Genomic DNA, 72089 nt, shown 5'->3' with positions numbered 1-72089 from the left:
AACCACATTTACTGGCACCTGAACGTCCCCTCTTCTATTCGTGTATTTGAACGCAATATTATCCAAGGCATTATTTTCTCTACGTACATCATGTGTATACAAATTTTCCTTTAGTTGCTCTCACAGAAATCTCTCTCATCCGCCTTCTTTTAGACACGATTTCAAACCCACCATATGTGGGAAGCTGCTCAGTAACGTAATAACTGCTTTGTAACCTGCTCATTATATCTGCTTATTCTCTATTGCTATCTGCTGCCTGTTAGTAATACTGCAAGCTCACAGCTATTCTGAAGCACTCCAGTAATAAAGAAACAAGATCTTCTAGCATTTATTTTCCATCAGCTGTTTTATTTCATCTACATGTATTGTAGTACTATTCACATGTCAGTATTGTTCTTCAGCTTTTTGTAAATGAAAAAGCGGAGTAGAAACTACATAGAAACTACATAGATATACTGTATGGTATAATGGAAAACTTATTGACCAAAAAAAAAACAAAAAACTGAGAAATAAAGGCAAATTAGACATAATTCCACACAAAACTCCCCAAAAAATAAGCAGGACAAAATTGTTGCCACCTTTTCTAAATTGTGAGTAAATAACTGTCAAGCATGTGATGCTCGTACAAACTCGCCTATGGCAAGTAACAGGTGTGGGCAATATAGAATCACACCTGAAATCAGATAAAAAGAAGAGTAAATTGACAATTTTTGTGTGTCTGTATGCCAAACCAAGCATGGTGAACAGGAAGAAGAAAAGAGAACTGTTTGAGTACTTGAGAACTAAAACTGTGGAAACTTCAACAATCTAGAGGTTACAAGTCCATCTTCAGAGATCTTGATGTTCCTTTGTTCAGTCCACGGTGCACAACATAATCAAGAAGTTTACAGCCCATGGCACTGTAGCTAATCTTCCTGGATGTGGATGTTGTAACGCAAGATAGTCCGGATGGTGGATAAGCAGTCCCAATCAAGTTCCAAAGAAATGCAAGCTCCCCTGTGGCTCAGGGTGCATTGGTGTCAGCGCAAACTGTTGACATATAAATGAAATGCTATGGCAGGAAACACAGCAGGACCCCACTATTGACCCACAGATATATAAAAATAATTTTAAAAAAAGCTAGATTAAGCCAAAATCCTTCTGAGAAAACATCTTGTGGACAGATGAGACCAAGATTTTTGGTAAAGCAAATCATTCTACTGTTTACCAAAAATGGAATGAGGCCTACAAAGAAAAGACAAATGTACAAACAGTCAAATACGGTGGAGGTTCAAAGACGTTTTGTGGTTGTTTTGTTGCCTTTAGCACTGGGTTCTCTGACTGTGTGCAAGGCATCCTTGCTGCAAGATATTGTCCATGCTGTGATAACAAAAGGGGTTAAAGGCAAAAAAAAGTAATGTAACCTGCGTCATTATAAAAGTAAATGAAAAGTGGGGGCAACACGGTGGCTCAGTGGTTAGCACTGCAGCCTTGCAGTGCTGGAGTCCTGGGTTGGAATCCCGCCAGGAACAACGTCTGCAAGGAATTTGTATGCTCTCCCCGTATTTGCGTGGATTTCCTTGCATTCTACAAAGACATAGTGATAGGAAAAAATAAAAAATAAATGTACATTGTGATTCCTATATGGGGCTCACAATCTACATTAGAACAAAGAAAGATTTAAATAAAAAAAAACAAAAAGAAGAGCAAATGAAAAGTAAGAGTAAGTTCACATGGAGTATTTTGGTCCAGAACCTGAGGCGGAGGCCTACACTACACTGCACTGCACTGCACCGCACCGGCATCCAGCCACGCACTCCGCTCCAGATTAGGCCCAATGAATGGGCCTAGTCCAGAGGAGGAAGTTTCTTCAGGCCGAATCGCGAGGTGAAACGGCCTGAAGAATGAGGTCCTGGAAAAAAAGACCTGAGTGGCTCCCATTGATTTCAACGGGAGCCGTCTTTTTGGTCAGGATTTTGAGGCGGCCTCAAAACCCTGACCAAAAATCTCTGTGTGATTTGGCAGAGTGAGAGAATATAGGCACACACTCTCCCTGATGTGTACGATTATCCCCTGACCCTGGTCTATAGTCTCTCACTCTGCCAAATCAGTATCCCTACGCTATGCTGAGGATGGCCCAATAGGCCGAAACAGCGCTGTCCATAGCTGGGAATCTGTTCCTTTTGGAATAGAAATACTAATTTGGCAATTAAATCTGCATCATGATTAAATAGACTTTTTAACTGAGTCATACATGATGTTAAGGATGCTGCCCTCTAGAGGGCGGTGTACAGAGTGCACTGTTCTCCTAATTACATCCTGGAGAATAGATTTGCATATTTTTTATCCTGGAATTTATTTAGCTAAACCACAGACTGAAACTCTTAGGGTGAATTCAGACTAAGTATACTCTGACTGATTCTGAACGTTAAAACACGTTCAGAATCAGCGCATACAAAGCAGATCCCATTCATTTCAATGGGAGCCGGCATATGAGCGCTCCCTATTGAAATGAATGGGCTGCTTTTTTCCCCTATTGGTTTCAATGTGATACGCGTGTATCACATTGAAACCAATGGGGGAAAAAGCAGCCCATTCATTTTAATGGGGAGCGCACGTATGCCGACTCCCATAGAAATGAATGGGATTGCTTTGTACGCGCTGATTCTGAACGTGTTTTACGTTCAGAATCAGCTCAGCGTATACTTAGTGTGAATGGACCCTAATTATATCTCTTGTATATTTTCTATACAGTATTATGAGGTGCCATCATGCCTTATATGCTGCTCAGCTATTAGCAGTTCAGAGATGAGCTCTATAGTAGCCAAAAAGGGCATAGAAATCTGGTGTCTTTAGAGGAGTGTGCCAGTATATGAGAACACACTCCTATGGAAGTCAAAATGAGGCTCCCATAGGAATCTGAGAGTAAGTTCCAGGTTACTAAAAGCACAGTGACTTTGTGTATGGCCTATTATGAGGCTCAGTGACCAAAGTGAAACTGCAGCATAAGATAATTAAAAGGGTTTCCTGGGCCCTAATAGCTGATGATCTATTAATTACACCGTTTCTCCAAAAATAAGCCTTAGGGGGCATTCACATGGAGTAACGCCGGGCATGTATTACAGCCGTACACGCCGGCGCTACGGCAGACTGCCGAACACTTCCCATTCACTTCAATGGGAGCGCTCATAACAGTGGCATTTACGAGCGCTCCCATTGAAGTGAATGGGAAGTGTTCGGCAGTCTGCCGTAACGCCGGCGTGTACGGCTGTAATACACGCCCGGCGTTACTCCGTGTGAATGTCCCCTAACCCAGATAATAAGTCCTAGCTTGATTTTTGCAGAGTTTTTGGAGTAGGCTTGAATTATAAACCCTAGTTACAGTCAGAGCCTTCAGTGATAGGCTATGCGACAGAGCCGGAGGATAGACATAGCGTAGCTCCCAGATGTCCTAAACAAGTGCCCTGCTACTTCCCACCACGGCAGGGCAAAATCCGCTCACCCATTCCCAAGTGCCACCTCAGGAGTCCTGCCTCCTAGCCACTACTATGCTGTGGGCTGGGCTAGCTACATGACCAGATGTCAGGTGCCACCCCTACTCGCTCCCACACAGAGCCATTCCACTACAACACCTTATCGTAAAGAAGAGGAGCTAGAGAGGGCACAGTGACTTAGTCACACAAAATGTTTAGCGAGAGAGTGCCAGTAAGTTTGTTTAAGACCCATTGGCCCTGAACCATCAATTGTGAATGTAAGTTTGAGTAAGGGTTACTAACCCTAACCATTTTACAAGATTTGTCCGGAACAAATCAGAAAATATTTGGATTCTCTCCGGTGACTTAAAACTAAGACCTACCCCCTTTTTTTTTTTAGAGGAAAAAAAAAAATAAGACCTTGTCACTCAAATGTTGCGGCCTCTTCAAACAGCTGATCGAGACACCCACCAATCTTCAGTTGTGGATCTATCCTAAGTATAGGTCATCAATTGTAAACCATGGAAAACCCATTTAAATATAGACAGTGACATGGAAACCGAAAAAAAGTAAATAAATGAAAAAAATTCTACACATACAGTTAAAACCTGATTTGAATAGGTCATATTATCATAATATATTACCTTTAATATAATGTTTGTGTCTAGATACATTCCTAGACATGGTGACAGTCTTGGCAACCTATCAGATACATACTGCCAATTGCATACAAAAAACATGGTGCAATTTAAGTATTGCATGTACATTTTGTAGCTGATTTTGCAGCCAATGTATACGACATATAGGGCATGTGGCTCTGTGAAATCCTATTCATGCTCTGCCAATGACCTTAGATTTGCATCCTCTGTTATCCGAACATCCCACTCCTGTCTCCAAGACTGTTCTTGGGCTGAAACGGTGCTCTGGAACGCTTAATCCTGGACCATCAGATGAATACTCAACTACAGCAGCTTCAATACTGGCAGGTTTATCATATGACCTGATCACATTGTTCTACACCTCTCACACTTACACTAACATTTCTTAGCCAATTCCATCCTCTGTTCTTCAGATCATGTCCTCTCCATCTAGAAGTTACACTGCACTCCCTGCACTTAGTATCTGTATATTCACAGTTACCAGCTGGTGATGGGCTCATACAGCTTCAGGGCTCGTTCACATCTGCGCCCGGTCTCCATTCTGCAGGTTTCCGTTTCCTACATAAAACAGAGCAGGACACGGAAACCTGCAGGACTCTTTCTCACCCATTCATTTGAATGGGTGAGAAAGCTGTCCGGCCGTGAGCGGCGGTGAGTGTTTTATACTCTCCGCCGCGAAACCGGGTTTTTTAATCCGGATACAGAGTCGGACATGCAGTACTCTGTGTCCGGATTAAAAAATCCGGTTTCGCGGCGGAGAGCATAAAACGCTCACCGCCGCACCCGGTCTGTGCTTCCCGTCTTCTGGCATGCAGAAGACGGAAAGCACAGAACGGAGACCAGAACGCAGGTGTGAACCTAGCGTCAGATATAAGATGGCTGGACTAGTATAGCAAACAAGCGCTCTGACCTCTTGTGTCTCCCTATCTCCTCATAGAATGTAAGCTCTTGCGAGCAGGGACCTCACCCCTACTGTTTGCTATGTTAATTTATTTGTCACATTGTCTGTTCATGTGTCTTCTGATTTGTAAAGTGCTACAGAATATGCTGGCGCCATATAAAGTTATTATTCACGTGAAATGTACACTACCCAGATTGTTTGAACATAATCCAGATCTCAATATAGCTTTGGTTTAAGAGAGATGCTACTGAATTACGCGTGCTAACACTTAGTTTTATTTCTACCGTAAAAGATATATTTATAGATTTTACAGCCATCTCCTTCATGTCTGTTACTAGTGCTGCCCCCTGGGGGCTAGATATCAGACACAAAGAAAAGTGAATGAAGACACAATGGAAAGTCTGCTGCCAGTTACTTCCCTCTTCCAATACTTCCATGGAAATGGTTAAAAAAATATTTTAGTAAGCATAGAACAGAGAGAGGCAAATTATTTGTGGCCAACTGTTCAATGCACATAGCACAGTTTTCTAGACTTCTGCCTTGTTGTGTTAGCTCCACAGTTGACAATAGGATTATTGCAGTAGAATAGAAAATTCTATTGAAAGACAAGACAAGTGTTTACTAGATAAAGTTTATATATATATATATATATATATATATATATATATATATATATATTACACACACACATATATGCTTTGATCTTGTGTTTTACTTTGCCAATTGCAGAACTTGTGGTTCTTTGTGTATAATATTCTTGGTCAGATGTTTGGACACTGCTGAACTGCTTCATGCAAAATATAAGGTCTTCATGCATAATAAAAAAAAAAAATTAAAATAAAAAAATGTAAAAAATGTAAAAGTATTAAAATTTCAAATCAACCCCCTTTCCCTAGAACACATATAAAAGTACTTAAATACTGTGAAACACATACACATTAGGTATCCCTGAGTCTGAAAACACCCGCTCTACAAATCTCTAAGAATATTTTTCCTGTCCGGTAAACACTGTAGCGTGAAAAAAAGTCAAAAGTGCCATATCGACGTTTTTTCACTGTTTTGCGTCTGATAGGTAGTCAGTGTCTTAAAGTGTCAATAAGCTGCTCATACATATTCAGAAAAGATTTACACACCTAAAAAGAAATTTGTTGAATAAAATGTTGCATTCCTAATAGAAAACAAAAAAAAAAAGACAGGACAGGACAGTTAAAAAGCATGAAACAATAAATACCAATAAGGCCACAGAATAATGGCTGTGTTGTCGGAGTCTAGGCCAATTTTATCTGAAGTTGGGAAAAAATCTATCAAATTCAAAATGAAATGATTATTTTTAATTACATAATATAATTGGTATTCTATAATGATTAAGATCTATAGCTTTATTGCATAGTTACTTATACAGGAATTCAATCACTACCTTTTTAAAGGGAGCCTGTCAGCAGGAACATGAAACTAATGATGGTATCTTGTAGGGCTGCTTGTACAGGTTCCAAAGATGTCTTTCTTATTCTGCATTGCATCTCCAGTTTCATGAAAATCATTGTTTTATTCCTATGCAAGTTAGCTGGAAAGGGCTTTAGCGGCACTTATTTAGCACACATATAGGTCATTTATAGGTCCTGTATTGCCATGTATGGGACTTTCTGTATATTAATATTACGGCTGGTCATAGACCCAGCCGCAATACTAATATAGCCGTGACAGGCCTGGGAGCCTTCAGTAGGCTCTCGGCTGTCACCGGAACAGGTTGGCTCCTGCGTAATCGTAAGGAGCTGACCGGCAACTGTACAGGTATGGGGTCAGTGGGGGGGGGGGGTTATTATACACCTTGGGGGGAAGGGGCCACCAATACAGACCCGGCATCCACTGTAATAGAAAGGCGGATGCCGGGGTGTTAGACGCCGGCACATTGCTACGCTCCTGCCCTGCATGAAGCCAGCAGCGGCAGGAGCGATGCTGCTATTCCGGGGGAAGGGGGGGGGGGGGCAGAGGAGCGGAATAGCAGCATCGCTCCTGCCGCTGCTGGCTTCAAAGCTAACTCCCCGGCATCCGCTTTTCTATTACAGCGGATGCCGGGTCTGTATTGGCATTGTGAAGGCTGGGGAACTGACTGGTCTTCACAATGCTGCACCGGGAGCGCGCACGCAAAGCCAGCGGCATAGAAAGCCGCTGGTTTTGCATATGTAACCCCGCCCACCAATGACGCAACAAAGCAGGAAGAAAGAAGATTTTCCAGCAGCGAAGACTGGCGAGTATGCGACGTGGGAATACCCCTTTAATGGGTGTCCACAATGGAGCATAATACTGGGTGATGGGGCCACTATGGGGGATAATACTGAGTGAAGGGGCCACTATGGGGCATACTGCTGTGTGCAGGGGCAAATATGGGGCATAATAGTGCGCGCAGGAATGTGGGGGGGGGGGAGGAACTCATGTCAAAGGTTTGCCACAGGACCCCGCCATTCCTAGTTACGCCACTGCTAATTAGCATATGAATCAAAATGACTCTTTCAAAGACTACTGAGGCGATTAACATACAAAAGGTAAGTGTGGATTGGCCATTCTAAAGGCAATGCAAGTATGTGCTTAGTTAAAACTGACTTTTCCCTATGATAGAGCCCCTTTAAAGTGTAGCTTCCCCTCTTTCTCCCCAAGGCCCATAACATGGTGGTCCATCATACAACCAAATAACTCTGCAATGGCCCTCTTCAATACAATGCACCCCTAGAGGCCCATGACCGTCAAATGCCCCTGCACTAGCCAATATACAATATAAGGCCCCCAGTGGCCTAATATAGTAATTAGAGATGAGCGAGTACTATTCGAAACTCCTATTTCGAATAGCACGCACCCATAGGAATGAATGGACGCAGCCGGCATGCAGGGGGTTAAGCGGCCGGCCACTCATCTCTAATAGTAATTAAAGACAAACAAACAAACAAAACGTACTTGCCTCGTCTCATTTGAAGACAGCTGACTGCAAGTTTCGGCTCTAATGCTGTCTCTAACTTGATGCTCATCACTCCTCGTTGTCTCAGGACCTGCTCCTTGGAACACAGCACCCAAAATTTGGACTGTGTAGCTGAATCCAAGACACCTAAGAGACAACCCCCTCTGCTATAGGGCCCAATGCAGATGTACTTTTTGCCCTATAGTTAAAGCAGCCCTTTGTACGTAGTATGTCAATGTGGACAACGGGGTTCTGTTACATTACAGTATATACACTTTGTGAATGAGAAAGCACCCAGAGATTACGTAACTTGCAATACATAGTTGGGTCCAGTATATGGATATACTGATCCTTGTGAAATATACTCCCATTTAATGACATTGCAAGCAACACTGAAAACAACCAACTCATCGCATCAAATCTTTACTTCCTGCATATGCTGTGTGGTAGCAAAGCAGCATTGAAATACAGCGAGTGAACACTAGAGGGTGATCGTAATCTGTAAAAACAACACAGATGGCACTTTGTATCGCCAGTGTTTTGGATCATAGGTAAGATACAGGTACAGTTGTTGTATTATGGTTTTTCTTTTTTAAATTGTATTTACAAAATATAAGAATCCAAAACATTAAGATGTTTTTCTAAATTACAAGGAAAATGAAATAATACTATCAAACAGCCTCTGACCCCACCTACTTAGTAATACCACGTCAACAAATACAGGAGTACAAACTGGTTTATATCAAAATGAATCATACAAGGCCCTATGCAACAAGTGTGGCATCTAGCATGCTCTACTTCTAAAAGTATTACCAAGCCCTATAACTAGGCCGAAAACCTGCTGGGCCATAAAACTTTGTCTATATATTTTTGCTTCTTAAAACTAACCATGTGCCCTTATAAGGCTGGGGATAAGCTGTGCGAACAAGCTGCAGAATTTCCATCAAAGACATTCAAAAGCCATTGCAAAAAAACACCTGAAACTCACCAGCAGGAATCCGAGTCTGGAACTCACAGCAGGTATAGGCCAGGGCCCCACATGGCGTAAATTGTGGCATTTTACAGTCAGGGCAAAGTGAATATAGCCATGTCCACATTGCGGTAAAAACCGCATTGCAGACACGTCGTGATTTCCAAAACTGGCACAGTTTTGGGAATCACAGCATGTCAATTATACACATGGAAACACCGGCAGTTTCCCCATAGCTATAATTGAAACAAAATGTCTACAGAGAAAACTTCTGCGCACTTTCTGTCTAAAGTGCTGCGGGAAGAACCACGATGTGTTGCTACTATGGTTTTCTCTGTAGTGTTTTTTTTTTTTTTTGCTGAGAGACGCCACGTGGGGCCTTAGCCTTAAACTTCCCAGCGCAGAACACTTTGTGCTACAGGTTTTAGTCGCAGCATGTGGATGAGATGTGTTTATTCTCATCTATAATGCTGCTACTGCGTGATTTTAGCCTTAAAGGGGGATTCTCCACAAAAGCTATTTATAGAATATCTAGAATAGGTCTTAAATGTCTGATAGATGTGAAGCCCAACTCCCTCCACGGCCTCATTCTCACTGAAAGACTTTCATCTATGGTCAGGTTGAATAGAAACAGCATAGTTCTGAGCTAAGCTGCTTCCGAACATGCTTATGTACAACCTGACCATTGCTGAAAGTCTTCTCAGCGAGGTCACAGCAGAATAAATATCGGGGCACAGAAACTGGCTCATTTTAAAGATAGATGCGGGTCCCAGAGGTGTGATCATAAAAGTCAATCTGCAGTATGTGTAGGCTGTACCTAGGAAACCACAAACAGCGCCACCAGTGGCACAACCTATAGGTGCAACACTCTTTCGCCTGTGGGAGAATCATCGCCTCTTCACCTGAACATATCAGAACAAGAAATGGAGCGTACATTTCAACAAACAATTAAAGTGACAGTGACTTAATACAATATCACAGTATGCGTCACGATTATATACAAAAATACTTTATTAATACAACACACAGAAGTATAATGCACAAAATACAAACACATGGAGACAATAGTACAGGGCCTGTCTTGAGTTGGTACTACTAGTCACAAACTGCAAAGCACAACTTGGGAAGGGAGGGGGTGTCATCTTCTACCACCTTTGGCTGAGGCCCCACGTTGCGGTAACGCAGCTTTTTTTGTTGCAGATTTTGCTGCAGTTTTTTGAGCCACAGCCAGAAGTGGATAGAGGAGAAGGTAGAAGTATAACAACTTCCTATATATTTCCCATTTCATTTTCAAGCTCAGGATACAAAATGATAGGTTTCTAACAGAAACATAGATAGCATTTCTTTTAGGTAAAGGCCACATGTAGTGAAACACAGGTAAAAAAAAAAAAACGCTGAAGACAAACACCACAAAACTGCAGAGCCAAATGAAATCCCTTACTGGTCACAGTGACTTTTGACACCAAATCCTATTACCGTTATAGAGTATATGGAGAAATAGTTTACTTAAATTAGCATGTTCCACGTATATGGCACTTTACACACTTGAACAGCAGCGACTATGGCCTCTGACTCTTTCCAATGTAGGGATCTAGGGTGACTGCTGGAATATATTCCTAATTTCGAACCATTATTGGCAAACAGCAAAACCTTCTGCATTAACACCATCACGTTCTGCATTAAGATTATTTAATGTTAATGAGGCTTAATAGAGTCTTAGTTTCTGCGCTGATCAATATACAACAAGGTTACAAAGTCATAGATCTGTGTGCTTGGGTCTAGTAACAGTGGACTGCTCATTTGAGCCGAACTGCTGCTCCCTAACCTACAGAGCTGTAGGTGCTATGCAAGAAACTAAACAGGCCTCTTCTAACGCTCTCTTCTGAAGGGAACAACGTGTTCTGGCTAAAAAACTAGGGGCTCCAAGCAAAAACTGTACCTGCTACCTGCTAGGCAACCCAGAGTGCAAACAATCCCTACTTACACAGCAATACAGTAATGGCATATTGGGGGATATTTATTATGCCTTGTATGCAGACACAGCCATTTCAATACATTGGTGGGCACAGATCAAAGGTTTCATAAGTGCATCCCCTCCCCCCTCAAACACCTAGACATACCTAACCAACCCAATTTATAATGCCCCCTCTATGGCTCGCACAGAGTGTAATGCCTCCTTAATGGCTCCATATAATAGAACATCCCTCAGTAGCCCATCACAGTCAAATGCACCTACAGTGGCTCAATATAATATTAACCTGTCCCCGCAAGGGCTCCTCATATGTTGACCTGTCCCCCAAATGGTGTATACATCCTTCCTATCCTATGTATGTTTGTGTGTCACTCACGGAAAAATGGCTGAACGGATTTGGCTGAAATTTGGCACATAGATAAATAGGAACCCCGATTAACATATAGGCTACTTTTTATCCCTGTAAATGACATCACTACATGACTGTTAAAAGGGCTCTATCATTGAGAAAAGTCATTTTTATCTAAACACATCCTTGCATAGGCTTTAGAAAGTCTATTCCACACCTATCTTTAGTATGTAAATTGCCTCAGTGGTCTCTGAATAAGTCAGTTTGTATTAATATGCTAATGAGCTTCCAGCCAGCACAGGAAGTTCCCAGCAGCATTCGTCTCCTCTATTATCTCCTATGTGTGTGTGCAAACAGGAAGCTGAGTCATCAGCAGCCTCCCATAGGAAACAATAGGAGAGCGAGGAGTGCACAATGTATCGTGCACCAGTCTAATTACCATATGAATAAAAACAGACTTATTCAGAAACCACTGAGGCAATCTACATACTAAAGGTAGGTGTGGAATAGACTTACTAAAGCCTATGCAAGGATGTGATTAGTTAAAAATGACTTTTCCCAGTGATAGAGCCCCTTTAAGCACAAATTTACACACACTATGTTTGAGGACCTTTGATGACATCACAGGCCCTTCAGCCGTCCCATAGGATCATGCTGCGTGGTGGGCCACACACTAATTTGGGGAGCTAAACAGGAGGTAGTCTGACAGTGTGAAAGCATACACTGTATGTACTCTATATACCACTATATTCTACTGTATGTACTCTATATACCACTATATACACTGTATGTACTCTATATACCACTATATACTAATGTATACACTGTATGTACTCTATATACTGCTGTATACACTGAATGCACTCTATATACCACTATATACTACTGCATACACTCTATGTACGCTATATACACTGTATGTACTCTATATACCACTATATACTACATATGTACTCTATATACACCGTATGTACTCTATATATCACTGTATACACTGTTAACACATACACTGCTAGGACACTCAGACAACACAACCCCTGTGATCCAAATTGCCCAATGGATGTAGCCAAGCTGAGGCAGCGCCGTACCACAACTTGCTCTGCTCTCCATACGGATGTGCATGCAGCTGGGGCTGCTGCGCATAAGCACAGACGTAGTAGAGCTGACACGCGGACGGAGGTGGATCACCGCCAACCACATTTGGCTAATTATAAGTGGCTCATCGCCAACAACGACCCACACACAAAGTCGTGGGCAGAAGCTAGTTATATTATAAAGTTCCCCACCAGTTGAAAGTCCCTCTCCAGTTGCCCCAACAGTATATACTGTACCCCTCCAGTTGCCCCCAAAGTTTCTTGCCCACCTCAGTATTTACTATCTCCCTCCAGATGCGCACCCCCCCCCCCCCCAGAATACATTGTCCCCCTCTTGTTGCTCCCAGTACAATGAATCAAATAAATAAAGAAAAAAATAATACTAATGCTCACCTCTCCATGTTCCCTTGTCCTCTACTGTCTCTGGTCTGTCTCAGAGTATTCAGGGAGAAACAGGCACTATGTAAGTGTCGTCATTACATCACATCTATTACTCCCAAGACAATGGGAGCAGAGACAGGGGCCGAATAATGAAGCAGGGAGCAGATGGAGGCCTGCTTCACTATTGTCCGGGCTGCTGATGTTAGGCAGCCTGGACCCACCACTTTAGCAATCTAAATGCAGAATTGTCCCAGTGGGGCCCAGCGACCATAGCGGTGGTGCAAGTGCACCAAATCAGGTTTTTGTACAAAAAATTGTGACTAAAACTAGGTTCACACTAACGTTTGGGTTTCCATTCCTGAGGACCTGAAATACAGAAACCCTATCAGTTTAAAAAGCAGTTAGGGCCCATTCACATGGAGTATACGCTGGCTGATTCTGGACGTGTAACTCGTTCCAAATCAGCGGCGTTAAAACACATCCCATTGCTTTCTATGGGAGCCGGCATACGTGCGCTCCACATAGAAATGAATGGGCTGCTTTTCCCCCCTATTGCTGTCAATGCGATACGCGCGTACGCCGGCTCCCATAGAAAGCAGTGGGATCTGTTTTAACACCGCTGATTCGGAACATGTTACACGTTAAGAATCAGCGAGCGTATACTCCGTGTGAAGGGGCGCTTACTCGCGGATATACTGTAACGGGGTCTGCTCAGTTTCCGTCTGAATGGGGGACAGAGCCCCAAATAGTCACACAACACTAGTAGCCTTATCCCGCTGGTGTTAAATAACACTTCCTACTTTGCTGGCACAGTAACATGAGGTCTTCTTGTTTCCACAAGGTTCGGCCTTTGGTCCTGTCAGAAATCTTCCCATGTCCAAGCTAGAAGCAGACAGATCAGGTAGCCTGCTCTGGTATAATGCAGGCCCCCTCTCATGTGCAGTACGAGGCATTATATTCACTAGTCATTAGATTTCACTTTTTACAAATCTCCTTTGAAAACTGAAAGCAGCTAGCTGGTTGCTATGGGTAACTACTCCGCTTTTATCCTGCATTGCTCCTGTGCCAGCATGTATAGTGCCATGTGACCTTTCCACATAGGTAAACAATGGAATTCGCATTGCGACCATGATTGTCATGCAGTTCACATGTATCTTTCAGTTGTCATGTGGCCCCAGTCTAACTATCGCTGCTGAGCTCAGGCAACAATGGCTGCCTTGCCAATAACGGGTTAACGCTACCGCAGCGGCAATGCTTTCGTCACTCTCCTGCTGTTTATCCCCCTTGGCGCGTCCCCGAAGCTCCTCCCCTTCGCCGCGTGCTGTCCGGGCCCGCGCCTGTTGTTAAGAACCCAAACAACAGTCCTAGACTCCCGCCCCCAGCACGTGATTGGATAAAAAATAAAGTTGTCATAATCTGCAACCAATCCCAGCTGTAGCTCTATGAAGCGTCTGCTGTCATTTCAGGTCACGCCCCCTCCGCTAGTCACCTCCCCAACCGCAACCAAAACATCCTTTGTCTAGAAGCAGCCTCCGCTCGCCATTGGTCAGTCCTCACAAGGACTTGCCTCTCATTGGCTGTGACGCACAAGGATTCAGGCAATGATTGGATGGTTGTGTTCTACTGCCCTGGCCTTCTGAATGGTTGGTTCTTGACTTTGTGACGGCAAAAGGTATCCATGTTGTGATTGGCTCCTCACGACTGTGTTTTTACGTAGGCTCCCCCCATTCTCTCTAAACCGCCGTTGATCGGTCTTCAGTCAGAAACAAAACAAAAGCGGCGGGAGGAGGTGGCGGCGGGGTGAGAAGGCCGCCCGGAGAATGAGCAACGAGGAAACTGGTGAAGGGGAAAGAGAAGAGGGAAGAAGAAGCAACGAGTAAGGAGGGGGCTCAGAGGACAAAATGTGGGGGCTGTGGGAAGAGGGGGGCCATTGTGTCTGAGTGTAGAGGAGAGTGTCTGCTCCTAGTCATGGCTAACTCAGGGGCACTGACTCCATGGTGGGCATGTGCGGCATCAGGATGTGTGGCAGGGACAGAAGGCAGCTGTACCCAGGGGGCAGAGGGTCTTGCATATAACAAGCAGAGTGGCATCATGGCACTGCCATAGACTGTAAACTTGTGGATGAAATGTATCATGTACAGTGCTGAGAGCGCCCCCCTAGTCAGTCAGGATCTTACTGCATGGGGTAAATGCTGACTTGTCAGTCCTTACAGATCAGGTCCCTGGAGGATTACACATGACATGTACTGGAGCCTGTTGTAACATGAAATCTTCCTTGCTGTACTGTGTCTGTTGTTGTTATCATCTTTGCTATATTGTCTTTGTTGTTGTTATTTTTGCTATCTTGTGTCTGTTGTTGTTATCGTCTTTGTTATGTTGTGTCTTGTTGTTGTTGTAATTTTTGCTATATTGTGTCTGTTGTTGTTGTTGTGACCTTTAGTCTTTGCTCTATTGTGTCTGTTCTAGCGGTAATTTAGTCTTTGCTCTGTAGTTCCTGTCTAGTTGTAAAGGTTTAGTCTTTTTTTGCTGTTTTGTGACCCTTATGGCTATGATACTTAGTCTTTGCTCTATTGTGCCTGTTACAGCGGTAACATTTAGTCTTTGCTTTGTTGTTCCTGTCCGAATTGTAAAGGTTTAGTCTTTTTTTTGCAATTTTATGACCCCCTATGTCTGTGATACTTAGTCTTTGGTCTATTGAGTCTGTTTTAGGGCTTTCTCTTTTGCTATATTGTCTGTTGTTGGACATGTAACAAACAATTGCTGTTGTAGTTTCTTTGTTCCTCTTTGTGTTGTAGTAACTCGCCAGTAGTCACTGTGGATGGTAAGATCTTTGGGAGCTGCTGGTTAGGGGGTTATTATCACCCCGGTGACGATGAGGTGTCATTAATTATATGTCTTTTTATACCAATTAAGAAAATGACAAGCTCCAAACTCATTGTTGCCTGGAATGACCAGAGACCTGAAGGGATTGTAGCTGTATCTTGTGTGGGTCAGGATATACTTACTGGAGAGTGTTTCAGGTCTTTTGTTTGTATATGTCCTCATGTACAAAGGATTAGATGTGTGTCTGGGTAAACAAGTAAATGGTGAATTCTCTTTTATGGCACAAGGCAAACCTTCACCTGCCCAGTATGTAAAACTGAACAAAGTGGTCGTGTAAACCCATAAACTGTGCTAACTAGCTCTGAACTGGCCTGAAAATAGCTTATCTGTAACAAAGGCTGCCTGACGTAATAAACAACATGTCGTCTGTTATTCTCCTCTTCCTGCTCCCATAAGTTCTCCTCTTTGTGTGTGTGGTGGGGGCAGCCAACATTAGGGCTGTATGGATGACAACCCCATAATACACGTACAGTTATTACCCCCAAGCTGTCACAAAGACGTGCCTCACTGGCTGAACGCTTTCTATTTATAGACACAAGCCATCAGAGAGTTTCTGAATCCAGTCTCTCTTGTACACTACATGCCGTGGTTATTGCGCTCATTCCCCAGCTCAGGAAAACAAAGCTCTCAATGGACTTTGTTACAGAAATCCCTGCAAATGGTTTTCCTGTGTGACTGTTGTTAGGAAGCTTCTTTGTGTTCGGCACCTTGGAGTTGTCTGTCACCCCCAGCGTAATAATCCTGCAGCGCTTTGTGCTCATGTAAACAACCCCCTGGTGCCCACAGTCATTTCTGAAATACACCAATATGTCTATTAACTAGTTTGAATTACAAGGATTAAGTACATGATAGTAAATTCACACATGCAGGTTTGTTATCCCTGAAAGATTTAGACCAGGAATCCTATTATCATGCCTTATCCAGGTTCTGGTTCTCAGCCATGTGCCTTCCTTCTTTGTTTGAAGAGAAGGCTATAACCAAATTATGTTGACGTCATCACTTGACTCTCTAGTCAGAGACAGTACATACCAGGCTTTGCTTGTAGCTGTTGAAGGTCTGTATTTCATGTATATACACAATGGTGTCATCTGCCCTGGACTGCAATGTGTCAGCTGTAAATAAGGACAGAAGGGGTGGGTGGGCTGTGACCCACATGAATGCCTGCTATTGTAGTGCTTGCTGACATGTTTAATAGTGCTCCCTACATCACATTGTGGTGGTGGGAATAATATAGGTGAACGCATTGTGTGTTTGTGGAACTGCAGCTCAGAGTAAACAGTCATCGCTGCTGAGCGACTACTGGTAAGGTGAAGACTTCACTGTACACGTCACATTAGGGGTGTAGTTTGGGTGTTTCTGATTGTCCGTCTCCCCGTCTGCACATGATTTTTTTTTGTTTTGTTATGTTCTATGTATAGGCAAGTGCTCTGGAAGAATTGAGTGGTTTCTTTGCAGTTTATCTGAGGTTATATAGGGGCACAGCTAATCTGTGGTGAATCTACATCTGGATACATTGGCAGTCATGTTTTTTACTCCTTGACTAATAGTCCATTGGTCTCATTCTTAGTGCTCATCTTTTTTATTTTTTTGCATTTCTATTGTGCATGCTATAGAGACAGCCTTTGCAGCTGCTATGGGGCGCAGAGAAGGGAAGAGGACAGATAAGTTGGGCCTTAGTTCTTTCTTTAGCACCTACAGAGGCCTCTCCACAGGCCTGCAACATGAGAGGGGAATGGACACAGAATAAAGAAAATAAACCAACTCCCTCCAAAGCATTACACACCACATTAGACTGATGGCCAACATGTCTTTCTGCTGTAGGTATTTAGTATATGTGGACGAAAACAATTTTGGTGTCCTATGAAAATGTTTTTGGTGCACTTGGGGTGCCTCATCCACACAGTCCAAGGCAAGGGCTAGACGGCAGACGAATATTGAAGAGAATGCGCCAACACAGATTTAAGAGTTTGTGAATATGGAAGCTGTAAAGTGACTGACGCAATGAATTTTACTCTTGGGCACTCCTGCTTGTATATTAACATGAACATTGAGTATACTTCTATATAAATTGTGTTACTGATCTTTATTTGCAACATTTATATAAGCACAGAGCTGCATTCACAATTCTGAAATCTCTCAGTGTTTTCTACAGGCTCAGTTTATATATTGTTACAATATAACCAAAGTATTGTTAAGGTTAACAGTCAAAGCAGGAAATCTGTGGCGTACATGCATTCATTACACGTTGCGATTGTGGTCTGGCTGCAGGCATGAATTCTGTACAGGGATGGTGAATATGTTGGTGCTTTATAAACCAGTGATAAGGATGGCTTTTGTATAGTATGACACAATATTCTTCAGAATAAGATCAGTGGGTTTCACTGCACATTTCAGTCCCATGTGCGGCTTTCCACTTGTAAAGCGATTATAATAAGCTTTACAGAATTATACCCCAAATGTACCTTGTTAGGAACCTAGATGACTATTCACATTCAGCAGACATATTTATGAATCTTTTTGCCAGTCCTTATTTGCTCAAGGTCCTTACGATTCCATTATTGAGAGTATTTTATATGTAGCAGTACAGACTTCCTGTAATCGAGCCCAGTTGTAGAGCTGCTTTCTGCATCCACTGTAATATGTATGCTATATTTGCCTTTCTATTCTTAGATCCCACACATACACATTTAGTTTGCTGTGCTTGCAAGTTGTTTGTTTAGGTTTCATCTTGCTGACCGTGTTATGGAAGACTGAAGTGAAACCTGTGCACTGTTATTAGTTGTATGACTGACCATTTCAGGCCCTCGGCGTACACTAGGGTCACACTAGAATTTGGGTTTCCGTTCTTCAGGTGTGCGTAGGGACCCAAAAGACAGAGACTCTGTTTCCTTAAAAACAGTTACACATGGAAACCCATGGACCCCACAGACTATAATTGGGTCCGACGGGTTTTTGCAAGTTTGAGACTGAAACCAGTCTTTTGCAGGACTTTTCTTTCCGTCGATTTTGCAGAACTTTTCTTTCCGTTGATTTTAAGCAGATTTTGCGCGGAGACTCATAAGGAGACTCCAACACAAGTGTGAATCTAGTCTTAGTGAACCTGTTCCATTGAAAATGTCCAGTTTGTATATTATAGAGCAGAAGGAGCTGCAAATATTGAATAAAATGTTTTTTATGAAATAAGATTCGGTATAACCTGTCATTTTTTTTCATTCACTTCACTGTTCATGGGCAGTATATTACAGAGCAAAAAAGAGCTGATGTATAGTTGTGTTGGAAATGTTCTAGTAGGACTCCAGTGGGCAGTCAGTCCTACCTGGTGACTGACAGCTTACCTTGTGGGGTTCTGTATACAGAGGTAGCCATCGCTAACTGAGGAGAACTGCCCACTGGGCTGCGACTGGAACATTTCCAACAAAACTATGCCTCAGTCTGCTCATCTGTTATTCTGTAATATACTGCCCACAGATAGCACTGCATGTCATATACCCCAGATACAATGCAGAACTTCATGGAAACATTTACCTTACACTTAGTGTTGCACATAAAGCTCCAGGTTTGGTCAAAACACAGAAGAGATGATTCTGGGTGTTAAAGGGTTCAGTGAACTGGGAAATCAGGACTATTCATGGGCATCCACTGTTATACCTGACCGACTCATGAGTACTGATTTGCAACCCACTTGGAAAAACATCACCATATGGTGTGGTCAAGAGTTAGAAAGCTCATTAAAAAAAGCGAATCAGTACTCCCCTTTACATTGCCTCCTGCACTCCAGTGCTTACTCTGTCTGTCCTCCTGGCCATTGTGGCTAAGTGATGGGAGCCATGATGTCACACACATGTCAGCATTGCACTGACTGTCTGAAGCACTGTCAGAGAACAGAAAGGTGAATACTGATTCCATTTTTTTTTTCTTTTTAAACTTCAACCTTTTGCAGCACTTACTACTCCCCCCCCCCCCCCCCCCCATTTTTCAGTAATATTGGTGCTGTCTTCTTATGTCTTGCTTTTCTCTTTTCCCCCTACAGATTGACTTTCTCCTTTGGCATCTGTGTGGGAAGTGCCACACACTCCCCAAACCAACAACGGCTTTTGCTTGCATTTTCCAGTGTTTCTTTTGTCAGAGAGTGCAGCAAAGTTGTAATTCTTCCAGTGCCAGCCCCGAGCTGAGTGAGGAGCCCCCGACAGACATGGTGAAGATGACAAAGTCCAAAACCTTCCAGGCTTATCTGCCAAACTGTCACAGAACCTACAGCTGTATTCACTGTAGAGCACATTTAGCCAATCATGATGAGTTGATATCCAAGGTAAGCTTTCATGGTGATTTTTTTAGTTTAGCGTATATACATTACACTAAATATGAAGAAATCTTATAGGTTTCTTTAAGAAATCTGGAAGAAAAAAATTCAAGGAGTCTCACAGAAGACAAATCCTGAAGTTAGAAGGCAGAAAATCACCTGCTGCAGGGCTTGAGAAAGATAGTGTGGTTGATAAGTAACTAATGTACGTATCTCATTTATATGCCCTCTGCTGGCAAGAAGCTGCAGCCTGCCAGCCTGTTGTTGGCTGCTGTATGTAGTCACTACATTTCTCATTGGTCTTTTACTACTAACAACAAATAGGAGCAGATTTATTAAAATGGTCTAAAAGCAAAATTGTGTTCGTTGGCCATAGCAACAAATTGTGATGAAGCTTCATGTTTCAGGATCAGCATGCAAAATAAAAGCTGCGCTGTGATTGGTTTTGTTTTTTGACCATTTTTAATAAATCTGCCCTGTTGTGGTTATATAAATATAGGTAAGGGTTGGAAGTCATCAAATGGATGAGTGACATGTTGTCAGTGCCTATTTTCTAACTATCATTGTGACCCTGCCATTTGATTTTGTTCAGGCTAGTCTTCCTTGAGGGATGGCGGCATCTTTCTACTAAGGTCTATGGAGACAGAAATCTCTGAGCACACATTCACTTGGCTCCTTCAGTATTTTTCATGGAGTATAGCAGAGAATGAAGACATACACTGCTGCTTCTTTCCTTGAGCTCAGTGACATAGATAGTATAGTTGAAAAAAGATATGTCTCATGTTCAACCTGAGAAGGGGGTAGATGTGTATGATCGATGGCTATTTCACCAGTCCTAGTCAGTAAGGGCTCATTCCCATCTGCGCCCGTACTCCGTTCTGCAGGTTTCAAAACAGGGGCAGGAGACGGAAACCTGCAGGCATCTTTCAAACCCATTCATTTGAATGGGCTTGAAAAGTCTCCGGCCATGTGCGCCAATGAGCGTTTTATGCGCTCCGCGGCGAAACCGTTTTGTTTTTTTTTTAACCGGACACGGAGTCGGCCATTTAAAAAAAAAAAAAAGTACTCTGTGTCCGGTTTAAAGAAAAACAATTTTGCCGCAGAGAGCATAAAACGCTCACCGGCGCTCACCGCCGGACTCTGCATGACAGGTTTCTGTGTTCTGCATGCAGAAGATGGAAACCTGTAAACAGAGTTCAGGCGCTGGTGTGAACCCAGTGTAAATATGTTTTGGCTTAGAAATGCTAAACAGAATACTGTCATCTGAATAAGGATATGGTGAAGAATATGACAATTTTAGACTTGATGAGAACCTCAATTTTTCTTTGTGTAACGTTTTCTAATGGCCGTTTGGAATCTTTGCACAATTATTTTCTATTTTATGCAATCTTTTATATACTAGGCACTGAACAGAGGTCTACTAGACTTTTGGTGAAGTACTAAGGTGGTACTGTCCATACATAACCAAGTAGTCCTCCTGGAGGCAAGGGAGCGCTTTATTTATCCTTTAGAGCATTTTTGCAACTATTTCCTGTTGCGATTTAGTAATCTCTAAGAACATTAGTTAATCTTTTGTGTTCCTGCCAAGATTTGTGCTCTGAAAAGTTAGTTGTCACTTCCAAGTGCATTCATCTCATGTCCTGAAAAAGTAGAATATTTTACCTCATTAGGACCAGCTCCTATATTGCTTGACTACATTGGCTAGGACATAGGGAGGAGACTTTGCAATAGTGCATTTCTTGTCACCAAAGCAAATTTTGATGAGCTTGTGATTTAGTAGATGTTCATGTACGTTTGTCAGATCTAAAGTAATGATCGCCTTGTGGTTTGTTTTTTCTTTTTCCCCCACAGTCATTTCAGGGAAGTCAAGGGCGAGCCTACCTCTTCAACTCTGTGTGAGTATTTTGATGCTTTTTTCTGTTTTCTAGAGACTTACAATGCTCCTTTTTGATCAAAAACAATGCTGGACTGCTGTTGTTTTCCAATCTTGGTATGCCTGGATTAGCCCATGGTGCATTGCTGGGTTGAAGTGAATAAGTTACTGCCAGACATCACTGGTGATGGTTTATCTCCTGCAGGAACAAACATGTTTAGTTGTTCTTCTCCCTAAAGGCACATATTTAGAGACTGTTATGAGTTGTCCCCTTAAAATCACCATCTGAAATCAGCAGGTTCAGGTCACTTTAGTGTGTTTGAACAGTATTAGGTGTTAAGCCATGAGTCATGCATTTTTAGGCGTTTAGCGTATCTTGTGAATGTCTCTCTGGCAGTATTTACATATTTTACTTTTACATAGGCACAAGATGAAAAAGGGCAAAGTTGATGACCAAACAGACATCTATTATGTTTGTATATGATATCCCTTAGGATGGCCATATAGAGAACACTGGCCTTCTTACCTATAGCATCCAATCAGAGGCCAGCTCACTGATCTGGGAAATAAAAGCTGTCCTGTGATTGGTTGGTATGAGCAACTCTGATAGACTCTAGGGTTTTTAACTTTTTTTTTTTTTTTTTTCTAGAGATCATGAAATGTGTTTGACAATATCTGGCCATTATTCCTCACATTACACGATACAGATTGCCGCAATTGGTTAACAAAACTGTCGCCCTCCATGCATTATAGATATAATTAGTATTGCACCTAGTCGGGCTATTTTGGTCTGGAGTGCAAAGCTCTTGTCAGTCAGGTCATTTCCTTATTTATAATCTTGTGAGTAACTGTCCAGACCGTGTGCTATAAATAGGTTACATGAGAGAAAAGTCTGCACCAGAGTTACGGTTCTTGCTAGCAGAGCACCTGGCATAGATGGCATCTGGTGGGAAAGTGTTTGTAGGCTGTGCAAGCAGGAAATTCTAGAGGACTTGCTACCCAGTTGTTCTCTGTAAAGTATCTGAAATGCTTGTAGTATTCGGCTCTGCTTGCCAAGATTTGCTGGTTTGGAATCTGACTAAGCTTCGCAGATAGAAGCGGCTTGCATGTATTAACCCCTTTATGTTTTATTCCAAGCATCCCTCAAACTCTGCCATCCTATTTCTATTCATTCTGTGTACAATGCTTACTCATCAAACCATTCGATATGCTTCTGACTGGAAAATTATGTGACAAACCATATGAGTACTATTAGGGCTTGTCAACCATCATCTGTAACAATGACATCATGTAGAAAACAACTTGGGGTTCTGCTGGTCCACATTTTTTTTTTCTTCAAGTTTATTTTCTTTTTAATTATTTTTTAGGATTGTATATGCTTTAAATCTGTTTTTTGGGTTTTTTATTGTATTTTTGTGCTGATTAATAAAAAAAAAAAAAAAAAAAAAGCAGCATGTGCAGTTCTCCGACGAACTACACCAAAATGGCGCTCTGACATGTGCAGTACCGCTCTGAACGGAGCAGCACTGCGCATGCATAAGATTTGAACTGCAGGAGTGCAATCTGGGCGGGCAAATATCCAGGGAGGAGGAGGGCAGATGGAGCACAAGCAGTGGAGGGGTGTGGGGTTCATTAGCATAAACCATAATAGTGATTTATAATGAAACGGCGGGGTGTCTTGAAAATATAAAGGCAGCAGTAGAATAGTAGGCTATTCAGAAATGTCTTTACTTAAAAATGAGCTTTACCAATGAGAGACTCTCTTTAACTGCACCCGAGGTTTCATCTCCTTAGTATTTGGGCCCCATAGCATCTGCTGGTAGTTGCAGACATGATATTCTTCATTGATCTTTTCTTTTCCCTGTCTGTGTAGAGACAATTTTATAAATGTACCTCTATATTCATGAACTATTTAATACGTACAGTAGTATTTTATCATTGAGTTAATATCTTTCATTATAATTTTTTCATGGAAAAGTGTCTTCCATTGTCTTTCCTGCTGGAAATTTCACTGGGTTCATAAGTTTAACAATGAAATCCAGTCTACAGTCATCACACTCATTTCTGCCTGATTTGGCTGTATGATGCTCGCAGAAATCTATACACATACTGCAGGAACAACCAGTCACAGAAATTTTTGCAATGCATCTGCCATGTGTGAACATACTTTAAAAGTTCTGACAGATGGAAAGGTAATCACATAGATTGTTTTAGGTACCATAAACCTAATGTTTATTGCTCCTCTCTGATGGAAATTCTTAGGACCTAAATAGTAGCACAGTTGTATAGGAAGTGAAGGATCGTTCTTTGGTGCGTTATGCTAGGTTCACACCTGCCTTCAGGTTTCCCTTTGGGGTGTCTGCTTGGGACCCCCAAAAAGAAACCTAATACGCTTAAAAAACTGATTACCTGCATAAACTATAATGGGGTCCGCAGAAAGGGGAACAAAATCCCCAAACGAAGTTCCAGTACTGTTGTGTACCAAGTCTTATAAAGTTTTTCTTTTCTTTTTTTTTTTTATTTAAAGGTTTTTGTTTTGTTTTTTTCTATTGTTTAAAGTTTTCTTTCATGATCAGACGATTGATGGTAGACTCTTTTGTTCTACAGGGTAAATGTTGGCTGTGGTCCTGCAGAAGAGCGGGTCCTTTTAACCGGGTTGCACGCAGTTGCTGATATATACTGTGAGAACTGTAAAACCACACTTGGCTGGAAATATGTGAGTTAATAACCGGAACTCTGTATTAATAAGGTTTAGGGAAAATATTTTCAGAAAGAACATCGTTCATAGTGACTTGTCTATTCGTACAACGTATTTAACGTTTTGTTAACAACAATACAAAGAATATTTCCGTTTTTGCTGACACCACACATAATGTAAATTTGTTTTGCTTCAATTTTCTTGGTGAAGTCACTTACTAAGGCTCTGTACAGTGCATTATATTTATAGTCAACTGGCGTATATCTGAGGTACTGAGCACTGTTAAAGGGCTTTAGTTTTTTATCATCACATCCTATAGTTTTGGAAAAACATTTAAGTTATTACCTTGCCAAACCCCATTGCTCCAGTGCCGCTGCTTCCCAGGTCTTCTGTAACCTTCATCAATGACGTTTGTACAAACTGCAGCCAATCCCTGGTACAGATGGATACAGAGATCAGCAGGGAAGCCGTTTTTGTTATTTTATAGCATTCTTATCTTTGGGGGGGGGGGAATCAAGGTGCTGGAAAACTTCTTTAAATCATTTTTATTATTGTGTCCTACACAATGAATGCTTCTACTTGTAAATAGCATGTTTACTAATTAATGGGAGAATCCAAGATAAGTAAAAATGAGCATCTCTCGTATCCATGGGCTGTCTGCATCTGGTATTGCAGCATAGTCCCTTACACATTAAGGCTGAGGGCACACATTGCAGAACAGCTGCTTTATATTTTTTCTCGCAGATTTTTCTGCTTTTTCTTAGTTTTGGGCCAAAGCCAGGAGTGGATTTAGCAGCAGGGAGAAGTATAAGGGCTTCCTTTTACATTTCCCATTCTTTTTAAATGCACTCTGGGCTTTGACATTTTATGTTGCAGATTTTTCTGTTTTTTGTAAGTCAGTCTTTCTTAATGTGTAGAACCGGTCTACAGAAGAACATGAAATAAGAACAAAGGGTGTTAGTAGATCCAGAGTTTGGCGCATCCATAGACAGATCTGTGCACTATAAGATCGCTTATGCTTCACATATGCTGGGTGTCTTACCAATAAGAAGCACTGACTCAAGGGATGGAGATGCTAGATAGAAGTACGCATTTGATGTATGGCTTCTGTTTTGTATATTAATTATATCTCCTTGTTTCCCACAGGAACATGCCTTTGAAAGCAGTCAGAAATACAAGGAAGGAAAGTTTATCATTGAACTGGCTCACATGATAAAGGACAATGGCTGGGAATGAGTCCTGTCCACTGCTTTCTGGTCAGGTTGCGTCTCTGAAACCTTTATGACAGGCAATGTAAAATTGAACTGTGGATTTTTGTTCTAGAGCAACCGATAAAATATTGAACTTTATGACAAAAAGAAAAAAAAAAGTAACCTCATGGATTGGTAGAGCAGCGTATGGACACGTCGTGGCTGAACTTGAATATCCACATGTCTTTGAAGGTTCCTTCTCCCTTTTACTACCCTCCCCCTTATGTAAGCGTATTCTTGTGTGTGATCAGCTGTTAACTGTTGCTGCTGCAACACACTGGAATAGGTCCTTCCCATCCTCCAACTTGTAAACTTACATGTCCTTGAGACTTGTGTTGGCTTGCTTGAGACTTATGTTTTTGTGCATGCCTATACTCTGTTTTATCCCCTACACATTTTGGCATCCTGGTTCCAAAACTGAAGAAACATGTGCATTGGACAAGAACATACAAGTTTATAAACTACCCTGACCTTACAGGACACATGTCATGGAGGTTGAAGTGCAAGGAATTCTGTGTCCCAGGACTGAAGACACTGTGAATAACAAGATGGTGTTTTCCAAGCCTTCAGTGCATGTTCAAGACTTCAATCTTTGTGCTGCAGTTAGGAGAGTGCAGAGAAGTGCCAGCTTCCAGTGATGTTCCTTTTGGTTTACACATACTTAAGAAATGCCAAGGATGGGTAAAATGTTTTCATGGTGGAGGAGGGAACCAACTAATATTATGGTAATGTTCTGTGCCCTAGAGATTATTTGCTCCAAACTAGTTCACATTTTGGAAACCCTGTGCAGATAAAATGTCCATAGAGTGGTCAGACGGCTGTTGCAGACCTCATGTGGGAGCAAGGTGATTTGCAGAGACAGTTATTGTATAACTGGTGCTGCAGTCCCCAGAATTGTGTTATGGCTGGTACCATAAACCATTCATTTAATGCACTGGATAAAGAGGGCATTTGAAGTGGTGTTAGGCGCGCTCCCGCTTTTTTGCACATTCGCAACGTAGGGAATCTTTCTGGTGAAAAGGCCCTTCTTGTTTGTATAGTATAATCCCCATTTTGTGTAGCATAGGTAATTTAAGCCTTGGGGTGTGGGTGGTTTGCTGGTTAAATCTCTCCCAATGTTTATTGCATCTTATTTTTAAGAAATAATGAACCTGAACAATATAAGTAAATGTTACCAACTTCCATGTTACATTGCACAGTGCGGCTGCTGTGGAGGGAAGAAGGAAATTGTGAGCAGACTGAGCCTAACCTTCCACCTTATCCCTGTGTGCGGCATGTGACCCTTTGGGGCTGCTTTTCTTATGATGATAATCATAAAGTATCCGCGCAATTTTTATTGTTTTTTTTTCTTTCCCCTGCCCCTCCAGGCCTTGTGAGATGAGGCATGGACATCTGCTTGAAATGTATTTGCTCTGCGCTTTTGTGGTTTATGTGAGCTTTGCATTACCATGGCTTTTTTTCTTTCTTTCTTATATTGTACCCTTTACATAAGTGAAATGTAAAATTCTATCTTCTGCACATAACCCATTTGGAAAGGTCTTAATGTATTCATGAGCCTTCAGAGGGCTGGGAGGTTGCAACCAGTTTTGGCTTTTGCAGGACCATTTTATTTTTCTATAAAACACTACCACTACTGTGAGCACTTTGAATCGAATGATACAATGGAAATCCATGCAATAGCAATGCTACTATCCCCTCGCTCTATATACTTCTATGTAATGCTAGCTCTCTCAGTGTAAGAACTGATGCAATGCTGCTGCTTAATGCATTATCTAGAACTAGGCTAAACTGCACTTTATGCTTCTTGTCAATTTCAGCTTCTGCTTTCAGTAAATTTCTAAAAGGTAGATTACTATTATAGTATATAGATAGAAAACCTCTTTTTTCAGTGCATTCTTCACATACAGACAGTCACTCTTACCTCTGTGTGTATCAGATCTTCATATGGATGGAAATCTACCATCTGAGTAACCTATCAAACATCTGCTGGTACTGAAAGAGGTTTTCAGAAAAAGGTGCCTGCATAAAAGGAACATGATCTATAAATAATTACTTATTACTAATTATTAATTACTTATGGTATATTCACTTACAATGGTTACCAGTATGCCAATTGGAGCAGCTTCTAGTCCTAAAATCTGCTGTACCTCTACCTCTGTATGTGAATATACTCATAGGTTGTGCTAACCCGCGTGGTCTAAATTCTGTGTTTCCTTAAACTAGAGTCAAAACATTATCTTCTATATCCCTATATATTTTGCTATGCACTTTGCTATGTATCCATTGAACACGTGCACAAATACGTCATGCACAGTTCAAAGTGATTTTTGGCCTCTAAATTTCTATAAAAGCGTAATGTAATAAAATAAACCACCGCCATCAGTAGCCTGTTCTTGCCTCATGAACAAAGCACCCACCAGTTCTCAATGGCTCCCGGTTGTGGCTACGGTTATATATAAATATGTAGGACAGTCTGGTTACTGGTCCTGATTTGTCTTTGTTTTACAGCAGTTTGCATAAAACTTGAAAAAAATATATGTATAAAACAAAAAAAAAATATTAAAAAAAAAACAAAAAACATTTTTCCATCTAACCAATTTTTGTATATAATATTATGGATAATATTTAAGCGTTTTGTGTTTCTGGTAAAGTTTCCTCCCTCCAAAAACTTTTTTTTATGATTCTTGTAGCTACTTACCACATTTCTGTGTGTTTGTGTGTTTTCTTTTTTGTTTTTTTTCTAGAAGTTTGTTTGAAAAGTCATTAGGATTCATTACATTTTTGTGTTCCAGTACTAACTGTCCCTATACCCCGATGGCGGGCTAGCAGCTCTGCCAGGCCTGCCCCGGGTACAAAGTGATTTTAGGGGGCTTGTACTTGATCAGGTGCTCTGTTTTATGTGTCCTGATGACAGTGAAGAAGTGGATAGTACTTGATGTGACTTTTACTTGATCCAGTGCTGCTCCATGTCTTGTGTCCAGCACTGAGGAGATTCTAGCCCTGCCTGATGTGATGTTTAGGACCATATAGTGCTAGAAATTATAGACTATTGCATTGTAGTGCTTTATGAGGATTGTTATGTAAGAGTCAGAACTATTGACTTCATTATGTCCTAGCAATTCCTATGAGCATTTCTATATAAAACTGCTAGAATGTTTCCACATGCCATCTGTACAGTGTTCTCATGCCAGATACTAGGGACAACCAGCTAGTCACTATCTAAGATCCATGTGGGTTGTGCAAAGTCTTGCCGGTCCATATGAAGAGATGGTCTACCTCTCATTTCTACACGTTACATTATATGGCCACTTGACATTGTCACATCTAGGTGCATAGAGTTTTGTAAAGTGCACTTATTTTGCTTTCTTCTATGTATGGCTCTATTTTTTTTTTTGGATCCAAGTAGCAAAGGGAGGGAAATGCCTGGAAAGTATTTGCAAACTCTTTAACATTTGCTTCATATTTGAAAGTTTTGCAAATATGTCAAGTGGTATGCCTCAGAGAGTTACATTCCTGCATTTAACCCTTTCACTGTCTGGATAAGCAGTGCCGATGGCACTTGTGACTTAATATACTTCTCACAGTCTTCATAATGGTTTGTTCTTTATTTTTAGTCATCATAGCAAGGATCAGAAATGAATTGTCATAGCTATGAAATTCTCATCCCAGTGACAGATGTCCGACACCCCAGAACATATAATGGGTCAGACAGTCCTAAGCTTTATTCACTGTGCATATTGTTAACTTGGACCACTTCAGTGTTGGAAGTCTGCTGAGCAGAGCTTCTAGATATTCATCCCTGAAGACCTTCTATACTGATAGGATTTACAGACAGAGCCACTGTTATGAATGGGACATGCTGCCACACAATGTGATGCCTAGTGCCGACACCTCACTCACTATTTTACACCATTTACACTGAATTTTTTTTTTTTTTTTCTTTCTTTTTTTGAGATGTCATAGCTTTGCTGTTCTGTCCTAGCTATATTGTACAACACTTGTGTGATTTGTTTCACGTTGTTGTATACAATTGGAGGTATCACAATAAAAGGCTTTAATCAGCTTCAGTCTCAAATCCCTTTTCTTTTCACATACATGAGTATCACATGTGGCTTACCACACAAGTCTGTACTAGAAAGCACCTGTATTTGCAGAAATGAATATTTCTGGATGTTTTTAGTATTGTGTTATGCTATTCTTCATGGAAGTCTATGAATAAATTAACTGGATGGGGTGTGCACTCTGCTGACCGTGTCAGAATCTGTATAGACCTGCCCCTTGAATGATAATGGCCAGGTATGGCTTCCTACGTTTCCAGGAGGAATGACCAATGCAAATAATTTACTCAATCAGACATGTAAGAATAAGGCCACATGCTGCTAGTTCACAGAAGGTCAGCTGTAGTAGTTTAGCAGATATCCCACCGCAGGCCTGCATACGGCAAAATAAAGCAGACTAAGGCCAGGGCCCCACCTTGCTGAAACGTAGCTTTTTTTGTTGCAGATTTTGTAGCGGTTTTTTGAGCCAAAATCAGGAGTAGATTGAGCAGAAGTTAGAAGTATAAAGACTTCCTATATATTTCCAATTCCATTTGTAGCCATTCTTGGCTTTGTGGAAACGCAACTTTTTTTGTTGCAGATTTTGTTGCGGTTTTTTGAGCCAATGTGGGGCCTCAGCCTAAATCTGGGTTTTGCTGCAGGTTTTACAGGTGGTTTCCTATGCTGCCAGCCTGGGTTTCAAGGTTGATAATCGACATGCTACATACCTAAAACACTCAGTCCAACACGCCTTGAGCTGTGGGGGGTTTTCTGCAATACATGGATAAGGTGGAAATTCCATCCACTACATACAGTAAGTTTACCACTGGAGAGTCCACCACAGCTAACCAGCTGTAAACTCCACATATGTGGCCTTAGCCTAACAGAAAAACTGTGTTTGTTGCCCATAGCAGTAAGTCACAGCTCCGTGTAAGAACAATATGAAATGAACGCTTTTAGATATAAATCTCTTATTGTGTAGATCCAATTCACTATTCGGCTATATGTCAATACAAAAAAATGGTGCAAAATGTATGAGAGCACATGATAACGTTACAATTTTACAACACATCTTTACTTGTCATCTCTTTACCTTAAATGTCAATAACATACTGCATGAAGGGAGCAACAGGGTGACTCAGTGGTTAGCACTGCAGCCTTGCAGCACTGGAGTCCTGGGTTTGAATCCTGCCAAGGACAACAACTGCAAGGAGCTTGTTTGCATGGATTTCCTCCCGTACTCCAAAGACATACTGATGGGGAAAAATGTACATTGTATGGGGCTCACAATCTGCATTAAAAAAAAACAAAAAAAAACCCATACTGCATGTCGCAGCCATGTAACACTGACACTGATTTTAAGAAAACCTTGCACCACCTCCACTTCTTAGCATCCTTTAATAGTCCACTGCATAAGACTTTTTTCTCTAGCTCTCTCCTAAGCAATCAGTGCAGTTTTTGGTATCCAGTATGCTAATTAGGCTCTCTATTGCCAAGTGGGTGGTCTCAGGCAGGAATAGGCAAGGGGTGTATTTCTAGGCTCTAATATTGTCTGACATTGATAGTAGAAAGCCTAATTAGCATATTGGACACCACAAATGACTGTGCTGATTGCTTTTTTTTTTTTTTTGGCACGTTTTGTACACGTGTAAAAAATGTCACTGAAGTCAATGAAAGACTGATTTTTACACGTGTATGCTTTACACGTGTATTATACAAAAATGAGCGCACGTTTACTCCGTTTGCACGAGCCCTATTAAAGGAGGCAAAGAACTGGAAGTGGTGAAAGGTCCTCTTTAAACTCAGCCATGAACAGACTGGAGGAGCGCTATACTAAGTATATCAAAATAATGAATGATAATACAGTAAAATAACAATTAATAAACACTGTAGCATTCCTTATGGCAGTAATATTTGCAATTTCTATGGAAAACCAGATATTAGCAAGACCTGCCATTTATGTTTCTATAGTTCACACTGTTCATTTGCTTTAACATAAATTGTATCTTAAAGGAGAGAGAGGGAGACATTTATTGGAATGATCTCATTGCATAATGTGAAATGACTAAGCTTTCATGGTGGTTATCTAGATGAGGTGACTGTACACTATTAGCTGGTGGGATTAGTCATTTATGTGATCAGATAAATATGTGTCATGTGAAATAACAAGGCCTTGCTGTGTTTTCCAGTAAAATCTTCTTGATTGCTTTTAATCCCTATTCACACACCCTATGGATCTGAGATCTAGATTCCTTTATATCACAGTATTAATTGTTTTACCTCATGTCCAAATGATAGCCTCAAATTTTAAACTCCAGGCCCGTGCACACGGAGTTAACGCGAGCGCATTTTAGCAGAATACACGTGTTTCAAATGCACGTGTAAAAATAACACCCCCATTGACTTCAATGAAATTTTTTACACATGTAAAAAAACGCATCAAAATATGCACCAAAAATGCAATGCGTATTTTGACGCGTTTTTTACACGTGTAAAAAATTTCATTGAAGTCAATGGGAGTGTTATTTTTACACGTGTATTCTGTACTAGAGGGGCTGGTTTCATCTAATTGGCCTGCCTCCCCCCAAAAAAAACTACAGGTAACACAGGAGAGGAAGAAGGAAGTGGAGAAACTTGGGGGCTGACTCTGACACTGGGCTACATGATCAAACAAGCCTGGAAAGCTGCGGTTTGTCTTCAGTAGTGGTTGGCGCTCTTGCCTTGCAGCGCTGGGGCCCTGGCTGCAAATCCAACCAGAGGTAATATCTCCATGAAGTTTATGTTCTCCCTGTGTTTGCATGGGTTTCCTCTGAGTACTCTGGTTTCCTTCCACTGTCCAAAAAATATACAGATTTGCTTCCTGTAAAATAATTGGACCTTGTGGGTGTTGGGGGATGAGCACTTGTATGACAGTCAGTAACTCCACAACACTCCCTCCATGTCAAAAGTTCGCCACGGGGCCCCGCCATTCCTAGTTACGCCACTGGTAATAAGTAATAGCATGTAGGTATTCCACCTGTACAGCTAGAGAGTGTTCACTTAATTAAGAAGCATATGTCTCTTAAAGGGATTGTCCAATTCGCAATTAGCTGCTCTGAGTACAGTGCACAGAGATGGAAGCAGATGCCGTCATACACTGTGTCACGCTATTGCAGCTCTGCTTCCAGTGCATGGAGCTGTCTGCTTCTGTCTTTGGAAACGGTGCTTTGAGCCTCAAACTTCCACAATGTGATATTGGTGACCTTTCCTAGATGCACAGGAAATAAAGAAACATTGTCCCCACTCTCATACATTGCCATCTTCAGTGAAACTGCCATTCTAAATCCATATAACATACACACGAGGGACAATTTATAGAATAACAAGCCTATTCGAGAGCAGGAAGAACTTCATGCAAATGGAGAACGTATTCTTAATGCAAATATTGCATTTGAATTCAGAATCTTAGTGATAAAGCACTAGCCACTGATTACTATACTACTGTAAGTCACACCCATACCTTAAACTACCCATGGAAATGACAAAGAACTACCATAAACCACTAGCATAAAAAGGAACTACAACTATATTGCACAGTAACAAGGTGATAAATTACCAGTAGCATATTTAGAGACCTAGGTGTTAGGGCAGGGACACACAGGGCTAAGATGCTGTGATGATGTTCAGTATTGGTGTAGTAGATGACACACTGCAGAAAAAAACTGCAACACCGTGAATTGCACAGCAGGTTTAAGACCAACCTCATGTCACCAACTAGCTGTCCGAGAATCACAGAACAAACTCCACTGCAAAAAAAAAAAAAAAAAAAGAGTTGAAACAGTCACATAACCCCCCACCGAAAATACTCCAACTGGCAAATGGTTGTTGTAACATTTTGGCCTTACACATCAGTGCTTTGCATCAATGGGGCAATGCAGTATGAGTAGTTGACAAGTTAGAGATAATTTGGATATCTGATGCATACTCGCTCTGGCCCACCTTGGTCTCTGCTCCTCTCTGCCTAGTTTAGTAAAAAGTGGCAAGCAAGATACAGAACCAACAATGTGGCTCATCTATGGGGCAAAAAAAGGGCCCCACATTTACATGAGAAAACTGGCATAGATGGGTTAGTAAATTCCCCACAGTGTGTGTAAGATACAGTACAACAAGGAGCCAGCTGAAAACATGGAAGAAGTGAAAACTTTCCGTTATACCTTATTCCTTACCTATATATATATATATATATATATATATATATATATATATATATATATATATATATATATATATCTTACCTATACATATTTGCATTCCAGGATTTGGTTTGCAATCACTGATGCAAAATACTGATATATGAATAAGGTCACCGATGCAGGACCTCACAGCTAAGGAGACATTAGAAGACATTGCATGAAAGATCTAAGGCTATATTCACACTACCATGAATAAAAACTGCTGTGAAAAAAACATGACAGGTTTATTTCATACCAGTTTTCTGACCTGGCTTTTGGTATTTTTTTTTTTTTACTAGTGTGCTTTTTTGTAACACATTTATCAAAAGGTCATTGCTTCATACATGTGTAGCAATTCTGTAGGTGGAGAGCACCAGAGTTCAAGGAATTTTGGTGCATTGTTTTTTAAGCCAAGTTAGAGTTGGGTGTGATTGTGCAAAAATCTCACAACTTTTCAAAAAGTCGCAAATAATAAATAAGACTTAAAACTTATGCACCATGTAAAATACGCCCACATTGCAAGACGGTTTTTAAAAAGGTGCATTTGGCATAGACGACTTTAAAAAATGACACAAAACCGATAATAAATTTAGTGCAATGAAGAAAAGAGTCACAAAAAACCCACTAAAACATGCCATAATTCAGAGGCAAATGTAGTAATAAATTGGCCCTAATGTGTTTTAAAAGCAGCCTTCTGATAGCTGTTTCAAAACAGCATTTGCACGTTCATGTCTTAGGGGGCATTCACACTTGCACCCTGTGTCCGCCCTGTGCCATTCCACTGGATTTCCATCCTCAGCTCCAAGAGTTTGGAGAGGGAACTGCTTCCTGGCGGTCAGCTTTAAAAACCCATTCATATGGACTTATATCTTAAGGGGCGTTCACACTTATGCCCGGTGTCATTCTGCTGGGTTTCTTTCCTCAGCCCTGAGAGACTGGAGAGGGAACGGCTTCCCAGTGGTCAGCTCTTTAAAACCCATTCATTTGAATGGGTTTTTAAAGATGACTACTGGTGTCCGTCTGTGGCCTCTCTGCGGGGAAACCGTTTTTTTCGACCAGACACAAAGTCGGACATGTAGAACTTTGTGTCCCGCCGAAAATGGTTTCCCCGCGGAGAGGCCACAGGCGGACACCAGCGGTCACCTTTAAAAACCCATTCAAATGAATGGGTTTTAAAGAGCTGACCACTGGGAAGCCGTTCCCTCTCCAGTCTCTCAGGGCTGAAGATAGAAACCCAGCAGAATGACACCGGTCGCAAGTGTGAACGCCCCCTAAGATATAAGTCCATATGAAGTGGAATATTTGAGGTGAGGATTGCTCTGAATTTCTACCAAAATCTGCATGTTACATGTGGTGAAATCTACAGAGAAAATACAATGAATCCACTACAGAATGAGCGTGCTGCGGACTTAAAAATCTACTTGCTTGTTTTTCTGCGCATAGTATGTCCACAGCTCAGGGGTAGACACTGATAGCTTAGGGCCCCTGTGCAAAATGTTTCTCTGGGCCCCCTCCTGTGAACAATAAAGCTATTCAAATGTTATATGGGATAGAAAAATGATGCATGCACAGCCCTATCACATAAGACACATTCCACATACAGACCGTTCACACTTTTGACACATGAAATACAAACACTTGATAACTCACTGTGTGCAACGCAGTACAAATTTACTATAAGATATGTGTGCCTGAAAACTGGTGTAAAAGTGGCACATCTTTGGTGCATGGGCCTGACTTGCATCAAAGATGCCATTTTTTAAAAGTGGAGTGGGCGGCAATCTAGGTGGTCAAGGACAGAGAGACCTCATGCCATCCTATAACTGACATCTGTTGCGAGTTATAGCTGGACCTCCCAATATGCACCAGAATTAATAAGAGGTCAGAGTCTCTGCCCTGTCAGCATGTAAGGTTTTTCTGTTCTCTACAACCCTGTGTAATGTAATATGCATTTACTGTGCAAATCATTTGATGTGCATTTATATCGGATTTATAGTGATCATAATAAATAATCTTTCATGGTAAGGTACTTTCATGAGGTAATCTTCTTAGTGTCCTGTCCAGTGTCGTACTGAAAGACCTAGGGCCCACCCAACAGCTTTCTGCTAATAGCCTACACCATGGCTGCTTCACTGACATCTTACATATGTGCTGACTATCCAGTGAGTTTTTTCCAAGTATGGTTATCCCCTATAGTACTGTGCATGCCGCAATAGCTCGGTCTGTGTGTTAGATTTACCGGCTTTAACCTCATGCTGGGAGCAAGACTCCTAGCATCCTAGTTATCTTTCACAGTAGGAGTCCCTACCTCCCAGCAACATACCATTCCATACCAATTTCAGAATGTCGCTAAGAGTTCCCCTCTTTCTCTCCCTCTCCCTCTCTCTCTATACTAGCTTCTGCTCGCGGCTTCGTCTTCGGGTTCTTGGTGTTGATGATCCGTCTCTATTCAGCAAATTGCTGCCGTCAATGGTTTGCCTGCTCTGGCGTTTTGGCAGCTCGTAAGCTGTCCTGTTGCTGACCTTGTTCCTCACACTGTGCCTGTGATTGTTCCGGCATCTCAGCAGCTCACTGGGATGCCATATAATGAGCATGTTGTTGGTGTTGTTGTACCGCCTGCTGCAGCGTTTTGACAGCTGTGAAGCTGGCCTGCTGCTGAACTAGTTACTCGTGCTGTGCCCGTGATTGTTCCGGCATCTCAGCAGCTTGCTGAGATGCCATATAATGAGCGTGCGGTTGGCGTCGATGATCCTCCTCAGCTGCGCTTGAGGAGAACTCTGTCGACTTCTGGCTACCTTCATAGCTGTCGTTGTTTGCAACAAATTAGATTCTGTTTTTCCAGGCATGTTGAAAATTGGCAAACTGCCAATTTGGATTAAAGGTGTTTGCCCATGTCACTTTGTCTGCACTGGAGCAGATCAGATAATATGCAAATGTATATACACACTGAGGGTTAGCGTGTGTTTACACAGAGAGACAACAGCCCTGGCTTTCTCAGAAGGTGAGATAAGAGCAGTGTAATATAGTATGCGAACAAAAATTCATAACAGTCATGAAGCCATGTCATTTACCGGGATAAAAAGTAGCCTATATTTTAATCGAGGTTACAATCTATCCATGTGCCAAATTTCATTCAAATCCATTCAGCTGTTTTTGCGTGATTGAGGAACAAACATCCAAACACACAAACATCCAACATATCCTGGATCACTTAAGTCTGGTGAGACCTGATCGAAAACATGACTGTTGTTTATTTTGATTGTTTTGTTTAAGATTTTTATTGAAGGGGTATTGCCTCTTGAACTCCAATTTCTGGAATATCTATAGAATGAGGAACACAGCAAGATAAAATTACCCACTGATTTTAGACACAACACATTTTGGATGTGTGACAAGCGTTCAGACATTATTGTTCCTGTCATGCAGAACATTACTCAAATGAAGAAAAACCTGGTAATTGTATTTACAAAGACATAAGTGGAAAAATCTTTTAGAATGCAGCATTCCTAAAGGTGACATATTGCTCCGAGTGAAACATACCAGTCATAAAAGGGTCTACGTTATTCTGCTTACAACCCCACAGTCTTCCATAAAACATGGTTGAGACCATAAAAATGAATTCCCACAAACACAAATGCTTGTCCGTCACCAATATTATAGTAATATATCAGCACGGAGCTGTACATAGACACAGGAGATGTCTAATGCTTCACTTATTAATAAAAAAAAAAGTTGATGTTTACCAATAACACATTGACCCATATGCACACCCTGTACTGTGCTGCTATACTGCCTGTGAGCACATAACCAACGTCACAGGAATTTGACATTGAAGAACAACCCGATTGTTCAGCAGTATTTATTTCCTTACTTCCAGTTCTTACTGGAACATAATCTACTTTCATGGCGGGGAAACCTATATCTGTATTGTCTACATTCAGGAATTAGCACCAGAACCACCCACATCTCCAAAGGACTCGTGTATGTCTTGTAAACACAAAGTACTGCAAGCAAGCACTGCAGTCATCAATAGCTGTCACTCCCATGGCAATAAAAGAGCACAGGGGTTTGTAATGGGTTATTATGTTTTAACTGAATATGATAAGAAAGAATGTTTCCAGCGCTGTATTTACTCTATTTACTCATAAACTCCCCCTCACCCTCACTTTCAACTAGCCTTGAAAAACAACATAGTAAAAAGACACCACCAAGGCGTCATGCATGCGTCTATCTTACGGGATGGGTTCTCTCCTTTCACATTGTGTATACTCTTGATGCATGCATCAAACATGTCACTTGACAGAGGCCAGAACAGTGTCCTTTTGTCCTCTGTTGGACTAGTATACGTCAGTCTTTTACGGCCAATTTCATCTGCGTGTAATAGGGGTGCGTTTCTGTGGCCATAATAAGACTGCAAACACTGGTCCAGATCAAAGATACAATACAGTCACACTCTGGCCCAGGCAGCGCCGCACCTCCCATGAGGCGACCTGAAGCGACCGCTTCAGGCGGCACTATGCCAGGGCCCCAGGGAGGGTGGCATTTTTGCTTACCTAAGCCAGTCCAGGACAAGCTGTCCTGGACTGGCTTAGCACCGAGCGGTGGATTGGGGAGGCCGCTGGAGCAGCGCGGCTCCAGCGGCCTTCCCTCACGCTCAGGCAGAGAGCAGGTCCTCTCCGTGCCTGCTCTCTGCCTGCGAACGCCGCTAAGCCCCGCCCCTTGCCTTAGCCCCACCCTCTTCGCTCCACCCCACCCCGCCCCCTCCATCCGGGAAGGAGGGGGGGGGCGGCTTTCTGTCGTTCGCCTCGGGCGGCGAAACAGCCCGGTTCACTCCTGAGCCCAGGAGCCTTAGAGAGCCCATAAGCACTGGCGTCAGTATTAAGATTGCTTCCATCTGGCCCATAAGCCAAGGAGACCCACGGATTACCCAAACCACACTAAGGTTGATTAAGCTCCTAAGCACCCGTAGCCATCACTATCAAGAATTCGCTGTAGGGGCCCACCTATCATATGCTATATAAAATTCTGGTGTCATCTTATATTGTAGAGGTGTTTGGGCCTCCTAAGGAACCAGGACCCAGTAACAATTGCTAACTCCACTGCACTTATAGCTATTCACCTGATTCTCAATACTCAAACTAAGAATCATAGGTCCTTATCATAGTATTAGTTTGGGTGGTGGAACGTGCAGCACTGTGATTTGTGGCCATAATATTAACACATTTCTGTACTCATTGTATGATATTGAATGAGACTGGGATGCAGACAGCCCATGTGACAAATGAACATCTATGTGACCATAACCACTTTGGGTAGCTGATTGACGGACATGTCGGAACCCCTAGAATCTAATATGGATTACCTCTAATAACAATAGAACAGCAATATACTAGCCTAGGAACACCCCTCAAATGATATTTTTTTTCCAAAACTGACATCAAAGAAGTCATATGAATGAATCCTGACTGGTTGGAGACGAACCACAGGAGCTCTCACCCATCCCAAATAAGTGAAATCAATTGACTCTTTAGTCTTTATGTCAATGGAGAAACATACAACAGTAGTTTATTTCTACATACATATACATGACACTGGTGATGGGAAGCAAATTTATTCATTGCTGTACTTACCTTGTACTCTATTAAACCCATTTATATATATTACAGTACTAATCTCCCAGATACTTCGCATCATATGCATAGTAAAAAGAAAAAAAAAACAACTTCCAAGACAAAGTCTAATACATTCATTTCAAAAGCATAGTAAAGAACCATTGTAAGGCACCTGTGATCCGCCACCACCTAGCGCCATGATGGGTACTGCTCTAGTTATGAAGGGAGGGGGAGTCTGGACTGATCTGCCCTCTGAGGGCATCTGAGAAGGATGGTCGGGGTATAATATTTCTTAGATTCTTCAGCAAGGCTGGAGTTAATGTTTTCATTCCAGGTCAGACATTACACACTGCTGTCTGCGAGCATTGCCATCCCATTTCCTGAGCTCAGCTGAGCCTAAATAGCAGGAAACCAGTCCCCATGAAACAATAGATCTCCCCCTGAATCCCCCCACTGGGCCTCAGACTTCATAGTTAGTCAGACATGTGTAGGATAACTATTACAATTGTTATGTGATACAGTCACTGGGGCAACTCTCTATATTTATATATAATGAACCTGGGATACAGAGATTTCAGGTCACTAAATGACTGTATTGTGTTTCATACAAGGCATTTTAGATGACCTTAAATGGTGACATTTTACATGACATTAGGTCTAACTTTAGTAAATACTGCCAGCATCTAAACAAACCTAAGCAAAGTCCCTTCCAGAGATGAAGGCTTTGCTTTACCTGGGTCAGTGTTTTGTACAACTTCTTAACCCATGATCTAAATGCCACTGTGGTGCCTTGATGGTGCCCCTGCTAGTACCCAACACATGGGACACAGATCTTGCCAGATTTCTAGTGATTACTCTTAGGGCACATGGATGTCACAGAAGATAGTCCTTCTAATAACCACGGCTACTGTGAAACCGCCAAGATCATACAGTAATGTACATAGACGCTGCGCAATACTGGAGTTTCCTTACAGAGGCCAGCATCAACTTTTATCCCCAACTGAATCCTTAGAAACTTCCTTATAATAAGGGGTAGGTTGTTAGAACAAGCTATTTTATGTGATTTATAAAATAATATGAGATTAGCAGAACAAGGGATTATGTAGATAATCTTGTTTCCCTTAGTCCTAACAGCGGCACAATGCGGGGGTATTTCGTGCCCCTGTGTGCTGGTAGGACAGGCGGAATTTTAATTAGCCATGTATTAATTTCACATGGCTTGTTCCCTTTAAGAGGGCACAGATACCTCCCCCCTGTGCGTAAATAACAAGTAATAATACATACATTCCAAAATAAACAACAATAGGGGGGGAATCCTTGTGCCGCTGTTAGGACTAAGGGAAACAAGATTATCTACATAATCCCTTGTTCCCTGTCGTCCCTACCAGCGGCACAATGTGGGGAAATAGCAAGTAATCCCCATAAGGGTGGGAGATTAAACACAAGCAGAATGTAATACAGTACGCCCGAAGGCAGTAGCTTCTGAGCCATACCGATCAAGTCGGTAGTGCTTCACAAAGGTCAATTCTGAAGACCAGGATGCTGCTGCACAAATCTGGTCCAAGGTGAGAGCCTTGACCTCTGCCCAAGAGGTCGATACTGCCCGCGTCGAATGGGCCCTTAGGACGGTCGGCGGAGGTAAGTTCTGACTCACAAACGCCAACTTGATTGCTTCCTTCACCCAGCGAGAGATGGTGGTCTTAGAAGCCTTGCGGCCTTTATGGCCCCCTACATAATTTATTAACAAGTTCTCAGATCTCCTGAAAGCGCGTGTGCGCTGAAGGTAAATCTGCAGGTTCCGGACTAAATCTAGGGTATGCCACTTCTCCTCCTCAGGGGAAGTGGGCACGGGAAAAAAGGTTGGCAAGCAAATGAGCTGACTCACATTCGCCCTAGAAGAAACTTTCGGCCTGAATCCTGGCAGAAATCTCAACTGAACACGGTCTTCAAAGAAGGCAATGTAAGGAGCTTCCGATGAGAGTGCTTGAAGCTCCCCTACTCTTTTTGCCGAGGTGATAGCGAGGAGAAAAGATACCTTATAGGTCAGCCACTTTAGATCCACCTCCTCCAGAGGTTCGAATGGAGCAACACAAAGTGCCGTTAGGACCTTGCTGAGGTCCCATTGGTGGACAGGAGCAGAAACTGCTGGTCTCAGCCTAGTTGCCCCTTTGATAAAGGTGCTCACTAAAGGATCCTGAGACAACCGCCTCCCCAGATAGGCGGACAAAGCGGCTACATGTACCTTCAGGGTAGAAGCTGCAAGCCCTCTGTCTAGGCCGTCCTGAAGGAAATCCAGGATCGCCCTCACAGGGGGATCGGAGGAGTCCACTTCGTGTTCCGTGCACCAGGCCTGGAAAATATTACCGATCCTACGGTAATTCTTATTGGTCGAGGTGGCTCTGGCGCTGGCTAAAGTCCTTAGGACGCCTTGAGACAGTCCTCTATTCCTTAATAGGGACTGGTCAACCTCCAGGCTGTCAGATTGAATCTCCTCAGATCGTGGTGTCTCAGCTCTCCTTGTGTCACCAGATCTGGGAGGGGGGGAAGCCTCCAATACCTGCCTTGACTCATCCACATGAGCTGGGCAAACCAAGTCCTTTTCGGCCAGAACGGGATTATGGCAATTCCCGAGACTTGGTCCTGTCTGATTTTCATCAATACCTTGGGTATGATGGAAACTGGAGGGAAAATGTATATCAGCCTGAACCTCCATGGGATGGACAGGGCATCCACTGCCAAGGCATTGTCCTCCTGGTACAGAGAGCAGAAGGTTTCCACCTTGGCGTTGAGTCGGGTTGCCATGAGGTCGACATCCGGAAGGCCCCATGTTTGGACAATCTGATGGAATATGTCTTGATTGAGAGACCATTCTCCTGATACAGGGATACCCCGACTCAACTGATCCGCTACTATGTTCAGGGAGCCCTTGATGTGAACAGCGGATAGGTGGGTCAGATTCTTCTCTGCCCACGTGAAGATCAAGTTCGCCTCTCTCAGTAGGGCTGGAACCCTGGTGCCGCCCTGTTTGTTCAAGTATATTACCGTCGTCATATTGTCTGACCGGACCTTGACTGCCTTCCCTTCGAGAAAGGGGGCGAGTACTTCAGCGCCAGATACACTGCTTTTAGCTCCTTCAGGTTGGAGGTTCCTACCTCTGGATTCCTCGACAGGCCCTGGACAGTCCTGCCGTCCAGGTGGGCTCCCCATCCCGAATGGGACGCATCTGTTGTCAACAGGGTCCAACGAGGTTGAACCGAGGACCTTCCGTCTTTCAGGTGTCTCCACCATCTGAGGGAAAGACGGGTACCGGGAGAAAGGCAGATCTTCCTGTGCAGTCCCCGTGGAGATCCGTTCCAGGCTCTCAACACTTCCATCTGAAGGGGACGCAAGTGCCATAAAGCCCAAGGGACCGCCTTGGCTGAAGAAGACATCAGGCCTAGGACCCGCATGGCGGTGCGAATGGTGATCCATCGGGACCTGAGGAGGCCCCGAACCGAAGCTTCTATTTTTGCTCGCCTTGGACGAGATAGGAAAATCTGCATGCTCTGGGAATCCAGAACAAACCCTAGGAATTCCTTCCGGGTGGATGGCACTATTTCTGACTTCTCCCAATTGATCAGCCAACCTAACTCCTGGAGGAAGGCGATGGCTATCTGGAGGTGGTGATGGAGAATTGAAGTAGACTGAGCTTTTATAAGCCAGTCGTCGAGGTAGGGAACCACGAAGAGGCCTTGAAGTCTAAGAGCGGCGGCAACTGGTGCGACCATCTTGGTGAATACATACGGAGCTGACGATATGCCGAATGGCAGAGCAGTGAACTGTAGGTGCTCTCTGTGACCAGCCATAAGAACGGCTATACGTAGATATTTCCTGTGTGGCGGGAAGATGGGGATATGTAAGTAGGCATCCTTCAGGTCCAGGGTGACCATGACCTCGTTGCGCAATAGGAAACTGGTTACTGAGTCTATGAACTCCATCCTGAAAGGTTTTTTCTTTATGAAGAGGTTGAGGAACCGAAGATCTATAATCATCCGCCACCCTCCTGTGGACTTTGGAACCAAGAACACGGGTGAATAAACTCCTTGACCCACTTCGGGAGGAGGGACCCTTTCCAGGGCCCCCTTTAAGAGATATTCTGCGACGGAAGCCTCCAGGCAGTCTTGTTGTAGGGCTGGTAAGACCCGCGTAGTGATGAAACGATCCACCGGAGGATGGGAGAACTCTATTGCGTATCCTCGCTGAACAACTTGAAAGACCCATGGGTCCAGAATGCGAAGATGCCATGCCACAAGGAAATTCGAAAGGCGCCCTCCTACGGGAGAGCTGGTCACAGAGAGCGGCGTCTCCTCAAAACCCCTTCTTCTTAGGGTCCTCCTTGGGGATCCCGCGACCCGCCCCTTTCGGACGGTATCTGGGGCGTCTCTGGCTTCCTTGTTGAGGCCTGTATTGAGACGTGGAGCCTCGACCCCTAGAAGGGGGAGGCCTTCCTCCTCTGGTTGCTTGTGGTAGTGATCTCCCTCTACCATCAGCCAATCCCTCCATCAGATCGTCCAGCCCTTGGCCGAAAACCTTCCCAGGTTGAAAGGGGAGGGAACACAAAGAAAACTTGGAGGCGACATCAGCCCGCCAAGGTTTGAGCCACAAGGGCCTCCTGGCGGCGGTATTGAGGGCCATGGCCTTGGAAGCCAGCTTCACCTGCTGTCTTGCCGATTCTCTCAGGAAATCCGTAGCGAGACGGATCTCCCCCATGGATGCCAGGATGTCGTCCCTGTTAACCCCGGAGTCGATATCCCGTTCCAGGCGGTCCAGCCGGGCTTGAAGCTTATCAGCTACTTCCGTTGAGGCGATGCCCACCGTCACCTGGGCTGAAGCAGACGAATACGCCTTCTTGAGCGTTGAATCCACTCTTCTATCAAGCAAATCCTGAAGATTTGACCCGTCATCGATGGGCACGACAGTGCGACGGGAAAGCTTAGAGATGGCTAAATCCACCTTGGGTGGTGGACCCCAGCGATCCAGCTGGGAGGGATCAATCGGATACACTGCTTTGAAAGCTCTGGTGGTGACGTAAGCCTTCTCCGGCTGCTTCCATTCTTGTTCCATTAGGCTGGCCATGGAGGCGTCCACTTGGAAAACCCTCCGCTTCCCAGAGGTGGACGCAGAGGCTTCCCCCTCGCCAACCTGGTCCCACGACCGGATGGCCTTCAGCAGTTTATTAGTCTTTTCCCGATGGAAAATTGGTCTGCTGGTACAGGAGGACTGATCGTCCGATGATATGGACACCTCCTCCACCTGGAGGCGCTCCAGGGAGGGCAGTGAAGCAGAACGCCTTTCCACGCGCTGCTTCTTGGTGAGCTGAGCCAGTGAAGTACGGATATCCTTTAAAGAATCATCCTGCAAAAAACACAAGGATACTTAGAAGCCGGAGGGGACCCTTCCCCTCTTTGCGGCAACCGTACTCACCATGTACTCCTTGACCCATGCTACCATATCACTGGTAACGGGTTCCTCCCGCAGAGGTCCCCTGCATTGCTGGCAGCGTGACCAGTCATAGCCTAAAGGCAAAACAATGACATTCAGGATACTCCCACCATTGGGAGAATTAGCAGACGAAAAAAACGCACCTACCATCAGGTAGTGGAACGTCACAATCAATGCAAGCCAGGTGTCTCCTTTTAGAAGACTTCTTCCGTCTTACTTGATCCCCGGGAGGGGTAGAAGAGGAAGACATGACAAATAGAAGCTAGCTTTCAGCGATACCTAAGCATGGAATATGAAACATCAGAGGAGTACATTCAAGGAACCATATGAGGAGACTCACCCAGCTTCTGCAGACCACTTACCAACCTTCAGCAGAGTTTGCAGTAGAATAAATGCAGTTTGAAGCGGTAACCACAAGCCACAGCGCAGAAACCAGCTAGGGATTAGACTAGCAGGCAATGAGGGATGCAACCTGCCCCCTTTTTACAGCCCCATATCCGGAAGGGGCGTGGCCTTAGTCAAAAGCTCCGTTCCTTTGCCCTTCATAACACTCCTAGCCCTTCAAGTCACGCTCCCCCCTTGAGCCAACTACATTGGCACGTACCTTAATCTCCTGAGGACCTCCAGTGTCCAACGCTGCTGTTCGCGTGGTCCCGGAGCGGCGAATGCCGAAAAACCGGAAGTTGCCGGTGTTACACTTCTAAACGACCGGCCGGAACCCTCCTACGCAGAGGAAAGGTTCCGCGAAAACCGGAAGTTCCCCTCATGGAGCCGCGCGAACACGCCGGCTGGCTGCGCGCGGCTCCGAAGCCCAGCAGGACTGGATGCCGGGGAACAGGAGGTAGGATTGCGTGAGGGAGGTGGGCAAAATAGGTAACTTTAATCTTACCTATTCTCTTTGCAGGACCGACAGAAGTCCAAAGGGGCAGAGTGCATGATTGAAGACACCTGAACAGGTCTGAGCAGGTAAGTACCTGAAACTTCTTCTTACTCTTTCTCTTTAGGAGGACACAGAGTCCTCCCCACCTGTCCGATCCTTTACACAGGACAGAAAAAAACGCACAGGGGGGAGGTATCTGTGCCCTCTTAAAGGGAACAAGCCATGTGAAATTAATACATGGCTAATTAAAATTCCGCCTGTCCTACCAGCACACAGGGGCACGAAATACCCCCGCATTGTGCCGCTGGTAGGGACGACAGGGAAATGTGGTTATTGTCACGCTCACAACAATGACTGGTCAATATATGTAACTACAAAATATCGGAAAGATGTCGCAAAACTGGTACAGAGGAGAACAGGGTTAGTGGTCCTTGCAACCAGGTGCTGTTTTCATTTTCAGAAGGGTGTCTAAAAAATGAGTGCAACTATCCCACTTTTCGTTGCCACCACTTTTGACACGTTCCCTAAAACGCTGCGTTTATGATTTCGCTCTTCACTATCTAACCCATAGGTGTTAACTCCGGCCCGTGGGCTAAATCTGTCCCGCATTGTAATACTATTTGGCCTGCGAGAACATACCAAATGTCTACTAGATTGTCTAGTAGAGTATATCAGTCAGTAGCAAACTGTATTAAGATTCTACGTTTAAGAAAATGTACGTTTGTTTCTATATGAAAAGGTTCATTGTTATGTGTGAGATGGAAAAACTTCCTCAATTGTAGACATTTTTTAAATAAATATCTGTTTGTCCACGACTTTGTCCAAGTTTTTAATTTTGGCTCACTGGGTATTTGAGTTTAACACCCCTGATCTAACCAGAGTTTATTTAAATACTTAGTATGGGCGATGTGAAAATCCAGCCTCATGCTAGAGCAAGCAGCGTATACTCTATCCAGTACTTGGAGACACATGTAATGAAGATATTTGATGTGGGGTCTGATATATTCAGTAAGCTCTGTACACAGTGTTTTAGGCTCATTCATTATCTTGTGTTCTCACTTGCTCCCTATGGGATAAGCTGAAGAAGGCTATTTTCCATTGTTTCATTCCTACTGTTGGAGACATGTGTTTTCCACAACAGCTGCATCCCACATGTGCCGTGCAGAACATGTCATCAGGAACAGCATCTGTCCCCAGCACCGTTCTTTCCTGTCTGGAAACCACCTACACATTTACCACCATCTACATGGAAATAGGATTAATATACCGTACTCTACTGAAATTGCCAAAGAAGAACATTTTGTATAAATGGACGCAATACTGACAGAAATCCATTTTAGTCACCTTAGAAAACAAAAGGGTTGTATTTTTCATGTGATCCTATTATTGTGAGCAGTCTGGCAGAAATAAACCTATAAACTAAAAAAACAAAACAATAAAAAACAAACAAAAATATCTGACTTCCAGTGGATCAAAATAGACCCTGATGGATCTCACAAATTTTGATGGGGATAACCAGGGTTCTGGTATTTTTAGTGTCCAAGCCCTTTTCTTGCTATGAAAACTATTGGAAAGGCTACTGAATTCCCTCACTGAGGCCCTTATCGCAAGTGGAGACAAATCCTAACTCAACTCATATGAAAAATGCAACAATCAGAAAATAATTTCTGTCATTGGAGACATATGTAACAATCAGTGGCGTAACTAGGAATGGTGGGGCCCCGTGGCGAACTTTTGACATGGCCCCCCCCCCACCCGACTGACACCGACGACCTTGACTCATCCCCTCCTACTCATTCCTGCGCGTTCTATTATCCCCCATAGTGGCCCCTTCACACAGTATTATGTCCCATAGTGGCCCCTGCACACAGTATTATGTCCCTTAGTGGCCCCTGCACACAGTATTATGTCCCATAGTGGTCCCTGCACACAGTATTATGTCCCATAGTGGTCCCTGCACACAGTATTATGTCCCATAGTGGTCCCTACACACAGTATTATCCCCAATAGTGTCCTCTGCACACAGTATTATGTCCCATAGTGGTCCCTGCACACAGTATTATGTCCCATAGTGGTCCCTGCACACAGTATTATGTCCCATAGTGGTCCCTGCACACAGTATTATCCCCAATAGTGGCCTCTGCACACAGTATTATCCCCAATAGTGGCCCCTGCACACAGTATTATATCCCTTAGTGGCCCCTGCACACAGTATTATGTCCCTTAGTGGCTCCTGCACCCAGTATTACCCATACACAATTATTATACTCTGCGGTCTTTTCAGACCCCAGAGTATAATAATCGGAGACCCGGGGGAATAAAAACATAAAAACCCTCGAGTATAATGATAGCAGCGGTAGTGGCTGTCTCAGGGCCCCTAATGTCCCGGCCCTGTGGCAGCTGCCTCTGCTGCTATGGCGGTAGTTACGCTACTGGTAACAATCTGCACCTCATGTACTGATAGTTGTCTATGCTCGCTGGCTTACAGTATTCCCAACAGGCTTAGCTGTCTGGCTACCTCAGTGTGTACTCCTGTTACTTGTCGGCCTATGGCTTCTGCTACTTGCTATCCGCTACCTAATGGCCTATAGCTTTTGCTACATGATACCCTACTACCCATTATCTGTTTGCCTATGGTTTCTACTGCCTGTTATCTCTTGTCCTGTGGCTTTTGTGCCTTTTGCAATGCCTCTGCTACATGTGGCCTTGTGTATTCTGCAATATTTCCACAACCCTTGGCTTTGTTCCTTCTGCAATACCTCTGTTACCTGCCCTACATCTTATCCTGTCCCGTATTCTTGTTTAGACCAAAATTTTGTGATCTGTATGTTCTGTCCTGTTTTTAGCCTTTCCCCCTACGCCCAAACAGCAGCACAAGATGGGGTATTCCTGCCCCTGTGTACTGTTAGGACAGGTGGAACTTTTAATAAACTAACTAGTTACCCTCCCATAAAAGGTCCAGGAGACCTCCCCCTCCCTGTGTTTTTTTCTGTCCTGTTACCAGGACAGGTGGAGGGAGAGGTCTCCTCCTCTCCCACACATTTTCTCTTTTTTTGGAGGAAATCTCCCTTTTCTAGCCCCCCCCCCCTCCCCCCATCTTGTGCTGCTGCTATCAGAGTCTTACCGGGGGTTTGGGGCTTTCTTTGCCTCCCTGACGGCGCCTCCTGCCTTCTCCGGTCTGGCGCGGCCCCATCTGTGCTACAGCGGGGGGGGGGGGGGGATGGTGAGGCAGCGTATCTGTTCTCGGCGCTGCGGCGCCATTCGTCCGGCTGCCGGGGGGAACTGTAGATGCGGTTCCTTGTTTCGCCGCGGGCACTATTTGCTGGTGCTCCGCGGACTTCCTCTCTTCCCGCGCATGCGCGGGAATCCGGTTCGCGCATGCGCGGACCGTCGTCCCCGCTCGGCCGGACTTTGGGAGCGCTTGAGCAGCGCTCCCACCCCGCTTTTTGTGCTGGATTTAAAGGGATAGTGTCCCCCTCCACTCCATCCTCCTAGCCATCTTAGGCTAGGAATAAAATGGTGCCCCCAAGCCTGGCTCTAGCCGAGGCGCTGGAAGGGGGCGGAGCTAAGGTTCGCCCCGCCCCCGTTTCTCCCTATTTCTTCCTGGTCTGCCCAGAGTAGGTTGCCTGTCTGCTTAGCTTGCAGGTTCCTACTCTCCCTGGGCAACCAGAAAGTAGAAGAAAATTTCCTGACACCACAGGTGCTGAAATTCCTTTCAAAAGGTGATGTATGCCCCCTGGTGGGCCCTCAGGGTAGAGGCTGCAAAGGTAAGGGAAATAATGAGTAATATGTTTTTCCTTAGATGTCATCCTCCTCTTCAGTGGCGGATAACCCTAAAAGGAAGGCTTCCAGTAAGCGTTGCCACCTTGCCTGCGCCAAATGCGAAGTCCCCTTACCTGATGGCTACGCTTACCAATGTTGTCGCGGGTGTCGGGGTCCCCCCTCAGAAGACACTTCTGTCCGTGACATGGTCGGTTGGGTAAGGGAATTCGTCGAGGAGTCGATGAAAGAGATGAAATTCTCTATCTCTCAATTGGCCAAGAGACCACGGCTGGATTCGCCTCCTTCTCTCCCACCGATGGAGGGTCTCCAGATCTTGGACGAGGTATCCTCGGCGGAGGACAACCTGGACCCATCTAAGCCGGTATTCTCGGTGGAGAGGATGCCCAAACTGCTAAGAGTGGTTCGGGCTAAGGAGTTGGAGGAGGCGGCTGAGGAGGCTCCATCTACCTCTCTCAGGGCCTTCAGGGCGGACCCAGACTTGGTAAAAAGGCTGGAGGCTGAATGGCGGTTCCCTGAACGCCCATTCATTGCGTCTAGACGCTTCAGGTCTCTTTTTCCCCTATCCGAGGCACAATCCAGCTCCTGGGGCCCCCCGCCCAAGGTTGACATAGCCGTCTCCAAACTGTCAAAGCGCACGGTGGTACCAGCGGAGGATGGCTCTAACCTCCAAGATGTGATGGATCGCAGGGCGGAGGGGTCCCTGAGGCGTGTATACGCCTCTTCCTCGGCACAGGCCTCAGTGGGCATTGCGGCTAGCGAGGTGGTCGCTAAACTGCGGTCAGACATCTCTAAGCTGGAGAGAGATATTGACTCCGGGGTCCATCGGGACGACTTGCTGTCGGCCATGACAAATATTTCCCTCATGTCTGACTATCTCTCGGAGGCGGCCTTCTACCAGGTCAAGCTGGCCGCAAGATCCATGGCATTGTCCACCGCCGCAAGGCGCCCCCTCTGGCTTAAGCCCTGGAGGGCAGATAATGCCTCCAAGTTTAATTTATGCGCCTTGCCATTCGAGCCCGGCAGGCTATTTGGCAGCGAACTCGACCGGATAATGGAGGGTCTGGCCGATTCAAAGGGTAAGAACCTGCCCCAGTCCACAGGATCCAGGCAACGATCCTTTCGGGGCTACGCCCCCTCCAGAGGCATGTCTAGAGGCCAGTTCCGTAGGCGCCCCTCGGGCCCAAGAGGCGGTCGAGGTTCCTCCCGTGGTGGTGAGAAAAGATCCACCTTCTGACTGTCACGACCCCCTTGCCTGCAGGGCCAAGGTGGGGGGTCGTCTCTCCTTACATTTAACCGCCTGGCACCATCAGATCCAGGATCCTTGGGTTCTCCAACTTATACGGGAAGGCTACAAAATAAACTTCCTTTCCCTTCCTCCAGACAGATGCAGGAGGACCCGCCCTCTTCAGGGCACCAAACAACTTCATCTGCAAAGATCTGTGTTGGAGTATATCGACAAGGCTGCATTGGAACCCGTCCCCCTGAACGAACAAGGGCAAGGCGTCTACTCACCCGTGTTTCTAGTGCCAAAATCGACCGGAGGGTGGCGCATGATTATCGACCTAAGGTATGTAAATCAATTTATCCGCAAGGTCCGGTTCCGGATGGAGACCATAAGGTCGGTTCTCCCTTTTCTGCAGCCAGGAGATCTATTCGTCACCTTGGATTTGAGGGACGCATACCTCCATATTCCTATCTATCCTCCACACAGAAAATATTTACGGATTGCCACATATCTAAACGGAAGATTACATCACTTCCAGTTTACAGCTCTCCCGTTCGGTATAACCTCAGCTCCCCACACCTTTACAAAGGTAGTGGCCCCGGTCATAGCCGCCCTGCGCCTCCAGGGGATATTTATTGTCCCATATCTAGACGATTGGCTAATAAAAGCTCAGTCAAGGGAGCTCCTCGCCACGCAGTTGAGCATCACAGTGGCATTTATAAGCGAACTGGGCTGGCTAGTAAACTGGCAAAAGTCAGTAGTGGTTCCATCTACCCGGATTCAATTCCTAGGGTTCAACCTGGATTCTCTCAGTATGATGATCTCCCTGCCCTCTCCTCGAAAGGAGAAGATTGGTCGAGCGGTTCACTACCTATCCCGAACCAGGGAGGTTACAATCAGGACAGCGATGAAGGTCCTAGGTCTCATGTCCGCGACCATCGAGGCAGTTCCCTGGGCTCTATGGCACATGCGCCCGTTACAACTCGAGATCCTGAGAGTATGGAACCACAGTCCCATGGGACTTCAGAAGCCTATCCAGCTTTCCATCAGTGCCCGTCGATCACTACAATGGTGGTCCCAACTCAAAGACGGGAGGTCCACGGTCCAGACCTCCTGGACCCTGTTGACCACAGATGCCTCCCTAACAGGCTGGGGAGCGCATCTGGGGGAGACCCTAATACGGGGAACATGGAACCCGCAGGAGAGAACTCGCTCCTCCAATTGGCGAGAACTTACGGCAGTTTTTCTGGCACTACGGACTCTGACTCCCCATCTCCAAGGGAAGGCTGTCAGAGTAAGAACAGACAATTCTACAGCCGTCCAATATATCAACAAACAAGGGGGCACCAGGTCCCCCTCCTTGATGCGGGTGACCGATCTGATATTTTCATGGGCGGAGAAGAATTTGTCCCGGCTGTCAGCGGTACATATCAAAGGCCACCTCAACGTCCTGGCAGATCAACTAAGCAGGGGACTAGTGACAACAGCCGAATGGTCCCTGTCCCCGGAAATTTTCCAACAGCTTACCAGGATATGGGGTCTCCCCGAGGTGGATCTGATGGCCACCCAACACAACGCCAAGGTGGGACGGTTTTGCTCCCTGTACCGGGACGGCAATCCCTTGGCGATCGATGCCCTGTCAATACCCTGGAGCTTCAAACTAGTATACGTTTTTCCTCCCATTCCAATGATTCCCAGGGTGTTGGCAAAACTCAGGCAGGACCAGACATCGGCCATTGTCATCATGCCGTTCTGGCCGAAAAGGGCATGGTTTACCCACCTCATGTTAATGAGTCGAGGGACCTACTGGAGGCTTCCGTGTGTCCAAAACCTGGTAACTCTAAACAGTCAGCTCTGCCAGGATCTGGACAGGTTCAACCTCACTGCCTGGAGGTTGACCGCACCGTACGTGGAGACAGAGGATTGTCCCAGGCCGTTTTAAGAACACTGGCCCACTCTAGAGCGGACTCAACCAATCGTAGTTACCAGAGGATCGCCCAAGTATTTAACGATTGGGGAGCCAGGAGGCAGTGCGATACAACATCTATCGAATCAGTCCTGGAGTTTTTACAAGAAGGGTTGGACAAAGGATTGTCCCCAGCCACCTTGAGAGTACATGTCTCGGCGTTATCCGCTCTATTGGGGACTAGACTGTCTCAGAATCCTCTTATAAGGCAATTCCAGAAAGGGGCCTCCAGGCTCCGACCCCCGGTTCGGCCCCCGGCTCCCCAATGGGACTTAGCTGCGGTCCTGCAAGGGCTATGTGGCCCTCCATTTGAACCTTTAGCTGAAGTGGACTTCAAGTACCTCTCTTGGAAGGTGACTTTTTTGTTGGCGATCACATCGGCCAAGCGAGTGGGTGAGCTCCAGGCCTTGGCGGCATCAGAGCCATACACAGTCTTTTTTCCAGACAGAGTCCAGCTTAGGTTTGTTCAAGGTTTTCTGCCCAAGGTTCCGTCAGTGGAAAATATAAACCAGACTATAACCTTGCCCACTTTTTTCCCCTCTCCCTCCTCGGAGTGGGAGGAGAGGATGCATAGTCTGGATCTGGTGCGAACATTGCAAGTATACCTGGACCGAACAGGCCCATTCCGTAAGTCAGAAAACCTGCTCATCAATTTTTTTGGTCACAACAGAGGTGTCAAGGCATCCAAACCCACTCTGTCGAGGTGGATCAGAGAAGCCATCTCAGTGGCCTTACAGTCACAAGGGCTGCAGGTTCCGGAATTTTTGCGAGCCCACGCTACCAGGTCGGTGGCTGCATCATGGGCAGAGAGGCAATCCCTCTCAGTAGACCAAATCTGTGCGGCTGCATCTTGGTCTTCCCACTTGACGTTCGCCAGACACTATAGGTTAGACTGGCATGTTTCCAAGGCAAAATCTTTTGGTTATTCTATCCTGACCTCTGCTTGTCAGGATCGCCCTCCCTAGAAGGGGTATTACTTGTTAAGTCCCCATCTTGTGCTGCTGTTTGGGCGTAGGGGGAATGGAAGATTATGTAGATAATCTGTTTTCCCTTAGCCCAAACAGCAGCACAAAGCTCCCTCCCTTTCTTGTTAAAGGATAAATTATTATAGTCGGTATGGTACTTGGAGACTAACACAGGGAGGGGGAGGTCTCCTGGACCTTTTATGGGAGGGTAACTAGTTAGTTTATTAAAAGTTCCACCTGTCCTAACAGTACACAGGGGCAGGAATACCCCATCTTGTGCTGCTGTTTGGGCTAAGGGAAAACAGATTATCTACATAATCTTCCATTCTTTACACCATGCATTTTTATTTGTCTCTGTAGCACATGGCACAATGGTCTCAACCCACCTTGTCAGCTCCTACCAAATCGGGACCACCTCAGGAGGTAGTGCCCTGGCGGAGTACTTGCAGTGAAGACCAGATACCTGTATAGGGATTAGGAAGCATTCACTCTGAGTAACGCTGGCGTTTTTTTGTGCTTATTTTGGCATGTAGCGCCGCGTAAACGCCGCGTTATGTGCCAAAATAAGCACAAAAAACGCCAGCGTTACTCAGTGTGAATGCTGCCTTACATGGTGAAAACAGGGAAGTCTGCTTGGACACCCTTAGAGGGGGCCCCAAGTCAATGGCATACCTTACAACTGTCATGGATTCCAGGTCCTGTCCTGCTCTCCTGGTTTCAACTCATCTGTATCAAAAGGATGCAAATGAGTTGAATACACTGGTGAAGCATGGAGCTGTCTACTCCTTGACTCACCATTTGCCCCCCATCCCTGCACTAGAGGTTACGCCACTTACATTGTACCTGCAGCTCACTGATGGCTCCAGAGACAGCTGCCCGAACAACAGGGGAATGGGGCAAGACAAGTATTAGGTTTTTAAGTTTGTTTGATACAAGAACAGGGACATAATATTGTAAGGGCAACTGAAGGGGGGCTTTAGACTGTGGGGGTAGGTGGAAGGGGACATTAAACTGGGAACATCTGGAGGGGAATAAACAACTGGGGTTAACTGGAGTGGGAAATTTAGCTGCTGGGGCAGCTGGAGGGGGACATTAAACTGGGAGCAACTGGAGGGAGACATAGAACTGTGGGGGTATCTTGGAGGGGGACATTAAATTGTGGGTGCACTTACAAAGGGACTTTTTGCTGTGGGGGTTGTTGAAGGGAGACATTATACTGTGAGTGCGACGGGGGGGGGGGGGGCATTATAATGTGGGTATACACTCACCGGCCACTTTATTAGGTACACCTGTCCAACTGCTCGTTAACACTTAATTTCTAATCAGCCAATCACATGGCGGCAACTCAGTGCATTTAGGCATGTAGACATGGTCAAGACAATCTCCTGCAGTTCAAACCGAGCATCAGTATGGGGAAGAAAGGTGATTTGAGTGCCTTTGAACGTGGCATGGTTGTTGGTGCCAGAAGGGCTGGTCTGAGTATTTCAGAAACTGCTGATCTACTGGGATTTTCACGTACAACCATCTCTAGGGTTTACAGAGAATGGTCCGAAAAAGAAAAAACATCCAGTGAGCGGCAGTTCTGTGGGCGGAAATGCGTTGTTGATGCCAGAGGTCAGAGGAGAATGGCCAGACTGGTTCGAGCTGATAGAAAGGCAACAGTGACTCAAATAGCCACCCGTTACAACCAAGGTAGCCAGAAGAGCATCTCTGAACGCACAGTACGTCGAACTTTGAGGCAGATGGGCTACAGCAGCAGAAGACCACACCGGGTGCCACTCCTTTCAGCTAAGAACAGGAAACTGAGGCTACAATTTGCACAAGCTCATCGAAATTGGACAATTGAAGATTGGAAAAACGTTGCCTGGTCTGATGAGTCTCGATTTCTGCTGCGACATTCGGATGGTAGGGTCAGAATTTGGCGTCAACAACATGAAAGCATGGATCCATCCTGCCTTGTATCAACGGTTAAGGCTGGTGGTGGTGGTGTCATGGTGTGGGGAATATTTTCTTGGCACTCTTTGGGACCCTTAGTACCAATTGAGCATCGTTGCAACGCCAAAGCCTACCTGAGTATTGTTGCTGACCATGTCCATCCCTTTTTGACCACAATGTACCCAACATCTGATGGCTACTTTCAGCAGGATAATGCGCCATGTCATAAAGCTGGAATCATCTCAGACTGGTTTCTTGAACATGACAATGAGTTCACTGTACTCCAATGGCCTCCACAGTCACCAGATCTCAATCCAATAGAGCATCTTTGGGATGTGGTGGAACGGGAGATTCGCATCATGGATGTGCAGCCGACAAATCTGCGGCAACTGTGTGATGCCATCATGTCAATATGGACCAAAATCTCTGAGGAATGCTTCCAGCACCTTGTTGAATCTATGCCACGAAGAATTGAGGCAGTTCTGAAGGCAAAAGGGGGTCCAACCCGTTACTAGCATGGTGTACCTAATAAAGTGGCCGGTGAGTGTATATCATGTGTGGGGTGACCAAAAGTAAATATTGTCAGTTTTCATATGGACACAATGCTAATACCCAAAAATACGGACTCCTATTCCAAGGTTGCAGACAAGCTGTGACATGGGCTTTTTGACAAGAACAGCTGAGCTTCTACTTTCTACATTTCTAGATGGAGGCACGGTACAAACACTGTAATTCTTACCACCCATGGACCAATGCCTTTGTGTTGTATTTTATTCCAGCCAGAAATGTGTCACAAATGTGTGACCCTAAAGGATGACCTCATGTTCATCGTGTACATGCTCATAGAATCTGAGCAGAATTTGTCATGAAATTGTTCATAATTTCAGGGAATTGTGAGTTAATCTGAGAAGTGGAGCCTGTGGGTGGAGCGTGCATACAGCAACACTCATGAACATGGAAATAGAAAGCAGAAATTGTTATTGAACAGAGCAGAATGAAAGCTGAGACGCTGTTTTTTCCAGGCAAGCTGTATGTACGAGGCACAGGGTAGATAAGGGACCTATAGACCAGCAAACCACAGAAGGCCTATAGATGGAGGCTGGGAGCAATTCCAGCAGCAGGCTCTATTTTAAGAAGTTGATGTCACAGCTCAGCCTGAGGAAGATGTCAGCAGCGTGTGAGTCAGTGCAATTGATTCAGCTGCTGGAAAGAGACTGGATACAAAACAGGAGAGCTGCTAGGGATCTGATACAGAGTCATAGGAGAGGGGGGAGATGGGGACAAGGAGGGTGACGAACTTAGAGCAACAACTCCCACATTCCAGATCCAAAAGTAAAAACTAAGTGTACTGCTCCAGCGTCGTCATTATTGCAAATAGCTTTTTTAGTAACGGGGTCATTCTCCATACAGTAGAGCTGGTCATACTGTCCTGGAGCTTGTTATGTCACGTTACTCTGACTGGCTGCCAGATACATGCCAAGTAGAGAGCCAAGATACTTAGCAGGCTCATGTACAAAATAGCTGTTCATATTAGCTATAAATTAATGTAAATCAGATCCTGCCCTCACAATCAGACACAAAGCATTAAGTTTACATTTACATCTGATTTCATGATCTGTAAATATCACAGTGATTTTACAAAGCACAATCTTTAGACCATGACACATTGCACTTTCCTTATGGTAAGACGTTATTAATCTTGCTTTTGGCTGTCTTTAAACATTATAATTTCACAATTAAGGTCAAGGAACAATTGATCACTAAATATCATAAAGGCGTTCTACCACCCAGTTCGGCTCTCTGAAGGTGTACCCACCGGCTGTCTTTGAAAAACTGTGTTGTGTGGGCACCTCTACTGCAGGCCTTATCTCTGGCATTTATGGTATCCTCTCTTCCTCTGGATGGCAGGGCCCCATATCGCATAGATATATGGAGAGGTGGTCTGGAGCCTTGAACAGGAAGATCTCCCCGAATCAATGGCAAATTATCTGGTCCTGTGCAGCTAAATCCTCCACCTGTGTTACGTTCCGGGAGACTCAGTACAAGCTACTTATGCACTGGTACCATACCCCAGCCTTGCTCCACTCACTTAACACCTAACATTTCTTCTCAGTGTTGGCGTTGCCGGGCAGGAGTGGGTACCCTGTATCATATTTTTTGGGACTGTCCAGGGATCTGTCCATTCTGGCTGGAGGTCAAGTCCCTTACAGATGCTCTATTTATTCAAGGTGTCCCTTTAGATCCCCTCATCTATCTCCTCAATCTCCCCCTGCTCATCTGGGTAAGCACACCTCTAAATTGTTTCTATATCTCTGTATCGTAGCCAAAACTCTCATCGCTCTCCGATGGAAGAGTGCCTCTCCTCCCTCTGGTTCTGATCTTGTAGCCCGAGTTAAGGATGTCCGTAGCATGGAGAACTTGACGGCCACACTTAACCATACTGTTGAGGCGTTCCAGGCTATATGGTCATCTTGGGACGCATACTGTATTTTGAATGGTCTCTGACTCCTTCCCCTTCCCTTCCTCCCCCACCCCCTCACTTCTACTCTCAGGTTTTTGTGATGTGTATACATTCCCAGTCTACTTGATGGTATGTGCATTACTTCACGTTCATGTTTTTTAGGTTTTCAACTCTTGTGTTGTATTGTATTTTACAAAAATCCTTTCAATAAAAATTACAGTTCAAAAAAGAAAAAAAAAAAAGGCATTCTACCAGGGTCAAACTGATTCGGCAAAATAGCAGAAGATACTTTGCGCTCAGGCTCAGGTATAATAATGGCCACTAATTCCCATAGGAGCAGCAAATGGGGCAGATTTATGAAAACTGATGTTATTAATACTAATGTGTTCATAGCATCTCCAGCAAAGGATGTCTCATATGACGAAGCACACACCCCACCAGGTAAGGGCAGCTTTAACAAGAGGGCCAGAAGTCCACTTGCACCAGGCCGAATGGTAGTGAGGCACCCTTGGGACAGCAGGACAGTCCCGCATTTTGGATCGCACTGTTCTGGGCAATGGCTTCAGGCAGCCTCAACTTCAACTCATCAATGTCCTCAGGACACCGATGAGTTGAAGAAAACGGTGAAGCAGGCGACTGTCTGCTTCCTGCTTTACCATTCATCCTGTCTTCTCTAGGAGAAGCAGGCACAATGTAATGACGTCACTTACATCGTGCCTGCAGCTCCCACAAACTCCAGACCAGAGATAGCAGGGGAGCAAGGAGAAGTAAGTATTAGTGAGTTTTTTATGTTTGTTTGGTAGGAGAGGGAGATAATATTATGGGGGCAGTTGCAGGGAAACTTTAATCTGGAGGGGCACATTAAACTGTTGGTGCACTTGTAGGGGGACATTATGCTATGGGGGAAGATGGACAGGACATTATGCTGTGAAATCAACTGGAGGTGACATTATAATTTGGGGACATGCCATGTTAGGGTGACTTTAGGGGCGTCATACTGTGTCGGGACATACAAAAATAAATTAATGGCTGGAATCAAAGTTGAAGTGGGTGGAGTTAAATTTGCCATGGTGCACACAGCTCTTGGTACATTTTATCTTTGTTTCTGTCCTTTGAAACTCGGGAGGTCACTGAGCCCCTGAGAGACATTAGATTGTAAGGGACCACTAGGGAGGCATTATACTGTGAGAGGGCCACTAAGGGGCATTATACTTTTTGGGGGCATCATAATTTGTGCAGGTCAGGTATTTCTAAGTACTGGTGATGGGCGGGCACTTATGAAACCTTTGTCCTGGGCCCCCAATGTGCTAAAATGGCCCTGCATCAGGTAGTCCGCCTGGAGAGAAATGTACATCAGCTCATTCCCATATAATTTAAACCTGATTTTGTGTGTAAATGATAATAAATCTGAGGGCCAATGGCCCTGTTCTTACACACCCTTGCCACTTTCCCTATTTGTGTAACAAAAATCCAACCTTTTATGCCATGTATGCATAACACTGGAGTACAAGACATAATAAATCTGCCCCATTGATTTCCACGGTCTATTTATTGTTAAAAAGTCCCTAATGTCCAATAACAGACCCCCTTCCCATGCCAGCTTACATGACAGAAAAATTGTTAGAATCTTCTGATGTCCATGACAGCCGAGAGCCTTGTGAAGGCTCCCAGGCCTGTCATAAGCTACACAAGGGAAAAAAAGGGGTTAAAAAATATTATATATATAATATATAAAATGGTGAACTCAAAAATATATATATCCCATATGGCCACCATAGTGTGGAAAAAAAAAAAAACATTTTAATAAAAAGTTGTGTTTTTTTTTCTTTTTTCTAAATACCCGACCCCCTCCCCCTTCTGATTTTTTTTTTCTGCTTCCCAGTAAAATTTTTATGGAAAAATAAATGGCATCACTATGAAATGTCCAGCAAAAAAATGTCCTCATATGGTTCCACAGAAAGGCGTATGGCAGGGAGTAAAAAGCAAAAAAATGGCTATAGTTGGAAGGGGTTAAAATGGATTAAGTTGAGTTGCCATTTATTGACAAGGTGGTCTGGGAATGGATCAAGGGTTTCCAACAGCACATAAATTTACTTACATTTACATAAATTCACTTCCAATAACAGTTAATTTTTTTTTCTTTTTTAGCTCTTGCGAAAGCACAGTACAAAGAAGACTGACTTATGTCTCTCAGACTTAAAGGGAGTCCGTTAACAGGGTGAAGAATATGAAACCAGCAATGAAGTAAGATAGGTCAGGCTCACCTTAATGTATTGCCTATTCCCCATGAATATTCATGCCTTTGTAGCCAAGATATTAATTTACTTCATAATATGCAAATGAGCAGTCTGGAGCACTGAAGGCAGCTCCGTTGCCCCATCCCACTCTTCCCCCCCCTCCTGTCTTTTAGTGACAGAGCCAGGTGAGCTTCCTGTGACGTCCCGGTTTCTTTCATTAGGCCACTGATTGGTCTCAGCAGTTACATGCGTTGGGGAGAAGACACGAGACTGGACAATGGGCTGGGACACCAGAGCACCAGGGACAGGTGAGTATGTTTTATTATTAATCATTATTATATTTCACCTTCCATTGCCTCCAGTGACTTTTCTTGTTCCTGGACAACCCCTTTAACTCATGCCATGGCTGTAGGCTGTTTCAGGGTTCCTGCCCCCTCAAAAATACTGGATGAAACCTTAGGGTAAGTTCACGGGGGGGAGGGGGGTTGGTCAGGAATTTGAGGCCGTATCTGCCTCAAAATCTTGACCAAAACGATGGCTCCCACTGAAATCAATGGGAGCCAGTCAGTTCTTTTTTCCGGAAGCCGTTTGTTCCAGCAGGCAGATTCACCTCGCGACATCCGCCTGAAGACACTGCCTCCCAACTAGACCCATTCATTTGGGCCTAATCCGGAGCAGAGTGCACGACTGGATGCCGATGTATTCAGTCACGGCTACCGAGTTTTTGGTCCAGAACTTGAGGCGGCCTTTGCCCTTAGCGACCTGCCCTATTTTGATGTGGCGTGCGCGTCAAGACAATCCCTCCAGACTAGGCCCATTCACTTGGGCCTAATCCGGAGCAGAAAGCCGCGACTGTCGGAAGCCGTGACAGTCGCGGCTAGCCGCAGCAGGCACATTTTGGTCCGGATTCTGACGCGGCTTACTGTGGACCAAAAAACTATGTGTGAACTGGCCCTTAAACACAGTTTTGAGGGAGCTGTTTCTCATTGAAGAGACAGTAAATATAAAAAAACAAAAAACTTGAGCGTCTTCAGTAGATGATATTTTTTTTTCAATGGCTAACTCATAATGATGACAGAATATAACATTTCAAAGCTCTTTGGCTTCTTCTTCAGATATAACTAAGAACAATTTCTGAAGGCTGCATATTTATGTACAACAGGACACATAGGGATAGGATTTCAGGAGGGAGGGGATGAGAAGAGGCTTATTAGTATACATGTAAACAATTCACAGTTCCCAGGTTCTTATCTTTATGGCTGTCTTAGTTCAGTGATTTCTATAGCATGACATGAACCCATGTGAGACATTTATTCCATTCTCCAGAGTGTTAACTATTGTCATGCTCTTGTATTCATGAATCCGTCTCTGTTTCCTATCGTAATATCACCAATGACATGAAAACTTTGATTTTAAGAGGGAATTTTAAATCAAGGAAACAGAGACTGATTCATGAATACAAGTGCATGACCCTATTTAACACTCTGGAGAATGGAATGAACGTCTCACATGGGTTCATGTCATGCAGAAATTGTTCTTAGTTATATCTGAAGAAGAAGCCATAGAGCTTCGAAACATTATATTCTGTCATCATTATGAGTTAGTCATTAAAAAAAAAAGTATAATCTAAAGTTTTTTGTTTTTTATATTTCATGCCCACTGGCTAACACGGTACAAAAACAAACATTTTCTTCTTTATACTGAAGAGACAGTGGCATAAGTAGACTCTGGTTAGTAAGCATGGCATACTACTAGTAAAGCTAGTAAATGAGCAATGTGTGCAGATTGTATGGCTGGTCAGATGAGATGGACAGTGCACAGAAACAAAGCTTCATGCAGCATGAGCACAAACCCCTAAACAAGGCAATCCTGTGACCTGACACAACAAATGGGAGAAAGTGCTGGAGGCTGGAAGTGCTGAGTGTCCCTGAACTGACAGAAGAGGACAGGGTTTCATGGGGGAAGGTAAAAGAAACAAATGGAATAGTTTAGATTGACAACCTCAGACATATGCTTGCAGACGTGACACTATAATGGTGGATTCATGTAAGGAAGATTTGTCTTATTTCTGTCATTGTCCCATCAGCTGAATGAAGCTCATGGGAATCCAATCACAGGAACAGAACTGATCTTGTTCCAGATATTTCTACAAGTCTTCAGATGACTGAATTCACTGTAAATATCTCATACTTTTAATCTCTTTGTCGTCCCCCCCCCCCCCCCAAAAAAAAAAGAAAGAAGTAAATGTAACTCTTAAGCCCCAAGCAGCGCAGTTATGGATAAACTAGTTTGTGTGATTAACCACTTCAGTATCGGGCCAGTTTGTGGTCCAGGGCCAGACCCATTTTCAGGTTTTTGGTATGTGCGGTTTTAAGGGCTGTAACATTTTTATCATTTGCGTCATTCAACTAATTTGAGTCTTTTTTTCAGTGACACATAGGGCTTTATTTGTATGTTTTTATTTTTTCAGGTGTTTCAATTTTTTTACATACAGAAAAATAGAAACAAAAGAGGAGGGAAATCGTGTCTGTCTGTTTTTTTATTTACTAACACAAAGTGCTACTAAAAAAACTTTTAAAATAGTTGCTACTCTCCGTTACGGTAATTTCTATTTTGTATTTTTAATTTTCTATTCATTTAATTTTTCACATTGTGTCCCAGCAGCTCCTACACACACTGATCCCGGTGGATCACGTGACCGCCGGGTCAGACAGCAGCTATATCATGGTGGTGCCCATAGCGGTGTATATAGCATTCATTGAGCTCTGTGTACACAGCGATCAGGAAGGCAATAAACCCTCCATGCTTTCTCTCTGGGAGCTCCAGAATCTGCGTGGACGTACCGATAAGTCATTGCAGAACAAGACAATCACCTTCCAGACGTAAAAACTAGAGATGAGCGAACAGTGTTCTATCGAACACATGTTCGATCGGATATCAGGCTGTTCGATGTGTTCGATTCGAATCGAACATTACGTGGCAAACTCCAAAAAAATTCGATTCCCCTCCCACCTTCCCTGGCGCTTTTTTTGCACCAATAACAGCGCAGGGGAGGTGGGACAGGAACTACGACACCGGAGGCATCGAAAAAAATCGGAAAAAGTCATTGGCTGCCGAAATCAGGTGACCTCCATTTTAGACGAATAGTGGATTTCAAATCCGGGTCATATGAGAATGTGAACTTTGTGACTAAGAGACAGGGATAGCTGTACAGGCAGGGATAGCTAGGGATAACCTTTATTTAGGTAGGAATGTGCACACTCGGCTCTGCTATATCAGATGGGCTGACCGGCACACGGTGTAGTTGAGCAGAACTGGCTCAGCACTGCTAAGTCTCTGCATTCCCATAGGAATGCATTGGCCAGCCTTCGGCCAATCAGCGCTGGCTCTGCCGGAGTCTAAGGTCGGACCTGAATGGAGACTGGTGTGGAGCGATCTTAGACTCCGCCTCCTCCAGCAGAGCCAGCGCTGATTGGTCGAATTCCGCACTCTGGCCAATCAGCGCTGGCCAATGCATTACTATGGGGAAATGTTAGCTTGCGAAAATTGCAAGCTGACAGGGATTTCCATGAAATAAAGTGACTTTTATGCCCCCAGACATGCTTCCCCTGCTGTCCCAGTGTCATTCCAGGGTGTTGGTATCATTTCCTGGGGTGTCATAGTGGACTTGGTGACCCTCCAGACACCGATTTGGGTTTCCCCCTTAACGAGTATATGTTCCCCATAGACTATAATGGGGTTCGAAACCCGTTCGAACACTCGAACAGTGAGCGGCTGTTCGAATCGAATTTCGAACCTCGAATATTTTAGTGTTCGCTCATCTCTAGTAAAAACCCAATGGGTGGTCCGGAAGTGGTTAAATAGAAATGGAAATATCCCATGTTTGACATTATGGCCCCCCTTCTGCTGTAGCCAACAGTACATTACTATCGATTTGGGATCAGGCATGTTCCAGGGTTCCACCCAACGTCAGTATAATCTCTAGTCCAAAAGCTTGTATAAGGCTGAGGCCTCATGTTGCAGAAACTCAGCTTTTTTTTGTTGCAGATTTTTTTGCGTTGTTTTTGAGCCAAAGGCAGGAGTGGATTGAGCAGAAAGGAGAGGTATAAGAACTTCCTATATATTTCCCTTTGTTTTTGTAGCCATTCTTTGGCTCAAAAAACTGCAGCAAAATCTGCAACAAAAAAAAGCTGCGTTTCCGCAACATTGGGCCTCAGCCTAAGGGAGCCTGCACACAGAGTTACGCTCCGCTCATTCTGAACGTAAAATTCATTCGGAATGAGCGCGTAAAAATCAGCTCCCATTAATTTCTATGGGTGCTGGCATATGTGCACTACCCATTGAAATCAATGGGAGGCTTTTTCCCTATTGCTTTCAATGTGATATGCGCGTATCACATTGAAAGCAATAGGGAAAAAAGCCTCCCATTGCTTTCAATGGGTAGCGCTTGTATGCCGGCATCCATTCAAGTCAAAGGAAGCTGGTTTTACGCGCTCATTCTGAACGACTTTTATGTTCAGAATGAGCGGAGAGTATACTCCGTGTGAAGGCTCCCTCAGGCTGGTTAAACACTTAACATTTAGATTTTTTTATTTTTTGGGGTGGGGGGGAGGGTGGGGGGTGTTTTTGCTTTGTTGTTGCTGCTGAAAAAATGCAATGGCCGTATGCTACAGATAAGCTTGCAATAGCCCACAGTGAATATGTGAATCCCCCAGCTCACCCTGCAATGGCACAGTACATTCATAGTACTTCATACAGATACTCATCATACAACAACTCAATCAGGCAATGTGTTGGTATAATATACTGGGTAATTTATTTAATTTAAAAGATTACCAAGTTTATTTTTCTATATTGTAGAGACATAGGACAGTCATTCAGTAGCATCTTATTGCTGCCTGAGGCCAGCTGCTGTATGGACACATGACCAGAGTGCTAAGATAAGAGGACTCTAGTTCAAGGCAAGAGCCCAGGCAGCAGAGTACTGACAGCACCCAAGGACAGAACCAATCAGAGGGGCTGCCAGCAAGATTCTACTCAGGAACAAAAATAACATTATGCTGGTAATATTTTAGGAATTGGAGAACAAGTGTCACGCAGTACCTGCATGTAGCTATATAGTTGGCCCCCAGAATTTTACTGGTGAGCCACAAGCACCCCATTCCAGTTACAGGTTATTCAGTTGGAAATCATGGATATCAGACTTTAAAGATGGATTTCAAATGTTTACATCTTTTCTTTTTTTTCTTTGTTAGAAAAATTGCTGTGTGTGAAGATGGTTTATGCAGGCTGGGATCAGTTCCAGGTATTGGATTACAGAAAAAATCATCATCAGGAAAGTAGGTGTATTTTAGCAGTTTTGCCGATTCAAAATTGATCTTCATATCACCCTTTGGAGTTGGCAATACAGGCGCTAAGAGGCTGGCTTTGCACGAGTGCAATACAAGGGCATTGTTGCAGCTATAGTATGGCCATAAATGTATTAATAGATGGCTCGGTAGGAGGGACCAGAACTTGCAAAACTTTCTTCCACAATGAAAGCTCATACCCACAACCCAGATCCAACCAGTAGTGTTTGAAATAAGTAGAGGGAGATGAAGCAGCACTATATAGATCCATTCAATAAGACATTATCCCTATATTCTTCCTATTGGGGAAATGATCTATTTCTGGTTTGCCCTGCAGGTTGCAGGTGTACAATTTTATGGGGAACGGGTTCTCCAGTGCAGGTTCTGTTTGTCCATCCACCAGGATAGAGATTTCAGAGTTGTTTTTTTTTCTGAAATGCTCATTTCTTGGTGCTGACAGTGCCTGCAAAAGTCAATAGTATCTCCCACTGCAGGTTTCTAGTGTCCCTGAGCCCATTGGACCACAGAAATATATGCCATCATGAAACCCAGTACGAGCATAGCTACCCGTTTCTCTGAATATAAGACATGGTCTTGTATTATTTTTTTTCGAGCTAGGTCTTAGTTTTCAGGAACTGGAGCAAATAAGAATCTTTTCTGATTTGCTCCGACCGAATATTGTAAAATGGTGAGGGTTAGTAACCTTTTCTCTAACTTACACTCACAATTGATGGTGCAAGGTCAGTGGGTCTCAAACAAACTTACTGGCACTCTCTCTCTAAAACTTTGTGTGGCAGTGGCACTGTGTCCTCTCTATCTCCTCTCCTTTACGGTATAGGGGAGGTCATGTAGTGGAGTAGCTGCACCTGTGGGAGCAAGCAGGGGTAGCACCTGACATCTAGTCATGTAGGTAGTCATGCCCACAGAATAGTAGCGGCCTGGAGGTGGGACCCAGGAGCGGGTGAGTAGACTTCGGTCTGTTGTGTCAGGGCACGTGTCTTGAACGGTTGGCAGCTATGGTATGCCTATTCTCCGTCTCCATGACATCAGTGACATAGCCGAGCGCTGGAGGCACTGACTGTTACTAGGGCTTATTTTTGGAGTAAGGTTTCTATTTCAAGCCGACTCCAAAAACCCCGCAAAATCAAGCTAGGGTTTATTTACGGGGTAGGGCTTAGTTTCAGAGAAACAGGGTATCTGTGTACACCTGATCTACACATAGCATGCATTTCATTTGCAATTCTCCTATTATTTAAAAAAGGCATTATGATATTTAATAAAAAAGAATAGGGGAGATTTATCAGTTCTATATATCTGTTCTATGCAGGGTAGGATGTTCCCTGAACTACTGAAGGCAGCCATCATCAAACCCCCTCCTAAAGAAACGCAGATGCCTTGAGTAGCTACAGACCTGTCTAACCTATACTTCTTAAGGAAAGTAGCTATCCAACTAGAGACCAGATTATCCGCTAATGGCATCTATGACCCTTTTCAGTCAGGTTTCAGGAAAAAAACAACATCGCACTGAATCAGCACTCACATGAGTACTAAATGACCTGCTCATGGCCAGGAACATGAATGCACCATCCTAGTTCTCTTAGGCCTCTCAGCAGCATTTATTACAGTTCACCATGACATCCTAATACATAGAGTCAAGGGGGTTAGTAGAATTGATAGCACAGTTCTTCAGTGATTTAGTTCCTTCCTGGCTGACAGACCACAAAGAGTATCTCGGTCCGCCAAGTTTTCCTCTGCTTCAATTATACCTATATGGAAAACACCAGTATTTCCTTAGGCATAACTGACATGCAGCGATTTACAAAGACAAGACTGTTTTTGAAATTGTAGCATGTCTGCTGCAGATATTTTTCTGCAATGTGTGAATCAGATTAGCCAGAATCCGATCCACTTTTAAGTTACTGTAAAACTCTCCATTTTTTTGCTGCAGCGTTTCATACGCAGTACAGTCGCAGCATTTACGCTTCATGGGGCCCCAGCCTGAACAAGAATTGCATGCATTTTAAATGCACCTAACTGCACTGTGTAAATGCATGCTAATTTTCACAAAAAAGTGCAAGCATGACATTTTAATTCTATAGAAAGTCAGTCTTGCCCTTTTCAGGTCACAGCTGACTTCCTCTGGTATGTTACTGAAACTGCTAACGCTTAGTCTCTTACTTGTATCTGTAGACAATATAGCTAGGTTAACATGGTGCTTTAACTTTTTTTTTTTTTTAATAACCGCATACTTTTTAATTACAGTAATAAGTAACACATTTTACTATGCATCTCAGCTGAATAGCACATGCAGTAAACCAGAGGCTACCAATGTAATGGCCAATAGCTTGCAAGTGAAATGCGTAGTAAAATGTGTGCAATTAGAAAAAGCATGCGGTTGTAATCCAGTTTAGAACAGGTAGATTTACAAAATGATAAGGAATGGGCCTAGGGTCAGAGGTTGAATCCAATCTTGAGATCACATATCCAAGGTCTTGGATTTTACAACTCTAAGAGTACCATCTTTGGGAAAACGGTCCATGTATGGGAAGTAGTACTGGGACTGAATTAGGCCGTGTGCATAGGAGTCACTATACCATAGTCCGTCATGATACAGTGAACGTCCAGACAACCCAATCGCTAAAGTAATGAACTGACATAATGCTATCACTTCATTACTGTAGTGATTGGGCTGCTCGTGAGCTCACTATATCATAACAGACTATGATGTAGAGACTCCCATGCACATGGCCGAGCTCAGTTCAGAAACTACAGCACACAAAAGGACTATTTTCCACAGATGGGACTGGGTTGTGGGACAGGACCCTTAGGCTGGGTTTACGCCATGCCTTTTTGAAAATATATACGTGTTTTTATACATAAACATATAGGAGCGTGGAGGTGGATTGATTTGGGTGGTTCTGGTTCAGGCAAAATAGAACTGTGGATGAAATTTTGTATGATATATATATACACATGCCGGGAAGAACCTGTGCGTGCACCATGGCCTGCGAGTGTTAGCCATATGTTACGGTTGACAATGCCCTGTAACACCCGCAGTTGAAACCAGGTCGATCGCGGGTGTTAACCCCTGAGATGCCGGCAGTCAAAGATGACCGTCGGCATCTCAGGGGTTTCGGTATATAATGGCCCCGATCAGCACCCCCCACGATGGTTTCGGGGGGTGCCGGTGTTGGTAATGGGCTGCCTGGGGTCTGATCAGTGACCCCGGGTCTGCCCTCCATGTACAGTCCTATGAAAAAGTTTGGGCACCCCTATTAATCTTAATCATTTTTAGTTCTAAATATTTTGGTGTTTATAACAGCCATTTCAGTTTGATATATCTAATAACTGATGGACACAGTAATATTTCAGGATTGAAATGAGGTTTATTGTACTAACAGAAAATGCGCAATATGCATTAAACCAAAATTTGACCGGTGCAAAAATATGGGCACCTCAACAGAAAAGTGACATTAATATTTAGTAGATCCTCCTTTTGCAAAGATAACAGCCTCTAGTTGCTTCCTGTAGCTTTTAATCAGTTCCTGGATCCTGGATGAAGGTATTTTGGACCATTTCTTTCTACAAAACAATTCAAGTTCAGTTAAGTTTGATGGTCGCCGAACATGGACAGCCCGCTCTCAAATGATCTGAAAACAAAGATTGTTCAACATAGTTGTTCAGGGGAAGAATACAAAACGTTGTCTCAGAGATTTAACCTGTCAGTTTCCACTGTGAGGAACATAGTAAGGAAATGGAAGACCACAGGGACAGTTCTTGTTAAGCCCAGAAGTGGCAGGCCAAGAAAAATATCATAAAGGCAGAGAAGAAGAATGGTGAGAACAGTCAAGGACAATCCACAGACCACCTCCAAAGAGCTGCAGCATCATCTTGCTGCAGATGGTGTCACTGTGCATCGGTCAACAATACGGCGCACTTTGCACAAGGAGAAGCTGTATGGGAGAGTGATGAGAAAGAAGCCGTTTCTGCACGTACGCCACAAATAGAGTTGCCTGAGGTATGCAAAAGCACATTTGGAGAAGCCAACTTCATTTTGGAAACAAAGATTGAGTTGTTTGGTTATAAAAAAAGGCGTTATGCATGGCGTCCAAAAAGAAACAGCATTCCAAGAAAAACACTTGCTACCCACTGTAAAATTTGGTGGAGGTTCCATCATGCTTTGGGGCTGTGTGGCCAATGCCGGCATCGGGAATCTTGTTAAAGTTGAGGGTCGCATGGATTCCACTCAGTATCAGCAGATTCTTGAGAATAATGTTTAAGAATCAGTGACGAAGTTGAAGTTACGCCGGGGATGGATATTTCAGCAAGACAATGATCCAAAACACTGCTCCAAATCAACTCTGCATTCATGCAGAGGAACAATTACAATGTTCTGGAATGGCCATCCCAGTCCCCAGACCTGAATATCATTGAACATCTGTGGGATGATTTGAAGCGGGCTGTCCATGCTCGGCGACCATCTAACTTAACTGAACTTGAATTGTTTGTCCAAAATACCTTTATCCAGGATCCAGGAACTGATTAAAAGCTACAGGAAGCGACTAGAGGCTGTTATCTTTGCAAAAGGAGGATCTACTAAATATTAATGTCACTTTTCTGTTGAGGTGCCCATACTTTTGCACCGGTCAAATTTTGGTTTAATGCATATTGCACATTTTCTGTTAGTACAATAAACCTCATTTCAATCCTGAAATATTACTGTGTCCATCAGTTATTAGATATATCAAACTGAAATGGCTGTTGCAAATACCAAAATATTTAGAACTAAAAATGATTAAGATTAATAGGGGTGCCCAAACTTTTTCATAGGACTGTACCTGGTTGATCCTGCCAAAAAGGAAGCGGTCAGCCCTGTGCATCTACACAGGCTGACAGCTTCCTGTACATTGCAATACACGTGTATTGCAGCATACATGTAGTTAAGCAGAGATCAGCAGATCACTGCTTCAATCCCCCATGGGGACAGAAAAAGAAAGTTACAAAAATATAAAAATAAAAAAGTTTAAATAAGTTTAAAATAAATTAGAAATAAACAAAGCCCCAAAAACCCCCTTTTCCCCCATATAAAATGTTTTATTATGTAAAATAAAGAAAAATAGAAAAAAACATTACATATTTGGTATCACCGCGTCCGTAATAACCTGAACAATAAAATTAAAACATTATTTAACCTGAATGGCGAACATCATAAAAAAAAAAAAAGTAGAAAACCGCACAAAATGATTATTCACCACCTTTGCCTTACAAAATGTTAACCAAACCAAAATGGTACCAATAAAATGCAGAGGTTATACCACAAAAAATAAGCCCTCAACCAGCTCTGTCTACCGAAAAATAAAAATGTTATGCCTTTTAGAAGATGGCGATACAAAATAATAGATTTTTTCCCACAAATTGAATTTTATTCTGCACAAATAGCAACGCATTAAAAAATAATATAAATGAGTTATGCTAAAAAAGCAATGCCAGAATTGATGTTTCCTTTTGCATCCCACCCAGAAAGAGTTAATAAAATGTAGTCAATAAGTTACAGGCCCCAAAATGGTGGCATTGAAAAGTACATCTAATACCGCAAACACCAAGCCCTCATATGGCCACATTGCCAGAAAATAAATATAAAAATCTAGCTTGTACAATATGAAGACAAAAACCCCAAAAGTCGCCAAATCATTAGGACATAAGTGGCTGCGACTAGAAGGAAATGTGTAAGTTGTGCGAGCGTTTTCAGGGGACCCCCCATATTTAGAGCTTATGAGAGATAATACACCAGCGCTGATCCCCCAGAATGCCCCTCTTCCCCGTCCGTGTCATAGGAGCTAGTGGGAAAATAGAATGGGATTTGGTGTACCCAATTTACTCCGCACAGCTTACATATTTACTTCTGGGTTACTAATGCTCACTACATCACTTGATAAATTCTTTGAGGGGTGCGGTTTTCAAAATGGGGTCACTTTCTAGAGGTTTCCACTGTTTTGACTCCTCAAGGGCTTTGTAAATGCGACATGGTTCCTGAAACTGATCACATCCAGATCTGCCCTCTAAAAGCTCCTTGGCGCGCCTTCCCTTCTGCGTCTCGCTGTGCGTCCATATATTAGTTTACACCCACAAGTGGGGTACTATGGTAGTCCGGAGAACTTGCCTAACAAATTGTGGGGTGCGTTTTCTCCTTTAACCCCTTGTGAATGTGCAAATTCT

The 72089-nt window shown here is 43.9% G+C and overlaps 1 protein-coding gene across 1 annotated transcript; it reads left to right on the top strand.

Moving 5' to 3' along the window:
* Positions 1 to 14455: 14455 nt before the first annotated feature.
* YPEL1 (yippee like 1) lies at positions 14456 to 29794 on the top strand. The gene is made up of 5 exons (XM_075275342.1): positions 14456 to 14604; positions 19642 to 19920; positions 21763 to 21806; positions 24392 to 24500; positions 25629 to 29794. The coding sequence occupies exons 2-5, from the start codon at positions 19804 to 19806 to the stop codon at positions 25716 to 25718; spliced, it is 360 nt and encodes a 119-aa protein (XP_075131443.1). The 5' UTR covers positions 14456 to 14604; positions 19642 to 19803; the 3' UTR covers positions 25719 to 29794.
* Positions 29795 to 72089: the final 42295 nt, after the last annotated feature.

The sequence above is a fragment of the Leptodactylus fuscus genome, chromosome 1 (genome assembly GCF_031893055.1).
Source record: "Leptodactylus fuscus isolate aLepFus1 chromosome 1, aLepFus1.hap2, whole genome shotgun sequence".
In the NCBI taxonomy this organism is placed as follows: Eukaryota; Metazoa; Chordata; class Amphibia; order Anura; family Leptodactylidae; genus Leptodactylus; species Leptodactylus fuscus.
The sequence above is the reverse complement of the archived record's forward strand: the minus strand, read 5'-3'. Positions and strand labels throughout refer to the sequence as shown.

What these genes read in the sequence shown, in the direction of transcription:
- YPEL1 (XM_075275342.1), top strand. Translation starts at nt 19,804, where the DNA reads ATGGTGAAGATGACAAAGTCCAAAACCTTCCAGGCTTATCTGCCAAAC. An exon ending in GCCTACCTCTTCAACTCTGT is followed by an intron (nt 21,807 to 24,391) that starts GTGAGTATTTTG and finishes TTTGTTCTACAG; the next exon opens with GGTAAATGTTGGCTGTGGTC. An exon ending in CCACACTTGGCTGGAAATAT is followed by an intron (nt 24,501 to 25,628) that starts GTGAGTTAATAA and finishes TGTTTCCCACAG; the next exon opens with GAACATGCCTTTGAAAGCAG.